Source organism: Herpailurus yagouaroundi, unplaced genomic scaffold (assembly GCF_014898765.1).
Source record: "Herpailurus yagouaroundi ecotype Mexico unplaced genomic scaffold, PumYag 221, whole genome shotgun sequence".
NCBI lineage: Eukaryota > Metazoa > Chordata > Mammalia > Carnivora > Felidae > Herpailurus > Herpailurus yagouaroundi.
The window spans coordinates 16,704,527-16,776,615 of NW_024412452.1; positions in this window are offsets into that span (position 1 = coordinate 16,704,527).

Genomic DNA, 72,089 nt, shown 5'->3' on the forward strand with positions numbered 1-72,089 from the left:
AAAAGAGAGAAATAAAGAGAGAGAGAAGGAAAAAAGAAGACGGAGAAAGATACACCATGGATAACACACACGTGCGTGCACACACACACACCCTACCTGTCAAGCTAGCGATCTATCAATCTAGCTGTAAATAGGTCAACTTATAAGATATCAGAAAGCTTATTGTATATAAGTTTGGCTTAAACTCACCTTTCATGAATAATTGAGATAAAAGCTTATGTAGTTCCCTATTAGGGTTATTAGAAATTACTAACCGCCCTATCTCGCTTCTGTAACCTCACCTGCTTGCTAAATAGATAACTTAGGTTGCAAAAAGCTCCCCCACCCCTTCTACCAAGATCTAGCCTAGGCAAGACCAACATGTAAAAAGTCACGGACTCACTGCCCCACGGTATCTTAGCTGTCTAACTATGGTCATTTTAAACTCTCTTAGGACAAAGAACTTTAAATTGATAGGTTCCCGCCAAAACTAACATCTGTGTGTCACAATATAATTGGCTGCCATGAAATGCTATAGATTGTAATTGGTTAACTAAATAATGACGTACTCTGACTTGCTAAAACCCATATAAGCTCACTGCTACCTTTGTTCGGGGCCATTCTCTGCACTTTTCTCCTTAAGATCAGGAGATCAGGTTTGGCCCAGCCGTGAACAAAATCTTGCCTTGCTTCTATTCGGCGTCTGGTGGTTTTTTTCGAAAGCACCCTGTTTCACTAGCGATCTATCAATCTCCATCTAATAGATACTGTCTTTTTCTCTGCTTTAATCGGGGAGAACCGTTCACAAATGGAAAGACACAAGTTGGCCCTCTCTTACTTGCTAGAAGCATCCCTCCCAAAGCGCTGATGCTGGTCTATTGTCAGACTACACGGCACTCTCTCATTAATATTAACCATTTCCTCTACAGTGTCTTACTCTTTGACTCACTCTGTTTTAAGGAGCCATTATTCTTATAGTGGTTGCTAAGTCACCATCAAAGAATTCTCAGATCTTTGAAGCAGGAACATACAGGAAATCGACATTATCAGTTCCTTGGTTTTTGCAGGTAGTGTGAAGTAATTTTTGAAAGACATGGAGAAACTGTGGTTGCGTCCAACTAAGTCGAAATACATTCTACTCTAGGAACGCATGTTGCTGAAGAATTAACCACAGTGTTGCCAGTGTTGCTCTGCTACAGGTCATTACTACTGAAGCCTACCTAAACAACTGTGTGTTTGTGCGTGTGTGTGGAGTGTGTGTGTTTTGCCAAAGGTAACATCTGTTCTATTTATAGCTAGGATATTTTTGTAGAAGAAAACTGAGACTATACTTGGCCATTTCAATCTAATCAAGTTGAGAATTTAAGTCCCTTAATCTATTTACCGGTTGATAGGCTAGTTGGCTGCTAAGTAGGCATGGAGAAGTTTCTGTTTAGCTCTACTTTCATTTTTTTGGGAAGTGAAAAAGGTGACTCTGTGGCTGAGTAATCAGAGATGAACTATTCATAAAAGTGTCTGGTCGAATGCTTTCTTTGATTGCTGCTGCTGAATCAAATGTTGTTAGTCAAACCTTGGCCTCCAAACACAAACTCACTCCAAACTTGCTTCTCCAATACCACGTGTGGCAAATCTGTGATCCTGCCAAACCACCTGAAAAGAATTATTTTCCTTGCACACAAAAAATAATTGTCAGTTCTTTAAAATTCAGACTGTCGAGGTTTTAATCAATTAAAACCTTTTCCACACCTCGGTAGCATTCCCAAAGGTTAAATATGTTTCTGTTCTTGCATCTACAGGATAATTATGGGAAAGTGAGTGAGTTTCTTTCCTGAAAAGATATGGAAACCAAGTAGTTATTTGTGCCCTGCAAATCCTTTTGGGTCTAAAGAACCAGCAAGATAATAAATTGTTTTGCTAAAAACAGGAAGTTTGGCAAAGACGCAAAAGTACAGCTAAACTTTGGCCAGGAAACCCAAAACACTGTGTTCTTCTTTGAAAGTATTTCCAGCAAGAAAAAAGTGGAGTGCCTTGAATACATAGTTTAAGAAACAGTGAAGGCATCTGGCAACATGAACCGCTTGCCAAGCTTGTGGTTGTGCTGTGCTTGCTGATGGAAAGATGTGCCAGTTTTCAATGACTTATGTCATGCACAGCTGGAAACTCACGCATAAATAAGATCTCGAATGTTGTGAAGTCCAAAAAGATTCGAGAAAATACCCACCCCCCCCTTTTCTCTCCCTTCATCCAAACTGTAAAATATATTAAATAAAAGGCATTACTTGGAATTTAGATGGGGAAAAGCCAACTTCAGATTTCTCAGGGAAACCTGTTTCAAGGCAGGAGCGTTCAATCAGTTGAGACATTCTGGAAGTTGTTAGGTTTTTTTCTCCCTCCCCCCTCCGTCAAATTCTTCATACTCACTCTTGCCAGCTTTATTAATATGATTGTGATTATGTGGCATCTGTTTTGGACAGAGCTGATAGGACTGTAATTTCCACTTTAGTCCATCAGTCTGGAAAGACTTCAAAATGTGGGCCAGAAAAAATAAAGAAATTAACCCAAGACGTCTGGAAAGGAGGGTATTGTGCTTCTGTCTGTTCAAGCTGCAGGGAACCCTGGGACATCTTGATTGGAGGAGGATGTGTTAGAGAAATGGTGCTCTTTGGGCATGCAGGGCCTCTTCCAGCTGGCAATGGTGATGGGACTCCTTTTATTCTCCCTCTACACTGAGTGATTTGGCTTTCAGTTTTGAACTTAGGATTCAAGGAAAGGAACTTCCAATTTTAGTGCTTACCACTTATGTGGGGCTGGAAGCAATTGTCCAACTCCCTTAGTTTCTTATTTGAGGAGTGGGAGAAGCAAAGCAACCCATAAGTATCAGCAAATGGAGTCAGCACCTCCACCCAGGGACTTTAGGAACACCTGTACTGGGGATCCAGGAGCCAAGCAGAGAGATGGGCATTCTCTAGTCACTATTTTCTGTCTACTCTTTGTTGTTTGGTTTTACCTTTGATGTACCTCTTGATCTTAATTGCCAACTCTTTTCTCTTGGGGGGAATATTTAGCAGCTTGGTGTAGCCATGGAATTGGGATATGGACCTCTGGCCCTGGCCCTGTACCTGGTGACCAAGACAATTCTGTCTCTCTAAACCATGAGCTCTTCATCTGGTGATGACTCATTGTAATGGTACTTCAAAGACATGTGGTGAATATAAGCAAGGCACAAACTACAACTCTGGGTTGCAAGGCACTGATTCATATGTGATCAACAAATGTTGGCTGCTATTGGGATGGAGAGAGCCCACAAAGCAACTTCCTCTACCCAGGAGCCAGCCAGAAAAGCTTTTGGTTTTCTCAGCATGAATTTGTTCTTTTTAGGGACAAATGCTACCGGCTTTGCGACTGTCATATTAAAAAAAAATTAAAATATATGACCTTTATTTGCCAATTAGAAAATGACTGGCTCTTTTAGAGATTTTCAAGGGAGAGTAGAAACAGATAGGAATACCCTTTAATTTACAACCCAGAAATAATGGTTCTTCACATGTTGACACAGTTCTTTTCAGTCTTTTTTCTATGATTTTGTTTTGAAATATTAAAGTGGCACATTATTATATACCCTAAGCATTTTATAATACATCTTGTAAACATTTTCCCATGTCATTAAATATTATTTTTGCAATGCCTAAAAATGTTATTTTAACATTTTATCCCATTGTATGGATATACTTATTGGAATTAAGGATTAAGGTTCCTCTCTTTTTTAAAACATCATGATGAATATCTTTGCATTTGTATTTCATTAGGATAGAATTATTGGAATAGGGGCACCTGGGTGGCTCAATTGGTTAAGCATCCGACTTCAGCTCAGGTCATTACCTCATAGTTCATGAGTTCAAGCCCCGCATCTGGTGAGCTGGAGCCCTGCTTTGGGCTCCACACTGAGAGTGCAGAGTCTGCATGGGATCCTCTCTCTCTCTCTCTCTCTCTCTCTCCCTCCCTCTCCCTCTTCGCCTCTCCCTGTCCCTCACTCACTTGCACTCTCTCTCTCTCTAAAAAAAACAACAATTATTGGATAAAAAAAGTGTTTTTAAGAACTCTTGAGAAGTGATGGTTATGCTTTGAAATTATGAGGGATTTATTTTCTTTAAAAAGGATGGAGCGAGAGAGCTCTTACCACAACATGAAGAATGCTGGCTGAAGCCAACTGGGGTTGAAATGGCTTCTTGCACAACTGGTGGGCCAAAGCCTCCTGCCTCTTATGTGTATGTGTGCACATGTGCACACAAGTGTGGATGTATACATATGTACATACACTACATATACACACATGTCTCTCTACATGATTTATCTATAAACATGTGTATGTGTATGTATATCCTAATGCATATATAGATCTATGTAGTGTATATGTAGTGTATATATATGTGTGCGTGTGTGTACTGAAAAGGAGAGAGGGGAGGAAAACTCCGCTCTCTTCTACTCCCACCCCACTTACCCTGGATTGGTTTTGAGCTCCAGCAGGGAGCGAGTGAGGCTAGAAGATGGAGGAGTTGCCCTTAGGGCAGACTTAGCAATTCTATGGGCACAAGAAACACTGCCTGGAGGCCGAGGCAACAGAGCGGAGGAGAGCATCATTTTCTCCACTCCGCACGGAACCTCCTACAGAACCACTTGCCCCTTAAGGACAGACAGCTTAGGCTGCCTTGGCAGGCAGCATCCCTGCCTAGACAGCTGCCTAGACACGACTATTTTCACAGTTAGTACTGGCAGTAGTGAAAACTGCAAAGCTTCCTCAGGTGGCTTCCTGAGTCCCTGAAAAGAAGGGAGCCTTCACAGGAGAAAGTGCACAGAACAGATGCCCGCTGTGATGCTCCCAGCAGCGGGGTCTCTGAGTTTGTAAGATGCTTCTGGGGGAGTGGGGGTCCCAGAAACAAAATCTGTTAGGGCATCTGCAGGGGCTGGACTTCCTGTTTGAGCATACAGGGGCTTCTGCCACTGAGCAGTAGGTTTAACTGCTCCTACGACCTTATTTGTGCCTACAGCATGGCCAAGCTGTGCGGTACTGGCTTTCATATAGGCAGTGCCTTAGTCAATGAGGTGAAGAAAATGGAGCAGGAGCTGAGAAAAGAGGTGAAATTGTGATTAAAGGGGAAAAAATGAAGCCATGCAAATCTAAAGTTTTAAGAAACTGGAACCTGGAGCCGGGAAGGGTTACTTGGAGTTACAGAATGTGCAGGCTGGAAACAACAGTAGAGGTCTTCTGTTTCCACCCCCTCATTTTACAGAGGAGGCATTTGTGAGTCCCAGGGAGTTGTCACCTTCTCCAGGTCACACAGGGAGTCCGTCTGAGCCACAGCGGAGGTCTGGCCCCCTGGCGCTTCACTCAGCCTCCTTCCACCACCCCTGCTGCCTCCCTTGTCAGTGCCTTAATGCATATGGGCCTGAGGGTGTGATTCCTGAGGGGGACAGTGCATACCAGTTGTTCCCCACCTTGGTCCGTTTGTGCTGCTATAGCAGGATGCCCACAGACAGCAGGGCTAAAATGACAGTTTACTGCTCACAGTGCCAGAGGCTGACAATCCGAGGTCAGAGTGTGTGTGGCTGAGTTCTGGTGAGAGCCCACTTTCAGGCTGCAGATGGCGGGCTCTTCTCTGTGTATCCTCACATGGCTGAGTGACACAGAGAAGAAACAAGCTCTATGGACTCTTCTTACAGGGTCACTAATCCCATTCGCGAGGGCTCCTTCCTTATGACTTCATTTAGCCCTGATCACTTCCCAAAACCACACCTCCAAATACTATCACCTTAGGGGACAGGGTTTTAACCTATGGAATTGGCAGGGAGGACACAAACATCCAGGTGACCACGTCTCTCACAGAAAGTACACAGGAATGGGCGTCACAGTCGGGTCAGTGTTCTCCTGTCTGACTTTATCACCCTCCAGAGCTTTCTCTCTGATGCCAAGGCTGCATGCCAGACCAGTTAGATCAGGATGTGTGAGGGTGAGACCCCAGCAGGGCACGGCGGGCAGAATTGAGGCCCCCTGTCGACAAGAGGGGCACGTCGCTGTGTCAGCAGCAGGTCCTGTGTCCCAGTTCGCACACAGCATCAGCAGCTGTGCAGTCTGCCACCGGTCTGTTTGCTGCACGGTGATTACCGTACCTGAAGTCACAGGGCTGGACGGCTGATTTCTCAAGTCCTTCTCAGTTCTAGAACCTGAGAGTCTGCACAAAAAGGAATACACACAGTGCCTGCATAACTTCAACTACGCACACTTTTTCTTTATCTTCTAATTCTCTTCTCTTCACTCCCTACCACCGAGATTCCCATGACCTCTTTCCCATTTCTCAAACACAAAGAAAATGTGAACGTGTTGGGTTGCCCTGAAATCACTGAAAAACCACACAGCTATTTGGTGTTTTGGTGATAAGGGAGGCATGGGCCTTCCTCGTGCTGTGCTGTGTGCTCCTTGCTCTGCTCCCCCTCCCGGAGCCCCCTCACACTCCCCACAACCTCACAAGACCTGGTCTTGGAAACACCAGCGTAATGCTTATGAAGTCACGCCCCATGAGGTTTCGTCTTGGAGAAGTGTTACGGCTGAAAGAACACAGTCCATGCAATCAGAAGTAATTTCAAAATAAATCAAGTCCTCTACTTGCACTTCTCAAATGCCCTGTGTGAACGGAAAACGGGCCCCAACACTTCTCACATTCTCCCTTCTTCTTCCCCCCCATCTATTGCTCCCACAAGCTACAACTGCTTTATGAAGCACTCAGGCCCTTCCCTGACACCTCCCTTAAATTTCTGCGGTCCTTTTCTCCTGCTCAGTTTTACCCAAATCTCTACTTGGAAGCCCAAGTGTCCCCCACCTCAGAGGGCAGGGCTGACTTCAGAGGGCTGAAGGAGGGAAACACTGTAAAGCCAGGGTGCTCAGAACCAATTTGAGGAAGCAAAGGGAAGAAAAAGGCAAGGAACACTGAGGGTCTAACTATTGTGATCCCTTTACACAGAAGCTGCTGGTGCTGCTCCTGGAGCTCTGAGCAGGTCACTGCGAGGGGTCATGGGTACCCTGGTGCTGAAGGGTACAAGGGGGGAGAGAAGTCACATGGGCCTTGGCTGCTTGGAAGCAGAGAGCTGGCCTGGGTGACCTCTTGCAGCTCTTCTTTACTGAGGACGACTCATCCTCTCGCTTGTCACATACGGAAAGTCTATTTGGCAGTGTCTCACCTTGGGTTCTCTGAGTATCACTGTCTGCAACACAGCTGGCTGTAAAACCTGAGTTCCATTAGGCACACTGACTACAGTTTTTTGGTGAAGATGTTAGAAACAGAGGCTGAGCGAACTCAGTTTAATGTCTCCTCAGAGTTTTCCTGAATGAGAGGAAGAGAGCTCTCTTTTTCTCTTGGTTTATTTATTGCCCAAATTTTCCTTTTTTCTTACTATAGCACTTGGGGTCAAGGCTGAGGGGCTCCAGAGAAAGCTCTATTTCCATGATTTAATTTTATGGACAGAAAGTTCCACTCCCCTCCTCTGTGAATGTTGAGGATATCCTGTAGCATGACATGGGGCTGGGCTCCGAAGATGGCTTGGAGCCCTCTTTGGAGTAACACAGGATGGAAGGAGTTGTGTGGTGAGTCATCAAATACATTTTATGTAAAGGGGAGCAAGCTGTTAAAAGGGTCTTGGAAATCTACTGAATTGAGAGGAGAGTTAATGTTAAAACATATTCTAAGAGTGTTAATTATTCTGATGCGGAAAAGGAGGAACTGAACCATTGGTCCTATTTCATCCACAGTATGTATGTCTGGACCAGTTTCATGTTGCCCAAGATTTATTTTCTCCCTGTCCCAATGACAGCAGCCTTGGCATCAGGGTAGGAATGCCCGAGCTTGGAAAGCCACTCAAGGAAGCCCAAAGCCAGTGGCCACAGGGACTTAGAGGAGCAGGGAAATTTTATCCTACAAAGACCTGCTCTCTATTAGGCAAATTTCTCAGTGAAATGGGGCTGGGGTGGGGGAGATGGGTTTTGGAGCCAGAATGACTTGGGCTCACATGATGCATTAACTTGTGACTCACATGAGTTTGGGTCTCTAAGTTTTTGCATCTGTACAAATGCATATTAATAATTTCCACTACTTTATCCAGCCACTTAAGGATTAAATGAAAGAACATTTGTAATGTGTCTGGCATGGTGCCTGGCTCATAGTAGATGCACAATAAACACCATGTTTCTCTCCTTAGATACACATATATACACACCTGGAATAATACTTCAAGGGGGGTTTCTCAAACAGTTGCTTACTTTTGTTCTGAAGCACCAGTTCCTGGCAGGCAGAAATAATGAGCGTACAGAGCTGCATTCTTTCCAAAATGTGGGTGAATGCATAATTTCTAAGTAAATAAATTGATGTTGGGTGTCTTCATTGTAGAGAGCTAAAGAAGTAGAAAGCTCATGCCCTCACTGAGTATACAATAAAGCTGGGGAGACAAGATACCTATACTGTCAACATTCAGAGATGAGGAATAAAGACATCTGAGTCCTATCCCTGTCTAGTTTAGTTATTAAAGTCCCAAATATGCCATCAGCCACCCTAAGGCAGCTAGTTCCCACTCCCCTCTTGTGTGGGGACACGTGTAGCCTCTTTTTCCCCAGGTGACTCAGCTGCTGCTGGGAACACCACCGGTATACCTCTTCCCCCAGACACTCCACCCCACTGCTGCCTCAGGCCCTGCTCTGGCTCCCCATCTGCTCTCTGTTTTGCCACAGCCAACCCCTGTGGAGGCCGTGGATTCCTCCCTGCCTAGGCTCCAGCTGCTCCACTAAGAGCTGTCATTTCTCCCTTGTACTACATGTAGAAGATTCTACATGTAGTACCTGTTTCAACCATCTTAAGAAAGTAATGTTAGTGATTACCAGCTTAGACTTTGGAGTCAGAGCGAATGGGTTCAAATCCTACTTCCACCAACTCCCAACTATCACGTTGTGCAAATTAATAATTAAGCCTCGATTCCCATGCCTGGAAACTTGGGGCTAATAAATGTGAGGACTAAATGAGATAACATGCACCTAGCACAGCATATAGTAGGCTACCAGGAAATGTTTGCTCTTATCAGCTAACGGTTGCAGTTTTGGAGTGTTAGGTATGCGCCTGATTTACATTTTCTTTGTTGCATGCCCCTAGAGGCTCAGTGGCCAGTAGTCTTCTCTCACCTGGTCTTCCTTCCCAACTCTGTATTGCAGAATGGGGCATAAAATCTTCAGTTCAGCTCAGCACTGGGAAAACTGCTTTCTTTCCAGGATCACTTCCTTTCTTCCCAGGCTTCCCACAGTTTCTAAATCCCTGAGCTACTTTGAGGTTCGTAATCCTGACATCTAGGAAAGTACTCAAAGTACTCAGCATAATTTCTTCCAAACACAACCCCAGGTTTCTGATATAAAGGCCTATTTACTTAGGCTGAAGCTTCAGCCTGAGAGAGAGGGTGCAGGCTTCCCATATAACTAGAGGTTAAGGAGGTGCTCCCAAGGTAAGCAAGGTAAGCAAGGTAAGGAAGAAAACACCATCCTTGCACACCCCCTTGGCCTTGGCACAGCTCAGTGAGACTTCCCAGGAAGAAATTTATGCACTCATCTGGAGCCCTCATTTTTGCAACAGTTGCCTGTGGGTTACCTCCAGATCTCCTGGTCTGGAGGCCAGCAGGGATTGCAACTGCAGCCCCAATGAACTGTAAACATTTGCATAATTCTAAAAGCTGCTGAGGGTTTGGCTTCCAATCACCTTGAAAGTAGGTGCTAATGAGATTTTCCCTTTGTATCACTGACAGATCTTGGCACACTCTCAACAACAGGGGCATATCAATAATAAATCAGACAGTCTAGACAATCGCAAAGGTTTGAGAAATAATCAAGAGCTAGAATCATCATCTACACAAGGCCATTCTTCCAAGACAGAGAGAAGTATAGCTGGTTCATCTACTACATAGAAACAAACACAGAGAGTCAAGCAAAATGAAGAAACAGAGAAATATGTTCCAAACAAAAGAACAAGACAAACCTCAGTAAAAAGACCTTAATGATATGGAAATAAGTTATCTATCTGATTAAGAATTCAAAGTAATGGTGGGGCGCCTGGGTGGCGCAGTCGGTTGAGCGTCCGACTTCAGCCAGGTCACGATCTCGCGGTCCGCGAGTTCGAGCCCCGCGTCGGGCTCTGGGCTGATGGCTCAGAGCCTGGAGCCTGTTTCCGATTCTGTGTCTCCCTCTCTCTCTGCCCCTCCCCCGTTCATGCTCTGTCTCTCTCTGTCCCCAAAATAAATAAACGTTGAAAAAAAAAATTAAAAAAAAGAATTCAAAGTAATGGTAACAAAGATGCTCACTGAACTTGGGAGAATAGATGAGAACTTCAACAAACAGACAGAAAACATAAATACCAAACAGAAGTCACAGAGCTGAAGAATACAATAACTAAACTGAAAAATACACTAGAGGAGTTCAACAGCAGGCCAGATAAAGCAGAATAGATGAGAAAGCTGGAAAATAAAGCAATGCCATTCCCCCAGAGCAGAAAAAAAAAAAAAAAATGAGAATAACTTAAGCGACCTCTGGGGCAATATCAAGTAGAATAACATTCACATTATAGGGGTGTCAGAAGGAAAAGAGAGAGAAAAAGCAGAAATTTAAAAGAAATAATGGATGAAAATTTCCCTAACCTTGGGAAGGAAACAGACATCCAGATCTGAAAAAGGCCCAAATAAGATGAATCCAAAGGGAATCTCACCAAGAAACATAGTCATTACAATGTCAAAATTAAAGATAAAGAAACAATCTGAAAAGCAGTAGGAGAAAAACAAATTGTTACATATAAGGGAAACCCCATAAGGCTATGAGCAGATTTCTCATTAGAAAATTTGCAAGCCAGAAGGGAGTGAACATTATATATGCAAAGCACTGAAAAGAAAAAAAAAAAAAAAACCAAAAAACCTCTAAAAAGGATACTTCACCTAGCAAGATCATCATTCAGATTTTAAGAAAAAATAGTTTTTCAGACAAGCAAAAGCTGAAAAAGTTCAGTATTAAAGAAGCCTTACAATAAATATTAAAGGATCTTCTTTAATCTGAAAAGAAATGGTACTAATAAGAAAAAATATGAAAGTAAAAATGTCACTGGAAAAAGTAAACACATGGTAAAAGTAGTGGTTTAGTCACTTAAGAGAAAGTTACAAGACAAAAGTAACAAAATTATCTAAAACAATAATAATTAGTTAAGGGATACATAAAATAAAAAGCTGTAAAAAGTAACATCAAAAACATAAAATGTATGCCGGGGTTGGGGTGGGGGAGTAAAAATGTAGAGTTGGGAATGCATTAGGTTAATTATCAACTTAAAATAGACTGTTATATACATAGGATGAAATATGTGAACCTCATAGTAACCACAAAGTAAAAACTTACTGAAATACACAAAAGAAAATGAGAAAGGAATCTAAACATAACACTAAATGACTAGAGAAAGTCATGAAATCACAATTAACGACTTAAAAAATGGCAATAAGTATATATCTATTGATAATTACTTTAAATGTAAATGGACTAAATTCTCCAATCAAAAGACACAGAGTGGCTGAATGGATAAAAAAACAAGACACATCTATATGCTGCCAATAAGACACTTATTTTAGAAGTACAGACTTGCACAGAATGTAAGTGAAGTAATGAAAAAAAGACTTCATGCAAGTGGAAATGAAAAGAAAGCTGGTGTAGCTATACTTATACATGATGAAATAGACTTTAAAACAAAGACTATTAAGAGACAAAGAGGGTACTACATAATGATAAAGGGGTTAATCCAGCAAGTGGATAATATTTCTAAATATATATGCATGCAATATAGGGGCATCAAAGTACATAAATATTAACAGACCTAAAGAGAGAAATTGACAGCAATACAATAAGAGTAAGGGATTTTTAACACTCTACTTACATTCAATGAATAGATCATCTAGACAGAAAATCAATGAGGAAACATTGGTCTTAAATGACACATTAATAGATATATATATATATATATATATATATATATATAGAACATTCTATCCAAAAGCAAAATACACATCCTTCCCAAGTGTGCATGGAACATTCTGCAAGATAGATCACATATTGGCCACAGAACAAGTCTCAATAAATTTAAAAACATGAAATCATTTAAAGCATCTTTTCTGACCACAATGATATAAAACTAGAAATCAAATGTAGGAAGAAGAAAACTGGAAAAACTACAAATATATGCAGATTAAACAACTTGTTACTGAATAATTTCTGGGTCATAGAAAAAATCTTAGAAGAAATAAATAATACTTAGAGACAAATGAAAACAGAAATAATACATACCAAAATCTATAGTATGCAACAAAAGTAGTTCTAAAAGAGAACTTCATGAAATGCAAGTGTAGCTCAAGAAACAAGAGAAATCTCAAATAAGCACTTTACATCTAAAGGACCTAGAAAAAAAAGAGCAAGCAAAGCCTAAAGTTAGTAGAAGGAAGGAAATAATAAAGGTCAGAGCAGAAATCAGTGAAATAGAGACTAAAAAGACAATAGAAAAGGTCAATGAAACTAAGATCTGTTCTTTGAAAAGATAAGCAAAACTGACAAACCTTAAGCGAGATTCACCAAGAAAAAAAGAGAGAGGGCTCAAATAACTAAAATCAGAAATGAAAGAAGTTACAACTGATACCACAGAAATACAAAGAATCATAAAAGACTACTATGAACAATTAATTATATACCAACAAATTGAACAACCTAGAAAAAATGGATAAATTCCTAGAAATTCACAATCTTCTAATACTTAATATGAAGAAACAGAAAATCTAAATAGACTGATTACTAATAAGGGGATTGAATCAGTAACCCAAAACTTTCCAACAAAGAAAAGCCCAGGACCAGATGGCTTCACTGGTGAATTCTATCAAACATTCAAAGATTTAAAACCTATCCTTTCCAAACTTTTTCAAAAAACTGAAGAGTAGGAAAAGCTTCCAAACTCATTTTATGAAGCCAGCATTACTCTGATATCAAAAACCAGTCAAGGACACCAAAAGTTACAGGCCAATATCCCCAATGAATATAAATGCAAAAATCCTCAATAAAATATTAGCAAACTGAACTTAACAATACAATAAAAGGATCATACACCATGATCAAGTGAGATTTATTCCAGGGATGCAAGAATGGTTCAACATTTGCAAATCAATCAATGAGATACACTACATTAACAAAATGAAAGGCAAAAAATCATATATTCATCTCAATAGGAGCAGAAAAAGCATTTGACAAAATTCAAAATCCATTTATGATAAAAACTGTCAACATAGTGGTTATAGAAGAATGCACCTCAACATAATAAAGACCGTAAATGACAAACCCCCAGCTGATTCATATACAACAGTGAAAAGCTGAAAGCTTTTGCTCAAGATCAGGAATGAGACAAGAATGACCACTTTCACCACTTTTAAAAAATATAGTACTGAAATCCTAGCCACAGCAATTAGACAGGAAAAGAAATAGAAAGCATCAAATTGGAAAGAAAAAATTAAAACTGTCACTCTTTGTAAAAGACATGTTACTAGATATAGAAAATCCTGAAGACTCCACAAAAAAACTGTTAGAACTAATAAACAGATTCAGTAAGTTGCAGGATACAAAACTAATATGCAAAAATCTGATGCATTTCTATGTACTAATAACGAACTATCAGGAAGAGAAATCAAGAAAATAAAATCCCATTTACAATTGCATGAAAAAGAACAAAATACCTAGAAACAATTTTATTCAAGGAGGTAAAAAACCAGTACACTGAAAACTGTAAGACACTGATGAAAGAAGCTATAAAATAGAAAGATATTTCATGCTCATAGCATGAATGGAAAGATATCTCATGTTCATAAATGGAAAGATATTTCATGCTCATAGCTTGGAAAAATTAATATTTAAAATGCCCATACTACCCATATCTACAGATTTGATGCAATCCCTATTAAAATTCCAATGGCATTTTACATAGAACTAGAACAAATAATTTTAACTTCATATAAAACCACAAAAGACTGTGAATGGCCAGAACAATCTTGAAGAAGAACAAAGCTGGAAGCATACGTCCTGATTTCAAACAGTATCATAAAGCTATAGTAATCAAAACAGAATGATATAGGCATAAAAACAGATACACAGATCAATGGAAAAGATTGGAGAGTCCATAAATAAACCCACACAAATATAGTCAACTAATTTATACCAAAGGAGGCAAGAATATACAATGGGGAAAGGACAGTCTCACGAACAGACGGTGTTGGGAGAACTGGATAGCTACATGCAAAAGAATGAAACTGGACACTATCTCACACCATATACAATAATTAACTCAAAATGGATTAAAGAGTTGAACATAAGACCTGAAACCATAAAACTCCTAGAAGAAAACATAGGCAAAAAAAGCTCCTTGACGTGAGTCTTAGCAATCTTTTCTTGAATATGACTCCAAAATAGGGAAACAAAGCAAAAATAAACAAGTGGGACTACATCAAACTAAAAAGCTTCTGTACAGTGAAGGAAACTGTCAACAAAATGAAAAGGCAACCTATGAAATGGAAGATATTTGCAAGATATTTGCAAATCCTATATCTGATAAGGGACTAATCTCCAAAATATATGAAGAGACAGAATAATAAAACAAACAATCTAATTAAAAAATGGGCGGAGTATCTTAATAGACATTTTTCCAAAGAAGACCTACAGATAGGCAACAGGCACATGAAAAGATGTTCAACATCACTAATCATCAGGGAAATGCAAATCAAAATCACAATGAAGCACCACCTTATATCTGTCAGAATAGCTATTATCAAAAAGACAAGAAATATTAAGTGTTGGCAAGGATGTGGAGAAAAGGGAACTCTTGGACACTGTTGGTGGGAACATAAACTGGTAAGGTCACTATGAAAAACAGTATAAAGGTTCCCCCCAAAATTAAAAATAAAGCTACTATATGATCCAGCAACTCCACTGCTCGGTATCCACCTGAAGAAAACAAAAATACTAATTTGAAAAGATATATGCACCCTTATGTTTACTGTGGCATTATTTACAAAATCCAAGATATGGAAACAACCTAACTGTCCATCAATGGATGAATGGATAAAGATGTGGTATATATACACAATGGGATATCATTCAGCCATAAAAAAAGAATGAAATCTTGCCATTTGCAACACCATGGATGGGCCTTGAGGGTATCATGGTGAATGAAATAAGTTAGAGAGACAAATACCACATGATTTCACTTATCTGTAGAGTCTAAAAACCAAAACAAACAGAACAAGAGAAAACCTAGACTTATAGATACAGGGAAAAGATTGGTCATTACCAGAGGGGAGGGGAGTAAGGGGAGGGTGAAAAGGGTGAAGGGGCTTTAGAAGTACAAACTTCCAGTAAAGTAGGTCATAGGGATGTAATGCACAGCATGGAGAATATAGTCAATAATATTGTATTAACTTTGCACAGTGACAGATGGTAACTAGACTTATTGTGGTGACTGTTTTGCAATGCATGCAAATAGTGAATCATGCTGCACACCTGAAATTAATACATGATATGTCAATTACACCTCAATAATAAAAAAAGAATAATGCAAATGATAAATGCTCTTAGAGTTCAGAAAAAGAGCTTTGACTCTATGTAAAGTAGATGCCAATTTATAACAATTTAGGGTTTGAGCTTCATCAGCCATGGCCTGAGAGGACTGTAAGTTAGGGTTGAGATTTTCCAAACACAAAACGGAGGTACCTGGGAAGGGTCATTCTGACTAGAGAAATCTTCAAACACTGGCTGTAAGGCAGCTTTTGACACTGAACTCCAGATGGGGAGGAATAAGGGACAGGGGTAAGAAGAGTTTGGTAATTCCATGGCGAGCTAGAAATGTCAAAGAAAAGGCAAGAGTGCCCTGGGCAAAGTGAACAAAAGTAGAGTAGATGAAATGGAAAGCAGAGGGGTGAGAGGACAGAAGGAAAGAGGAAAGAAACCTAAAAGACCAAAGCAGCTGTTTAATACAAGGAAGAAAGTTGAATATAAGACTGAAAAAGAAAACTTGCTCAAGTCTCTTAGATTAAGCAACTTCAATCAGTTGCAAAGCACAATGAGCATCTTGAAATCATCTTGTTTCAAGTGTGTGATGCTTAGAAGTAGATTTTAACATTAAACAAGAGCACATAGGTGAGACATTGTGGGACCTGGAAATGAGGTCACAGGCGCCCAACCTAGATCCTTGCTCTGGATACTCAGACTTTAATTTGATCAAAATGAAAGTTTGCTTGATTCTCCACGATGATCTCATTCTTGACTCACAATGGTGCTTTTTGGAATGACTTCTATAGCTTTCCTTGTGCCATGTTATAAGATAGGACTTATTTGCTTAAGGAAAGTGATTTAAAAATATATCATTGATCTTGAGAAATCTTTTAAAGTCTATGACATTTCTTGGCTCAGCAAGGTCAACTTTTGTTCCAAAGTTTCTAAAGAAAAACTCTTATCTCTAAAGGGCTGATTGATTTATTTTTAAATAGTAACATTATTCTTTCTTGAACCCTGTAAGCCATCTTTGTTTTAAATTTAGTTCTCTAAGGTCGCCAAACTCACTGGACCCATATGAAAAAGCATCCATCTCTCTTCTATAACTCCTTTTGATGACCTTAAACCACCAGGTGCTCCAGTGGTTCTGATACTGAGGAATGTAGAACTGCCCCAGGTGTAATCAGGAACTTGCTTGGGGCCCAGTATAGTAAACTGTACCTTTTGTATTTTTCCAGGCAAGAAGAAGTTAAGTGACTACCTTAAGACTCAGCCTAGTATCTGGCCTGTGGTATAATTTTAAACCTAATGTATAAATATTGAACATAATCAACTAAGAAATCATTAAACTACTTGCTAAAGTGACAGAAGATTAGGAATCCAAGGACAATGATGTTAAGAAATGAATTTAATATTCAGAGTCTGATTTCCTTCAGTGTTCCTGCGCCTTCGCCTGTACAGGCCTTCCATGGCTCTTCTGCATGCCCCCCTCGTTCTTCCCTATCCACTGGCAGGCTATCTCAAAAGGAGGGGACTCTTCCCAGAGTCTTGTACTACACTGGTTGAATGAGAGACCAAAGTTCATGATTTTGATTTACTGAGTTCACATCCATAGTTCTCCCTGCCTAGAAGAGATAAACTAGCAGTACTTACTGTTCATAAGATTTTGGATGTGTCATTGAACCCCTCTGGGGACTACGTTGTTTTTTTCTGTGAAATGGGTGGCTGGGAGAATTTGATGGCATCACGTATGAAAGTCTTTAAATGTTATATATCAAGGGGTCAGTGTCAGGCCTGCCCCTAAATTGTGTGCAGTCTGAGGCAAGAGTATGACTAGAGACTCACATACCACATGTCTACATCTTTAAAAGTTATGAAAACTGTTAAGTAAAAAGTTCAATCTTGCTGCCTTCATAAAGCCCCAAAAAGCCTGGTTTAAATTTAGATTCTGGACTCCTTGGAGCTTTATGCTGGAGGGTGATCCCATCTCACACCTCTCCCCTTTTCTTTCCATCCTACCTCTGTCCTACCATAAACAACCTTATGTGGACATCTTACTTCACTGGTTCCAGTTCTCTCAACACCCTCTCCAAACAGGTGCTTCTTGGCTAACCTCATGGCCCAGAAGCGTGCCGGGAAGCAGAAGTGGGAACTGAGTCCTTCTGTTTATGATGCTCATGGGAAACCACGGGGCCTTTTCTCTTTTCATCTCATCTCTTCTCTACTCTACTCTTCTTTGACAGTGAGCTCAATTTTTAATGGCCAAAGTACAAGAACCATTGGTCTGAGTTCTAAGAAGTCAACTTGCTGAGACCATTACACTTATAGCATTTTTTCTACCAGAGAATATACCAAAAATGTTTAATGGTTGAAGAATGAATTTTGTATTTGTGATTTTGTCTTTTTATACTTGTGGAATTCCAAAACCAAGTTCACAGTCTCTGGCCTTTCCTTCTTTTTCAAGTTTTTGTTTCTCTTTTAAACAAGCTGCCGTTGAGTAATACAATTGAGACCTGTTATAGTCTCAATGCAAAATACTATCCACTGATGTGTGCATAATAGTACTATTGTTATCAGTTATTACATTTAGTTAATAAAGTGCCCTGAGAATACATACAAAGTTTTTGGGATGCAATTTTAAATTTATCTGGAGACTTTTTTCTTTATTAAATATGTAATTGGCTTCTTCTCCTTAATGTGATGGTTTAAGATCCAAAAGATACAAGAAGACATTAATGTAGGAAAGTAATGATCTGACTCAATTGAACCTTTGACTATTACACAGAGAAATATCACCACATTTAGCAAGAGTTGGAAGACTGGTTTTAACTGCAGGTCACAACTTAAAAAATAAAAGATTATTTGGAATTGCTGCTTTCAGATAGTTTCCCTTAGTAATATCAGTCCCTTGCCTGCTTATGTGGTATTTGGATGCTTACTACAAAAATAAGACATAACTTGAAACAGCACAAGCCATAATTTGAGCTGATCTCCTTTAGACCCTATGGGATCAGAGACCCAGCTAACATCTGTTTTACACTTGTTAATAACGAAAAGGGTGAAAATTTAATAGATTTCTAGGATGCAAGAAAACAGAGTTCAGGGGGCTCTGAGTTTGAGGACCAAGGGAACAAAAGGATACCCCAAATCATCTGCACTCCAAAGGCTGCAAGAAAAGGAAATGATTGTCCCATCTGTGCGAGAATTCTGGTCCAGGTCTGGTGAAATTCAGTGATTCATGTACACCGAGAGCAGAGATATTTGTCCTTTACCAAAGTCCATGGCTGTTGGTTGCATCAGGGCCTGGAAAAGCTCCAGAGGCAGGATGGTCTCTGGCACCGATCCACCACCTCACTCCCTCCTCCCCCACAACCTAGGGTTTTTGGATTGAATGTCCAAAGAACCGTTGTCGTATTGGCCTGAAGTTTCCAGTTCCACAAATCTGATCTCTCCCCAAGGCTTACCTTGATGCTGATTCCAAGTCTAACGTACAGGGCTGACGATGATGTAAGAGACAAACGCATGAAAAGTGAACTTGGATCCTTTTGGGGCTGTGGCAGAGCTGAGGGCAAGGCTTTGCTTTAGAGGTCTGAGGGGCTGAGTGGATGGTGAGGGGAGAAGTCAAACTAAGTATATGCCAGATTCTCTAAGGTGTGTTCCTGCAAACTTGAATGCACGTGCTGCTGCAAGGAGCAGTATAGGTATCTTGTTCAAATCAGTGTCTAATGCAAAACGTGGTTTCCCCAAATGCAAACTATGGGATAATATCCTTAGGTACTCTTGTGAACCTTTGAGGGACAGTGGTAAAAAAGAAACCAGCTTGCAAACTCTTACTATACATGAAATATTGCAATACTGAATTTCAAAGAATTATAACTTAACTCGTGTAAATGAGGGGAATAAAAGTCATGGTATTGCACTTAAAATACAACTAGTTTTTACACTACCCTTTTAAAATGCATGATTATTATGGAAATAATTAATAAAGAAGACTTTTTTATGCACTTTATCATGCTCATTGAATCTTTGCCTTGATGCTACTCTAGCCCAGTGATGCCCAGACTTTGACTTTCACAGACTGGTAGTATTAAATATGAGTAACAACAACAACAACAATAAGTATGACAGGTATAATAGTAAAAGGGGACTGACATAAAATATGGAACTTTAAAACTCTTCATTTGTTTTTTTAATTGCATGAGCCATAGCTGAACATGTTCTCCTAATTACAAAATGTCAAACAATATTGATAAAGCAAAAGTCTCTGGTGACTTCCAAAGAGGAAACCACTGTTGTCAGTTTGCTATACCTCCTTCCAGAATTTTCTCTCCACATTCACATACATACGTAAGTCCATATAGAAGAATATACTTTGCATGGTTTATTTATATAGATGGCATCAAACAGTACCTTTATTCTACATTTATTCAGGTTCTTTCTTTTCTTAACCTTGGGTGATTTTTCCCTATCACTACAGCTCTATTCACTCTTTTTAAACTGGTGTACCTAATTTCATAATGTGACTCTACTCCATTTGATTATCTGTGCTTTTTTTACCCATGTATGTGCAGGGTAAGAAGTACCTCCACATATGTACAGAGATAGGTATACAGTTGCCCTTTTTTCCAAGTAAGGGTTTTAATAAAAGGCAAATTTCCATTTGCGCTCCCTATTATTTCCTAAAATATAAAAGGGCAATCACATACTTTATGAGACAAAATTACAGGAAGAATAAAGAGGATCTTCTCTAAGAAAGAATAAATGGAAACTTCACCATGTTTTTTCACTGCAGGTCACTGAAAGTGTCATCAGAGATGAGCCTTGTGCCAAAATCTTATTTGGAGGACCACTGCTCAAGTCTCAACTCAAAAACAAATGGGCTCTTCTCCCACCAAGTAACTCTTCCAAAGAAAACAACAAAGATGATAGCTGTGAAGGCCAGGTCATGATGGCTGATGTCTCTTGTCCACTGAGCTTCTCACTGCCCTCACCCCCTAGCTCCCTTAGTAGGCACCAAAGGGGACTGAAGTAGCCATGGGCCAATCGTTCCTATGCCCAGGAGCACTGGCTCACACCAATGAGCTTTTGGCCCTTTCTTACTCTCAACAACTGCTGTTCTCTCGTGTGGTGCTACTTCCTAAATTATGGTTGGTGTCCCCAGGAATATGGCAGATGAACTGATGAGGTGACAAACAGATAAACCTTCTTCATTGTATATGATACATATTCAACATAATATGTAACATACAATATTCAATATATAAGAATGTCTTTAATACACAGTAACTAAACATTAGTTTAATGTTCATTACCAGGAGCGTCTGGGTGGCTCAGTCGGTTAAGCGTCCGACTTCGGCTCAGGTCATGATCTTGTGGTTCATGGGTTTGAGCCCCGCATCGGTCTCTGTGCTGACAGCTCAGAGCCTGGAACCTGCTTTGGCTTCTGTGTCTCCCTCTCTCTCTGCCCTTTTCCTGCTCATACTCTGTCTCTCTCTCTCTCTCAAAAATAAACAAACATTAAAAAAAATATTCATTACCAAAAAACCCCGAAGATACTTAATAGCTAATGCAAGAGACGTGAGTTGATTGAAAGAAAAATATTTGAAAGTAATCTGCATGTACTCACAGAAAAATCACCAGGGTTAAAGTAAAGCAAGTACTCTCTATTTTACTCTAATTTACTCAGCTTTTTGGATTCCCAGTCTTCTCATCTTTCAAATGGGCTCAGTAATACCTCCTCACTACACTGTAACAAAGGTTATATAACACAAACCTGAGAAAGTGCCTGGCACACACAGGGTGTGAGTACAGTGTAGGTTTGTCTCCCGCTTTTCCAATTTCTTCTCTTCATCCCCCAGGATTCCCTTTTCCAGATCCTAATCCAGAGTCCCATTCTGACAAAGTTTGGAAATTTTGTTAATCAGAGTCAAACTAAAGGTGTTACTGTCAATAACTGTGTCTGTACTCAAATGTGCAAGTTCTGAAAACTAACAAATCCTCCACACACAAATAAATGAATCTCTCAGTGATGCAATTTCGGGCCCAGACATGAAATTCTTAAGGAAGGAGTGATTCCTAGAGATAGAAAAAGAACACCGTGCAGATTGTTTGTTAGGCCTGAATGCAGTGCAGAATTCCTGTCTGCCATACTCCAATGTAGAGCTGTCACTTCCTCTGGGCCAAGGCATTTACTTTCTGGTATACAAGGCCAAGATAAAAATCTAGTAATATCTGAAAAGAAATGCTGTTTGTTGGGGAAAAAATAAAACTGGCTATAGCTACTCATCTAGGAATAATCTAGGGGAACTGAAAATTCCTGGTTCAGTTTTGAGACTGGGTTTTATTTTCCAGTGGACTAGAATGTAAAAAAAGCCCAGTTTGCAGGAATCTCCCATAGGCCTCCCCGAGATCCTTTGTGAAAATGTAAGTTATACTTATTTTCACCCAGAGTGAGAGTGTCGTGTATTGTCTGGAAACAATTAGAGGTATTTTTCCATCTTGATCTGACAACCTCAGACATACAGGCAATTGTGGGGCGGGGGGCGTTCGAAGTCTAAGTTCTACTGTTAACTATTTAAACAGTTAATGTATGAAAAAGAATTAAATCGAATAAGCTTGGAGCTCCAAAGGGTGGATACTGATGGAACAGGGAGACTCAGGGAAGTTTAAAAGTCACCGAGGAGAAATATCTTAGAGCTTGGAAAATATTTGGTGCCTGCTAATGACTTTCCAAGACCCTTCAGGAAAAGAGTGTGACAATGAAAGACCCTTCAGGGGAATGCCAAACTGCCATTGGAGGTGGCCTGGAGACCTGGGTGACTGCCATGAGCCCAGCATCACCCTGGTTTAAGGTATGGCACTAGCACTGTGGCCCCTGACGGGCTGGACATGGGGATTCCAGGGAGATGGGCTGCAGAATGAAAGGTCCTTTTATCAAGATGTACCAGTCTCCTGGATATTGTTTTGGATTATTAAAAAGAGAAATTCTGCTGGCTTATCTATTAGTTTGTTTTGAAAGAAGGCTGGCATGGAAAGAGAGGTCAGAGAAGGGTCAGGGCAGCCTGAGAAGGCACTTGGGGTAAGTGAGCCAGTGAGAACCAGAGATATGCAAAACCTGAGACAAATTCATGTGGCAAGTTTCGTGAAAAACCTTTTAAACTTTGTTTTAAAACTGAAGTTAGAGGCAAATGTAACACCTCTCTCCTGTTTGTCAGCGAAGTCCAAATTGCCAAGTGCCATAAAGGACAATTGTGTCAACAGCACCAGCCTTTGCATTTGCCAAATGGTGGTCTGCAAAAAGGCCTCACATTTGTGCGGGGACCTAACACTTGGCAGTGTGTTTTCACAGCTATGGTTTAGTGGATCCTTATGGTAAACTTGCAGGGAAAGCAGGAAGGCAATGCCATTTCGAAGATGGGAAAACAGGGCCTTGGAGAAGAGGAAGATCTCATACAGTATCACAGAGCTGGTACGTGGTGGGGTGAGGATTCACACCTGGTCCACCCACCACACTCAGTCCCTGTCGGCACGCCATGTGTGGCTGCTGGGCTGCCCTCCAAAAAAGAGTGTGGGCTACTCAGTGAGCTAATGGGGTGGGAAGGTGACACTGTGACTAACATCCTGCCATCAGGACACAGCTGTCCATTTCTTTTCCTGCCTTCCTTCCCCTGCAGCCTCCAAATGGAAATGAGCAAGAGGGACATGCCTTCAGCCCAGAAGCAGAGGCAGAATCAAAAAGCTATGGTGTGAGATACTTGGGGTCCTCAGGCTCACACTGGGTGAGGCAGTTTCAATAGAGCTTCGGAATAAACTTTCTAAAATATAAAATTAAACAGAAAATCTCTGCCTGAAGATCCATGAGTAGATTGGGTCAAGAGTGAGAAGGCATCCCACTTTTCTCCACAGAGCGTCACTTCGAACTATAAGAGTTCTTAAGCATATAGCCTCTTCTTTAAAAAATACCATTTCCCCCCCAAGGATAGAATGCTTTTCCTTTCTCAATAAGAAGCAAAGTAGCATTAAAGACTAGAAATATTAGTACCATTGATTCTGTGCTGAAGAAAGCTGGTCAGTCTTTTCTGAGAAGTTGAACTTATGTTTAGTCACAGAGTCTCAATTTTGATCAGAGATGAAGCCTAGATTCAACAATATTTGTGCACAGGATTCTTGGGTCAGGTTGACAATACCAACAGTGCCTGTGCAGAACCCCATGGACAGGCAGGCAATCGGAAGCACAGAAGGCTTCCGGCAAGAGAAAAGCAGGATGCCCAAGACCAGGTACCAAAGCTCATGTGACTAGCCGGAACTTCAGGTCCCTGATCCTGCATTTCTTTATCCTCATTTTCCATAAAACTTAAATTAATGTCCAAGTTGAATTAATGTCTAAGACATTTCCTCATTTCGACACATTTGGAGGAGATAAGAAACTGGCCCACAGGGAAAAAAGTAAGAGCTGAAAGTCTGACAACAGAAGTGGCATAGAACTCACAAGACACAGATGGAAGAACCACAGATATTCATCATTTCTGGGGCCATCTGTCTAGGGGCAAAGAATACCTCGAAAGGCTTTAAAGTCAACACTATCCGACTGCCTGTACAATATTAGAATTTTCAAAGCTGGAGTCAAATTAGATTCGGTGCACACCACTTGAGAAAACAGGAAATGTATTGTGTTATTAAAAACTTATTTTTATACAAATGATAATAAGTCTGTCAGGCTCTATTGTTTTTTTTAAATTGAGGTGAAAAACACATAACATAAAATTTACCAGCTTAACCATTTCTAAGTGTAAAGTTTAGTAGTGTTCAATATATTCACATTGGCTGAAACAGATCTCCAGAACTTTTTCATCTTGCAAAACTGAAACTCTATATCCATTAAACCACTCCCCTTCCTTGCTCTCCCCAACCCCTGGCAGCCCCCATTCTACTTTCTGCCTCTATGAATTTGAGTACTCTAGATACTTCATAGAATGGAATCCTACAGTATCTTTTTATGACTAGCAATTGCACTTAGCAGAATGTCCTCAAAATTCATCCATGTTGTAGTACATGACAGTATTTCCTTCCTTTCTAAGGTTGAATAATATTCTGTGGTACCTATAGACCACATTGGGTTTATTCATTCATCTGTTGAAGGACACTTGGCTTGCTTCCACCTCTTGGCTATTGGGAACAGAGCTGCTATGAACTTGGGTATGCAAATATGTCTTTGAGACCCTGCCTTTGAGACTCTACTTTTAATTGTTTTTTTAAAGAGGTAATTCCTCTGCTATTCAGAAAACAAGTCCTCAAAAGTAACTTGAAAATGAGTCCTTTTAAAACTATTTACAGAGAGCTGAGGTTTCTTCACAATAAAAACTTTTGCGCAATACGCCAATAGTTGAGTTAGTGATATAACAGGACTGGCAAATATTCATCTCTGTCCCTGAACTACGATCTTATTCTCAGCCATGGCTGACCCATTTTCTCTCCATCCAAAAGCTTCCGGTGTGAGTGCTTCATTCTTTCCTTTCCATGTGCCTCTACTTCCACCCCATGACCTTTTTTTCCCTAAACAGATAAAAGTCTTGACCTATCCGGGGCCCACCTCCATCTTTACCTGGAGGGGACCACCACCTGCCTCACCTCATTGGTTATCATTATTATGTCATCCAGATCAATCACTGGGCACTCGCACTGTTGTAACTGTCGCTTTGATCATTCGTTACACTTTGTTAGTCCTCATCAGATCCAGGCCCCACTAATCGGAAACAGCGGCCTTCCAAAAGCAAGGCAACCTGGTGACCAGGGGCAATTACCACATTGTTTGGTTTTTAAATTAGTCCCTTCTTGGTGCTCTGATCACCATCAGGAGGCTGGTGATTCAGAAACCCAGGGGGTGCCTGCTGCTCATGCCTCCCGCAGCCAGCCTGGATTCACATACACCCTGACAGGAGTCCCAAGCTGAGGGTGACCCCCGTGAGCCTGAAAAACACAGTCTGTGATTTGAGGCTTAGCCTCCTCATAAAAGTCCTTGCTGGGAATTTCCATCCATGGGCATATACACATAAGACAATTCCCACTGTAGCATACTTTCTCTGTGAGAAACTTTGGGATCTTATCATGAGGACCGTGCCATACCACAGCAGAGTCCCATGGCTCAAGAGTCACCTGTTTTCTTCTGCCCTACACCTGGGAGGGTGCTGGGATTGGGAGTGAATGGAAGTGGACATCTCCCAGATTTCCACATGAGTAGGAGCTGCAGCTTCTCGCTCAAATGCCAGGAAGCCAGCCTTGGAGGAAGGTTTGAGGAGATCATTTGGCAAGAGAGTAAAGGTAAATTATGCCATCTTCCAGAACATCATTTTCCTCAGACTTCAGGAATTTATATAGTACTTCCATGATTTTTTCAAGATTGCCATGCACAACCTTATCTTTTATTTTAAAGGAATTATTTACAAGAAAACTATATCATACTTTGAGTGGAAAGCAAGTATTTCTTGTCTTTCTTTCAGCAATGTCTAAAAATGTCACTTATTCCCATCCCAACCAGCACCCTGCCCCTAGAGGCTAGCTTACAGGTGAATTCCCCTCATCCCATTGTAGTTTCTGTCATGACTTGGAATGGCACAGCTTGGTGGCCTCTGAACAGCATGAACTGGATTTAGCAGACTACTATTGCTAATGAGCCATGGTAGCTTATTCCTATTAAGGATTTTTATGACATAGGCATAGTAGGGCCTCGTCTTGGAGGAATGACTTTGATGGTTCAATGGCAGGCTGTGTAGAATAGGATGGAAGCTTTTTGAGCAGAGCACTTTCTTAGCTGCCTTTGGAGCTAAGATATCGGGTGGATTCTCATCTTCTTGTGTTTGATTGGGTGCCCACTAGAGAGATGTCCATTCTTTTCATCCACTCTCTATATACTCCACCTACTTTCTTCTGGGATATGCATCAACTCTAATGGGTTTTTTTTGGCCAGAAGAGTGGCATTCTTCTGAAACAAAGCTTTTTCTCCCAAAATGTCTACTTGGGGACCTTCAAACTCTGTCCAAGCACATCCCAAGTTTTTTGTCTTAGATTTCACATGGTGCAAATGTGGCCAGGATAAGAGAGTCTTAAGCTACTTTTGATGACCTCCTGGATGGAGGGATTTAAATTCCTAAGAGCAAATTTCATAGGAAGTACATAAGAATAAAGGCATATAGCTCCTGCTTTTCCTCTTCCATCTCAGAGGCTGCAGTTAGCAGGAGAGATATAGCTCAAGCATGCCTTTTGATTTAAGGTAAAAAGGAGATATTTTGTTTTTCAGTAAGGCAGAATATATCTTAATGTAGTAATTGAATTTAGTTCTATTTAGTCTAGTTTGATGGGGGTAGATCTAGAGTTGGGAGGGAAGAATTGACATTGTTTAATACTTAACAGATGGACAGAAAACAAAAAGTTTAGGAGATAAGAATGTCAGAAGGTTACCAGCTGCTGTGGGTATATGGTAAAATGAATTTATTTGAAAGGCTAGCTTATGTCTCTTAATACATGACTCTCTTTCCATTATATTTTAGATTTACATATTATTCAAAGTGAGAGCTTTCTTTTTGGGTAAATCTTGAATAGACTTCTGTGTTCCAAAAAGTTATCTCTGTGTTTCATGTGAACTGTACCTTATTCTGCAAGATGATGCTTCTGGTCTTGAGTGGTGGAGAATTTGGAGTAGTGATATGTTAGCATGTGAACTCTATGAAGCAACAATCATTGCTTTCTATTCTCAAATTTGTATGTCTGGAGATCACTAAACAATTACAGGAAGGTAAGTAAACTTCTGGACATGTGCCCTAATTTTCATGTCATGATACACGAAATTCTACTTCTAAGAGAGCTCAGTAGGAAAGGGCCACCTCTATACTCTGGTAAGGATAAATTTGCCATTGAAAATGGAGGGAATTATTCCACTGAAAGCTTGCTAATAGAAGCCTCTTGGCACCAACTCCTCCTGTACTGTGTCTTGTATCTAATATGGAATCAGTCAAAATGGCTGCAGGCATTGAGGGATGATGTGAGCCTGACAGGAGGAGCTTAGCATTTGGAACCTTCACAGAGTCTGAGGCAATGACTTCCTCAGGGATGTTGGTCAATGCTTAACCCATGGATTCAGTCTCCCCAGTTTCCTGGTGGAGATTCAGTTGCTTAACTATTTAGCAGGGGTTCTTTAAAAAGCAGTGAATTACTCATTGCCTGGAAAGTGGTTTGAAGACACACTAAGTACCACTGTGGTTAAATTGAGGAAGGCTACTTTTATGCACACTTTCTGTAAAAACCATTAGATAATTCTTTGGGTCAAAAGGACAATGCATTAGGATAAATAAGTATGAAATAAGAGAAGTCATCGAATAGAAAGTGGAACACTTGACAGGAACTCCACGTGTGGTAGGATGGATTGGTTCTAGGGTTACATGGGATTGCCAAAGGAAAATAGATTTGTGAGGCGGGCAGTAGGAGGGAGAAGAATGGGCAGGCTATTGATGAAAACCTGGCTAAACAATTGAAGCTCCAGGAACTTAAATATAAAACCAAACATGATATTTCCTTAAAGCATCAGCTTTTTATACCTTGGAAGCAAGTCATATCCAATCAACACTTATTTGTTGGGTGTCTGCTATGCATTTATTACTGTGTTAGGATTTGTGACAAAAACTAAAAGGTGAGAAATAAGGAGTCTCAGACTTCAAGGAATTTATAAACTCATCGAGGAGCCAAGGGTTACATATAGTAAGAAACTCTTAAGAGAGCATACAATCAAGCAGTGTAACCAAGGACAAATACTAAGTTTTATGGAGAAGGATGCATCAGTGAAGGCTACAGTTTTTATTAACAGAAACTGTCAGGTAATTGCCAAAGACTTTATAGAAAGGTGATATTTGACCTAGGTCTTGAGGGATTTTATTGCTCACCAATTTTAGATGGAAAATTCTTCCACTTTAAGCTATTTCTGATTCAGATGAGGCTTGTTATTTCTCACTCTTTGCAAATTCTTCTACTCCTTCCCTCTTAAATGTTGGTATTCTTCAAGTTTTGTACTTGACCATATTACTTTTCTACTCACAAAACCAAACACTATCAATATGATGGGTTGAAAACTCAAATGAGAACAGAAAATGGAAAGATAACAAAATAGGAGTTCCAGAGATGGGATATAATAAGAAGTTATGGGGCTTGTGGTAAATGAAGAGTTTTTGTCTGCCTAAAGGCATTCAAATTTAAGTTTAAGTTTATATATACACATGTATAAAGTTATGTTCAACAAATCACCTCTACCAGCTGGGATTTGGGGTGCCAGTGGGTGATTTATGATCTAGCTACTGACTTTTCCAAAACATTGTTTTCTAAATGTAAACTCTTCTCCTAAGTTTCAGATTTTTTTTTTTTTGAGTATCTAATAGCCATCTGTACAGAAGTCCCCCAGATATCTTAAACCAGGTGTTGGTAAACTATAGCCTGTGGGCCAAATCCAACCCACACTCCTACCCCATTCTACTGGAACACAGCCACATACCTTTGCATATTGTCTATGGCTGCCTTTACCCTTCAGAGGCAGAGTTGAGCAGTTGTGACAGAGACTACATGACCAACAAAGCCCAAAGTATTTACAATCTGGTAGTTTATATAAAATGTTTGCCAAACTCTGTCTTAAAACATGTTCCCAAATGAACTCATCCTCTTCTCCCCCAAACCAACCTTCCATTTACTTTGGAGACTTTCTGGTTCCTTTTTCTACCTCACTTCCCTCATCTTAAGATCTGTCCAGAGACCTGACATTGCTACTATCTCTCCCCATTTCTCACCCATCTTAGGATCTGGTATCCCTATGTGAACACCAGATTTACATTTTTATGAAAACAAATCTGATCATGTCACTTGCCTACCTAGAATCCTTCAGGGATGCCACTTCCTCCCAGATAAGCACTTCATTCCAATGATATAATCCCTTTTCTCCTTTATACCCCTCCCAATATGTCTAGCCTTATCTCCTTCTGTTCTCCCACTTGCTCTCTAAAGTCTATCTTACTAATGTAGTTATCATTGCCTTGAATGAATCATTCTTTCCTTCATGCCTCTGAGAAATGCACATACTGTTCTCTTATCTCTTGATTTTATATCTAAGGAACTTAAGTGTCAAAATTCAACTTCAGCATCATTTCCATTGTAACACTGTCCCACCCCTGATCTCTCTCCTCTCTCTGCCCTGTGCCCTGGACCCCAGAGTTAGGGCCCCCTTCTTCTGATTCTGTAGCATAAACTGTGTAACTCTGTTAGAGTGTGTATCAAAATACATTCACTTCTCTCTCTCTGCTTTAGGTGTGAACTCCCTGAGAGATCCTGTCTTTTATATATATATATATATTTATATATTTATATTTATATAAATTTTATATTTATGTTTACATTTATATAAAAATTTAAAAATTTATAAATTTAAATTTATAAATTTAAAAATTTATAAATATTTTTATATTTATATTTATATAAAAATTTTTATATTTATATTTATACTTTATATATATATATTTATATTTATATCCCTAGTAGCTATCATAATGTTTGCCAAAGATTAGGCTCAATAAATGCTCAGTGAAGTTTTGAAGCCGATCATAAGTCAATACATCTTTAACAAACAAGTATTAATCCCTAACTGATACATAGAACATTTGCTGAAGGACCACCAATCCTGGGCATAAGTTGTAAACACTAATCTATGACTGATTAAATGATACATTAATTCAGTAGCAGAGAGACCTTTTGGAAGTGCAAATTAGATCACATTAGTCCCACTCTTAAAACTTTCCATAGTTTCCTTTTCACTTAGAATTAAAACTTAAAAGCTTTGAGGTAACCAACATCAAGCTTGATTCATCAGTCTAGCCTCTTACCACCCCTCTCCTAACTCACCACGTTCTAGAACACTGCCTTTCTCCATTTCTCAAAAGCACCACTCTTTTCTGCCTTGGGGTCTTTGTACCTGCTTTCCACCTTCCAGGAAGACTCCTACTCTTCCTCTGGTCAAATCCTATTCATCCTGGCAGTCACAGTCCAAAGGTCATGTCCTCTGACAGGCTTCTCTGACCTAGAATTCTCTGCTCACAGTGCCTGGTCTTGTCCATTAAAGTGCTCACTACTGTTTACAATTAGTATGTTTGTTGGTTGGTTGGTGTGTTTAAAATCTGTCACTTTTCCATGTTATAGGAAGCTCAGAGGGCAGAAGTTTTGTTCACTACTGGCATTGCAGGGCACACACTAGGTGCTTCATAAGGATTTTCTCAATAGACAAATAAATGAAAAAGGGAACATTCTGGATATTTTGGAATAGAGAGAAAGGTGGTTGGATCTGTTTGCAATCTGCAGGACAGACCAGAGTCAGAGAGGAGTAGCAGAAGAAGGGAGAAGCATTAGGAAGCCCGTGCCTCTAGGTGAAGCAAAAGTATTTCAGAACAGCTGTGATGAAGTGGGGATGGGAAAAAAGAGGCAAAATTATCCCTCTTTTCAGATTCTTTTCTTTCTTACCAGGAAAACTCAAGAGAAAACCTCTACAGATGAATAAAAAAGTTAAACAAGTTGCTCATTTCTAAAAATCTGTGTACTAAAACCACAGCTTTCCTACATAATAACACCTAGTTTAAAAAAGATACCATGAAAAAGTATTCCATTTAAAATGGAAAACAACAAATTTAAAATTGTGAACAGACAATAAATATATGACAGGTCTTAAATCATAGCAACGCTATAAAGAAGACTTCAATCAATCTTCAAATTATCATACTATTTAATGAGAAGCCTCAATCTTACTAAAAGCAAATTATACCTATATTAATCTATAAATGTAAGATGATTTTTTTCAATGGATTTTCACAAAATTTGATAAAAATGATTTTGAGTTTCATTTGAGTAAATGAATGTTTAGGAATAACAAAAACTATTAAAAAAGGGAAGCAAAGAGGAGGACACTGTCTTTCTATATACTAATAATTGTAAGCGATAATCGTTAACATAATGTGACAATCAAAGCAAAAATAGCCAAAAGGAGCACTGAATCAAATGGGAAATCCAGGAATGAATCTAAGTATTTATAAAAGTTTTTAATATGATAAACAAGAAATTTTAAATTGCTGAGGCAGGATCAATTATTCAATAAGTAACTTCAATACACTGTAAAAATAGTGGGAAAGTTGAAATTATATCTCTACACTAAAAATCATTTTAAAAAAGTTTTTACATATATTAAAATATAGCACATATACTATATATTATGGTGTTACATAATATATTTAAATGAAACCAGTTAGATATTATGAAAAATATTCATATGGTGTTTGGATAGGAAAGTACTTTCCAAAACAGCATGAAAGACAAAATATTAAAGAAAAAGACTACTTTATACAACTACATAAATATTTAAAATTTCATTTTTAGAAAACAACAAGGTTAAAAGTAAAATGTTAATCTAGAAAAGTTATTTTCAACATTTATAATAAAGTTTAACATCCCTAAAAGACAAATAATTCCTAAAATTCACATTTTGAAGTGGCTAACTTTCTCAAAAATTGATAAGAATAAGCAATTAACATAAACACACATACATGAAAAGAAATCCAGATGTTTCACCGCATAAGTTTAATTTTACTAGTAATCAAAAAAATGCAAATGACACCAGTAGCAAGGTATAATTTTCACCCACCTACCTGACAAAACCAACATTTAGTGACAAATTAACATCCATTAATAACCATACTGCTGGGGATGATGTAAATTGCCAAAACTTCCCTAGAGGGTAGTACATGTCAAAAGCCTCAAAAAGATATAAAAAGTATAAGCCTTTTAAATCACAAATCCTCCTCCAGAAAACGTACCTCCCCAAAGTAAAACTATATAAATGAAATCATTTATAACCTTCACTTATGCATTAGACTGAACACCCACCAGGTTCTGAGTATTGTAAGTAAGGGTTGAGATACAGGAATAAACAGGAAAGGTGTTACAACCCCTGCCCTCAGAGAGCTTGTGTTCTCAAAGGAAACACAAGCAGTAAATAAGGACTCAAATAAATATATATAATAATTAGGGATTGTTATGCTATGAAGAAAATAAGCTTGGAAGCTGTGATAGTCAGAGAAGGCTTTTCATAAGAGATGTCACTCAAGCTAAGAGCTGAAGGCTACAAAGGAAATATTTACACAAAGAGTCAGGCAGAGAAAACAGCAATATAAAAGCTTCTAGCAGGGAAGAGCCTTGCATATTTAAGAACTGACAGAAGTCCACGAAGCTGGAGAAGAGTAACCCTAGGATGGGTGGGAGCAAAGCGGGGGTGGGAATAGGAGTGGTGTGACAAAGGCAGTGAGGGGCAAGGTGGGCACTGGCTGCTCAAACAGGACTCTGTGGGGCATGGTAAGCACTTTGGATTGTGTTCTATCTACAATGGGAAGGTTTTTATGGTTTTCATGGAGGGAAGGGATGGGGTCTAATCTGTGCTTTAAAAAATTTCCTTGGTTGCTATGTGGAGAATGGACGTAAGCGGAGCAAGTGAGAAAGCAGGAAGACCGTTTGGGAGGTGATGACAAAGAGACAGAGGTGATGTTGCAGACATGAGGATGTGACAGAGATGGTTTACAAAGCTACAACACTTGGAAAACACCACATTCTGTGAGAGAGGTGGTACTAAATAAAATTAAGAGCTCCTTATTAAAGCTGAGTCAGAAACATGAACATAGCAGGCACCTGTTGAATCTTAGGTGAATAAACTGATAAAAAAACAAACTGAAAATCAAGAGAAAATAATTGCGGGTACCAAGTCTTGGAGAAGATATAAGGGGTATAATCAAAAGCAGAGGTGGGACAGTACTCCTTGGCGAAGAAAGTTGCTTCTCCCCACAGGGTGATCCCAGGTTCCGTTTGCCCAGGACAGTTCTAGTGCATACACAGTTCTAGTGTATCATATCCTTGGGTAAGTGTCACTGTGTCCCTTTTCACTCTCAGAAGTGTTCTGGGTTTGAATGAGAAATTATATGGTCACTCCACAGTGTGTCACCAGTAACAGGAATAAAGGGAAAAGGGAAGTGCTATTAAACCGTAGAGAGATAGATGTTCAGTGAGGACAGTTAGAGAGCTCAGAGAAGTGACCTCAGCCACCACAATGAAGAAGGAGGTCAGGGCACCAGAACGTCTGAGGTAGGGTGGGCTGGGGTCTTGAGCAGAGTAGAAAAGACTGGTACCACCCATGAGGTGGAACTCATATGGAGCCTAGAGATGAGCACAAAGATGCACAGATGTTTCCAAGGCTGGACAGGTGTCATCTATGCCACCTACACCCCCGGTCCTGATCTCTGAGGATTAATGTTTGCAATTTAGACTCAACAAAGAAGGATTTTGTTATCTTGGTATGTATGTGGTAAACTTACTTTATTTTATTCTTTGAAAGTGAGAAAACCATGTATCTGAAATTCCTTTAGTCAGAATACTCAGAAAATCAGACAGAACCTATTAGTCCTTTTAAATAAAACCAATTCCTTGTATCAATGATCATGAATTTCACTTGTTATCTTTTTGTTTCTTCAACAAACACTTGTTATCAACTATGATATAATTAGGATAGTATCCCTGTGAGACAACATGAAATTTGTCCCACCAAGTACTATCAGTCTGTCTATATTCCTTCCCACCTTCCTCCTATGATATAGTAGGAATGATAAAGGCTATAAATATAGACACACTTTCCAAAAGCCATTTTCTTACACATGCTGATGTGCAAATTCTCTCTTCTCCCTCTCCCAGTCTCAGCCTCTCTCCAGCAAGTATACATTAGATTTTTCTTTCAATATTTCTGTGCTTTTCTACATCCCTATAGGCTAATGAATTAAATGTTTTTTTAAAAGCCATGCAAACCAAGATTTGAATACAAGTGTTTACAGAAGCTTTATTCATGATTTTCCCAAACTGAAGACAACCCAAATGTCCATCAATGAATCAATGAACGATGGCATGTCTATACAATGGAATCGTACCTGTCAGTATAAAGGAACTGATATGTGGAACAACAAAGATGAGTCTCAAAAGCATAATGCCGAGTGAAAGAAGTCAGATTCAAAGGGTTGTATACTTTATGATTCCATCTATATGTATTGTAGAAAAAGCAAAATTATGGAACTGCAAAATAGATTACTTGGGGCTGGGGTTGAAGAGAGGGCATTGACTACAAAGAGGCATGAGGAAATTCTGAGGGTGATTTAAATACTCTACATCTTGATTGTTACATGACTGTGTATGTTTTTCAAAATGTGATGAGGTGTATATGCAGAAAGGATAAATTTTATTGTATGTAAATCTTATGTCAATAAATCTGACAGCCGAAAACTTCTGGCAGATTAGTTTTGTTTTTTTTTTGGAGCGCACATACACACACAGAAAACAAGAGAAGAAAGAGACTGATATGATGGAAAAGGAAGTGAGATTTTTGTTAAGATTCTTTGTAAAGCAATGTAATTACTAGTTGACTATAACAGAAGTATGGTAATTAACTAAAATTGTCAGCTACATGTCAAGGACCTGTTAGAAGAATAGAAAGATCTACCATAAAATTTGGGAAGGTCCCCACAACAGGAATAAATAAAGTGCATGTAAAATAAAAGTTATGTCATTAAAGAATAAAACAAAAAAATCGATGCCTCTCTTCACTTATGACAGAGCTCTGTTACAAACTCCCTCCAGGCCAGAAGACTCATGCTCATCTGCACAGCTGTCTTAGAATTAAACAGGTATATTCAGGCCAACTGTGTCTACCACCACCACACATACCATAACCTAAAAGCCAAGGACATAGTGGTGGCTAACTCTGTTCCCAGCAGCATCGTCTTCAGAGACAGTCATACAAAGGCGTTATCCAGTTCAGGTGATGGTCAGCAAAAAACAGGGGTGACTTATGTTTTTGCCATTTTGAGGGTGTAAGTAAAATTAATACACAGGATTATATGTGAAATCCACATATGGCATTAGATTCATTCTTCAATCAGAAAGTGGGGCCACACTTGGAAACACCTGGGCCAGTCAGAATGCATGACTCCAAAGACAGCACAGAAAATATTAGCATTGAGGTAAATAATGGCAATTTAGCCCACAGGAGGAGGTTGTCTAACTTGTGAGATGATTTTGCTTCTGGAAGGCCAAGCCTTTACGATGTAAAATCCATCCTCACTCAGTCCCATTTTCCAACCCCACCCCCAACCTTTCTGTTGAACACTCACATTAGTGTTCTGGCTTCTTGCCTGAGAAGTTGAAAATGAAGGGATAAAAAGTGAGCTTAATGTTCTTTGCTAGGCATAAGTCCCCTTTCTTCTTCAACACGGGCCCAGAAGTTCCACTGGGGATTAAAGAGTAAGAATCCAGTATTTTTAATAGAATGATTTGAGCACAGCATCATAAGGATTTAGTGAGAGCCATAAGAATAGGGGCCCCTTTTGGTCTCCGGGGTCATTCCCCAGACTTTGGCCATGCTGTTTTCACATATGGGAAAATGCAGGTAGAATTTTCTTTCCAATCTTAACATCCTCTGGTTAAATCATATGCTTGCCTTTCTCAGCCACTTCTGTCCAAGTATGTTTTCCTAATGAGGCATTATATTCCTATGAAATCAAGCAGTTTTTCCTCAAAAAAGAGTATTTTGGTTTTTTTTAAACCCAAACTCTATTAGTTTGTGGATAATAAACTATGTTACTTTAAAAACAGTGTATGATGATACTCCCAAATGCTGGCAGTCACCAATTTTAATTTATTTGTGTTTCAAAAACACATTTTTAGAACACAGTTCCCCATTGAATTCACAAGATATGATAGGTTTCCAGTCTAGCCCATACAATTGTGTCTAATTAAGTGGGGGGAAAGTCTATAATAATACTATTGTGATGGTCAAAGAAAAACAAAACTGAAAGCTTTGAAATTATTGAGATATAAAATAATATGCAAGAGGAGAAACAAAGCCCAGAAAGATAAGAGGGAAAAAATCAGAAATTAAACACATCAAAACAAATAAAAATCCAAAGGATTTTTTTATCTTAAATATGGGTAGTTAAGAAAAAGTGAGTAAAGTAGAGGAAGAGGTTTTAGAGAGACTTATATGAAGATTGGGGGGTGGGTCCAAGTACTTTTAGGGGTTGAGAAATTAATGGCATTACCTTTATTACAAATCAAAACCACAATGAGCTACCACCTCACACCTGTCAGAATGGCTAAAATTAACAACTCAGGCAACAACAGATGTTGGCGAGGATGGGGAGAAAGGGGAACCCTCTTACATTGCTGGTGTAAGATGGTGCAGCCACTCTGGAAAACAGTATGGAGGTTCCTCAAAAAATTAAAAACAGAGCCATCCTATGACCCAGCAATTACACTACCAGGGACTTATCCAAAGGATACAAAAATGCTGACTCAAAGGGGCACATGTACCTGAATGTTTATAGCAGTGTTCTCAACAACAGCCAAATTATGGAAAGAGCCCAAATGTCTATTGACTGATGAATGGATAAAGAAGATGTGGTATATATCTATAATGGAATACTATTCAGCAATGAAAAAGAATAAAATCTTGCCATTTGCAACAATTTGGATGGAACTGGAGGGTATTATGCTAAGCAAGATAAGTCAGTTTAGAGAAAGACAGATATATGATTTCACTCATGTGGAATTTTAAGGAAAAATAAGGTAAAAACAGAGAGGAAGGCAAACCATAAGAGACTCTCAAATACAGAGAACAAACTGTGGGTTGCTGGAAGGGGAAGTGGGTGAGGGGGTGGGTTAAATGTGCGATGGGCACTTTTCGGGATGAGCACTGGGTGTCATATGTAAGAAATGGATCACTGGGTTATACTCCTGAAGCCAAGACTACACTGTATGTTAACTAATGAATATAATAAATAAATAAATAATCCTAACAAAATGAACAGACTTCCTTTTTGTTGGTGCTGCAGATAGCTAATATCAGACTTCATTCAGTGGCCCACCAATGGGGAAATGGATAGGAAGAGAAAAACTGAAGAGCAGTGGTTCTCCAGAGCAAGAGAAGGCAGCAGACTTCTTGCAATCTTTTCTCATTACATGAAAACAGTCTCTTCTCTTCTTGTCCTCTCTACAAATTTTCCCCAGGTGGCCTCTTTCTTGCCCATGGATTTACTTACTGATTCTAAACTGATGACTTGCAAGTTTGTTCCTCAAGCTCACACCATCTTTCTGAATTTCAGAACTACCTCATGCTTCCCATCAAGTTGTCCCACAGATGAATCAAGAGCCATTTGCCTAGCAAGTACATTCATTCCCCCAGGAGTTCCTTCCCAACCCCCCTACCCTCAGAAGACAAGAGGGGAAAAAGCCCTTCTCTTCTTCCTGTGTTAATTGGTAGCAACCCTCCCCACCCCCAGTCACCTGGGCCAAAGTACCAGGGTCACTAGGACTTTTCTCTCTGGCCCTCCTATCCTCTTAAATTACCCCATCTGGTATCTCCCAATTCCACTCCCTCAGTCCCACCCCAGCCCTACAACACTAATTCAGTTATTGAAATAACTGATCTCCCTGCCCACCATCTTGCCCCTGGCAGTCCATTCTCAAGACTGCCAACAAAGTGATCACTTCTCTGTTCAACATCCTTCAGGGGCTCCCCATCACTCACAAAAGAGCTGCACAAGGGGAGACTGTTTGCCTCAAGTCAGTTCAGGGGTGAGGGGAGGCGGTTGCAACAATATGCTGGTTAAAATGCAGATTCCTGGGCCTTGCCCTGGGATAATGGAATCTGAATCTTTAGGGAAAGGGGAGTTGGTAAGACCTAGGAATTTACATTTTTAAGCAAGTTGGGGTGATTTTTAAATGCACGTATATTTGAAAATACATATTTAAGAGATGACATCTTCTCCCTTGCACGTGACAGAAAGTCTTCCACACTCTTCAGCCTGTCAACTCTCAAGCCTCATCCCCCTCCATTCTGACACTTCTCTCCCTTCCTCCCACACAGTGCTGTCTACAAGATTCTTTTGCAGGCATGTCTGACCTGCCTGGAATGCCCTTCTGGCTCCCATTTCCCTGGTGAACATGATTCACCTTTTTTTTTTTTTTTTTTCAACGTTTATTTATTTTTGGGACAGAGAGAGACAGAGCATGAACGGGGGAGGGGCAGAGAGAGAGGGAGACACAGAGTCGGAAACAGGCTCCAGGCTCTGAGCCATCAGCCCAGAGCCCGACGCGGGGCTCGAACTCGCGGACCGCGAGATGGTGACCTGGCTGAAGTCGGACGCTCAACCGACTGCGCCACCCAGGCGCCCCCATGATTCACCTTTCAAATCCCAGCAGAACATGGCAAATTGAAGTAGAAGACAAGTAATTATTTGTCCCAAGGTTTATGAGGGTGTTTGTGGCAATTCTTTGGGTGCATTTTAATAACTATTTTCTACATCTTCTTTGGTTACCATTAAAGAAATCACCAGAAATCCTCTGTTCCCCAATCTTATTTAAGAATACACCTAGTTATCCCATTAAAAAATAGGACATAAAAATAAGTTCACACCTGCCTCCCTTGACATTTAAGCTAGGGCCACAACTGAGCCATGTGGAAACAGGCTTTTTTAAAAAATGGCTTTGTAAAAGGAAGACTTTCAAAAGCAAGAATAATCATCATTATTTGTTCTGAAATCCAAATGTATATTTTTCCATCCTTTTTATTTACAATATAAAGTGCTTTTCTCAGTAAATCAACAAATATGAGTATTCATGTCACCAAGCGCTGATGATTAAAAATAATTACTTTAATGGTAGCTGGCCTGATGCCAAACATGATCAGGTTTTGCATTTCAAGCATGATCGTGGATAATTTACATCTCCTTTCACACCAATACCCTACCACTCTTAATGGATTCTATTTTAGTTTTTATGAATTAATAGAAATTTAGTGCCTAATTCCCTATGTTATAGTCCACCATTTGCTTTTAGAATCCACACAATTATCTTTTTTTTTTTTTAAGTGGGATGGCTCGACATCACATAATTCACATTTCTTATTTAAAATGTTTAGCTATCGGGGCGCCTGGGTGGCACAGTCGGTTAAGCGTCCGACTTTAGCCAGGTCACGATCTCGTGGTCCGTGAGTTCGAGCCCCGCGTCGGGCTCTGGGCTGATGGCTCAGAGCCTGGAGCCTGTTTCCGACTCTGTGTCTCCCTCTCTCTCTGCCCCTCCCCCGTTCATGCTGTCTCTCTCTGTCCCAAAAATAAATAAACGTTGAAAAAAAAAATTTAAAAAATAAAAATAAAAAAATAAAATGTTTAGCCATCTGCTTTCCTCAAGTCCAGACAGGAGGCACAAGAATGGGACAAAATGGAAATGAAAATCAGGACCGTGTCTCAGGCCTCCCAGGGGACCTCTTATTTACCACAAGGGGACCATTGTAACCAAAGGGCATGCTGTCTCTTTCACAAATGAAGTACAGGTCCCCCAAAAAGTTCTCGCTACAGCCTTAACTACATTGGGGCCTCTCCGTGTGAGAGAAGATGGGGCCACCTCTTTTTCTGTTTCTCATTCCTTTGATGTCTCATATATAATGAAGATACCTCAAAACAGGGTTACGAAGAATTGTAGAGGGTTTTTAAATGTTTATATTTAACAAGTTAGCACTTTAAAGAAAAAATGCAGTATAATTGTGTTATTCAGAAGTTAATTACAGGTTTATTAACAAGATATGTATTAATACATGGTACCCTAACAGCAGTGTGGTCCAGTAATAAGAACATAGTTTCAATCTGTATAACTTTTTTCAATCCTATGTATTTCTGTGACACTAAATGGACAAATAACAGGATATAGCCATTTGAAGATAATACCAAAAGTAAAATTTTGTTGTCTCAAGTGAATGCAAGGACTGGACCCTTGGTGTCCCTACTAGACAGATTTGTAAATATACGTCAAGTACACGAACCTTATAATGTATTAACTGTTGAAAAGGTCAGGGGAGAAAGGGAGGAATTCCTAAGGATTTGGCTTAAAAGCTGTGGCTGTAGTGAGCAAAGAAGACCCAGAAGTGTCACCAGGTAAAGAGGAGGCCCTACTGGTGCTGGGGAGAGGGAGCAGGGTTAAATGAGCAAAGGTGCTCCAAGCATATACAAACCCGGGGTAACCTATTGTAAACATTCCTTGCATTGCTTGAATTCTCCTAGCTAATGATAGGAATGGAGAAGACATGGCTTTATTTGCTTATTCTGATTCATTTTTTACTTCCATTGATCCCTCTGACAGTGGGGAAATATAACTGTAACTTGTATAGTGCATTCATTTGTAATATCTTCTTTGACCAACCTTATGAAAGCTGAAGATAACTTTAGAGAAAATAAGAATGGCACCATTTTGCAGGAAGACCTGATGCATTCAAGATGTGGGGACTAGGCACACATTTTATAGTAGAAAAAAAAATAACAAGTTCCATTTGCTTTGGGAAGGAAACCAGTGTATGTCAGGTTATTAGCTTGGCCACCAAGGAATGAAGCCCTCTTATGTAATTACAAAAAGTTACTCTATCCCCAAGGATCAGTGGGCTCTTCCACTTTGCCTGGCTGAGAATATATCCTGTGGTTTGAAAATGGCCTTGGACAGTGACCTCCCTTATTATCCAGCCTAGCTAACTTGCAGAGTCTGGTGACCTCACTGCAGTTGGACAGTATGTTGGAAGGAGATCTTAGGCATTGGTAATAGTTAAGGTGAAATAAATGTGGAATGCCAAATCCAGCCACCTGTATCCTCTATCAAGTCACCTGTACCTTATACAGAAACCTTGCAATTTCTGGAAAAGTGACCACACACACACACATACCCACACACAAACATAAGAAAAAATATAGGAAGGAAGAGAAAGAATTTGGGGGGGGGGAGTGGAAAGAAAGATACACACACACACATACACACAGATGCACATAGGCTATAATTATAGTACTTTGTGGTTGACTTTCCTGGGGATTTTCAGACTACTCCTGACCAAGGTACCAGGATGCACACAAGCCAGCTGGAAAGTTATCCTAAAAAATGCATCTTATGTAATAAGAGCATTTGCTTTTCCTTTATTTACATTTTCACTCAACAAACATTTACTTATCATCTACAATGTTACGGGTGTCATGCTACGTCCACCATACAACTCATCCATAAGATGTAGTCATTAGCATTGAAGAGATAACAATTCAGTGGGAAAACAGACATGAGAACAGACCATTACAGTATGATGTGGAAAATGTTCTATGCTCAGTTATGTGTAGGGCAGGGAAGAAAGGGATGTGGGATTGGGGGCAGGGCTGTGCAGGGAGGGCATGGTCCAGTAGAGGCAAAACCTGTGAACTTTATCTAGAAAGACCTTGCAATCCTAGTGGGGAAAGGACCTAATGAATTGATGAGCAAAGGAGCATTAGATAAGTATGTCTGTGCTCATAAAGTGGAACTATAATTGTAACGGTTCAGGCAATCAGAAGAGTAGGCTTTGTGCAATCCAAGGGACACACTAGGGGATGTGCAGTGAGGGTTAACACAGTTAGGAACCACTGCTGCTCTCTCAGCAGAGAGCCCTGGACTTTTCCTTCATAATAATGACAATAGTTAAAATGAATGGAGTTGTTACTGGCCTAGCATTTAAAATTATCCCCTTTAACCCTTACAACAGTAGGCACAAAGATCATCCCCATTTTAGGAAAGGCCTAGGTAAAGTCTGATTTTTCTTAGAGCTGGAAGTGATGGAGCCCGGAAGTGAACACGGCAGTCCAGCACACACTAGAAACCATGGGCCCCATTCCTTGAAGCCATTCTGCTCCCTCTGATGACTTAGCCCACACTCCTGGTACCTTTCCTGCTGTTCCCTGAAGCTGTAAAATAGCATCAGACTCAATGGCGGGTGAAGACCTAGACAGTGACCACCCTTCCTGTGCTTTTCACAGGTGGATCAACTAAGGTTCCTGAGCTCATTAGTGCTGCAGGTCCGATGGAGGGGAAAAAGTGACTCTTGTTGACCCACTGGTATGAACATTAACTCTGTTCTCCAATTTCCTCTTCTATCATCATGAACAAAGGTGATTTGACAGCTTAAGCAGTGCATGCGTGCAGGTGTGCAGAGCCAAATCTACTGCTGGCTACCTTTCCCTCCCTATTCAGCCCACTGGGTTGGGAGAGCCAGACCTTATGTGGTCCTTCAGTTCTCCTGTGAAAGAGCACCTTTCCCTGACTTCTCATGATTCAAGTGTGAATTCCCCAGAGACTTGTTTCCTTCTCTCTGCTGCCATTATAACGGCCTGGTTGCTTCAAACTTGGTAGCCCACTGCTGATCCAAAAGGCAGCTTTCAGGCCACGTGGGTAATGAAAAGAAAAAGAGAAAGGAAACCACAAACTCACTTTGTAAGCAAGACCATTCTTAATATACAGTGGAAGATTAGAGCTGGGTTGAGAGAGCCCTGGAAATGATTATTCAGGTCCATGACTTATGTAGGTCAGTGTAAATAACCCCGGGCATAAAACAGTTAACTTTTATGATGGGCGAGGCATCTAATTTAAGTAGATGGTTCAACATGCTTTATTGTGGTTAAAGCCAATTTTTATTGAGAACAAGGCAAAAAGATTGGGGAAGCAACTGTACCTTATTCCTCCTTTGTGTAAAGAAAGTCAGTGGGATCACTCAGACTTCCTAGGAGTGTCAATTTTACCAACTTTGACAGAATTTCAACATCCATTTGCAACTTTAGCTGCTTTGGTGCTTTGCTTTTGGATGTGTGGTCTCAACAGTCAAGAATAGCAACTGTATGGTTAATTGGAAGAGAACTGATCATGTTTCATTTTTAATAGTTTAATAGTTAGTCTTACTAATCTATTAGTAACTGCTATTACTAATCTCTTTTCAAATGTATGCAATTAAAACACAATTCAAAGATACAGTAAGTGCTACTGATTAGTTAGCTCTTTCCTAATTGTTTACTCATTTACTCTTAACTGTTGCCCAATACAATTGTTTTTTAAAATTTTTTTTAAAGTTTATTTTTGACAGAGAGAGAGAGAGACAGACAGAGCATGAGTGGGGGAGGGGCAGAGAGAGGGAGACACAGAATCTGAAGCAGGCTCCATGCTCTGAGCTGTTAGCACAGAGCCCAATGCGGAGCTCGAACTCATGAACTGTGAGATCATGACCTGAGCCAAAGTCGGACGCTCAACGGACTGAGCCACCCAGGCACCCGCCAGTACAAATGGTTTTAACAAGTCTAGAAAACTTCTTTCAGCCCATCATTCATATCTAAACAGGATCAAAAGCTTTTCCAGAGGGATTTCTCTTAAATTCCAGTTGATAGCAATAACTTCTTATGGGTTCAGAGACTAGTTCCTGATCCTGGCAGTATAAAAGGAATCCAAAGTACCTATACTATCTTGCTTAAAATCATACTGCATCTAGTGTTGGCTGTTAGCTGGCTTCTGTGATTTTTCTTGGACTATACATATTGTCCACCCCTCACCCCAGACCCCAGGTATCTCTTGTTTCTCTGACAGTTCCTGACCAGGGTCGTCTGCTGACCTTTGGCTCTAGTTGTTGATCTGGTGCCTGCATTTCCAACCTATCCTGCTGAAAAGGTAGCTGATTATCTGAGGGCCATTTGCCATGATCATCTGGATGCCTACATCTGTGACTGATTGTACTTTTTTACAATTTCTGTATGGATTTCTAGGCATTCCAATTTTCCTGATATCCACACTTGGGTGTGACAGAGATGGAAAATGTATCAAGGATTGTGGTGTCACTGATCTGCTTGAACTTGTGACGTCTGTTTGTGGATGAGAATGGAGTAATTCTCAGGGCGCCTGGGTGGCTCAGTCGGTTAAGCAGCCGACTTCGGCTCAGGTCATGATCTCGCGGTCCGTGAGTTCGAGCCCCGCGTCGGGCTCTGTGCTGACAGCTCAGAGCCTGGAGCCTGTTTCAGATTCTGTGTTTCCCTCTCTCTGACCCTCCCCTGTTCATGCTCTGTCTCTCTCTGTCTCAAAAAAAAATAAACATTAAAAAAAATTAAAAAAAAAAAAAAAAAGAATGGAGTAATTCTCTACCTGCCCACCTCTCAACATTAGCTCTTTGCCCTTGGAAACGTTTAATATAATTATGTTGATGAGTTTACATTAAATGTTCCTGTAGTAATCAATATTTTTACAGCCTTCCTTGGAAAGCCCCTTTACCCTGCTTTAATTTTCTTGATAACATTTACAAATATTGTATACTAAATTTTTTATTTATTAATTGTCAGTTCCTACTACTAGATGTAAACTCCATGAGAGCAGGCATTGTATCTTTGGTACTTAGAACAGTGCCTGGCACATTGTTAGCAGTCAACACATATTTGTTGAATAAATGTTGAGTGGATGAATCGGCCATAGGCCAAAAAGGCTTTGCAATATCCAGGAGAGGATATTAACTGATTATCAGCATAATATGCCAATCTCTCCTCTACAGTAATCTTTAGGACTAAGATATCTAGGATTTTTGCTAGTGTCTTGCCTGACACTCAGAGGTAGATTATGTATGGTAGCATAGTGGTTAAGGACATGGGTAATGGATTCAGCCCACCTAGGTTTGAATCTGGTTTTAACTTTTACAATCTTTTAAAAATTTCTTGCAATTTGCTTAATTTATTTGTGACTCAATGTTGTCTCTTTAGAATGGGGATGATGGGGCGCCTGGGTGGCGCAGTCGGTTAAGCGTCCGACTTCAGCCAGGTCACGATCTCGCGGTCCGTGAGTTCGAGCCCCGCGTCGGCCTCTGGGCTGATGGCTCAGAGCCTGGAGCCTGTTTCCGATTCTGTGTCTCCCTCTCTCTCTGCCCCTCCCCCGTTCATGCTCTGTCTCTCTCTGTCCCAAAATAAATAAAAAATATTGAAAAAAAATTTTAGAATGGGATGATAACAGCCCATTAAGGGTACTCAAAGGGTTGTTGTGAAGATGAAATAAAGTAATATATCTAAAGCTTTGCAATAGTGATTTTTTTCATGGTGCATACAATAAGTGCTATATATCACTAGTTAGGATGTGTTTACAAATAACACAAAACTCAACTCAAGTTGACTTAGTTGACCTAAATGATAAAGGGAATTTATTTGTTCATGTAACTGAAAAGTTCAGAGGCAAGATGTGATTCCAACATGTATTGATAAGGATTCTGTTTTTCTATAATTCACTACATTCAATCCTCCTCCCAATGGAGATGTCACTGCTTACGGTAGTAAGGTGTTGCAATAATTTTTGACCTTACAGATACATTATACACTAGCAAAAGGAAGAGAGAGCCTCTAGACAGCTCCTATGGAAGGTTGGGCAAGTTCTTCCCTAGGAGCAATATCTCTGACAGTCTCCTGACAGCTTCCTGGAAAAAAGGTATCACCTGCCCATCTTGATCCAATCACTGTGGCCTCTGTGATTAGATATACTGATCACGTATAATTTCTTGGACTTCTGAAGATGGGGTCAGCTTGCACTGAAGCACTTGGACTTCACAGTGTAGGGGTAAAAATGCAGACCAAATTCAGGGCACTATTAACAAGAGGAAGGGAAATAGATGCATACTTTTGCTATTTTCAGGTAAACTATAGAGAACATCTTTAACCCCACCAATGCTGTAGAATGAGAAGCAGAGGAACTTTCATCAACATCACCATCACCTTCACAAAACATTTATTTTGGTGAAATCGTTTACCTGATGCGCTGCAATGGACAGAGTGTTCCTCCAAGCTCGTGGCTTGCTAAAAAGTTTTTTCCAGTCGCTCCTTCCTCAACAGTCCTTCCATCAACAAATACATTCTATTTTCTGAAATCTTCTGGATGTCCTGGTGTACAATACAAATTAGAAGCTTTAATCCCTTATAATCTTGGATTATATTCTTAATTTTATAAAATAAAACTGTCTTCTGTAGTCAATTCTCTCATATAAAACAAAAAACAGTAATAGTGAGTGAATTTAAAGCTCGAAGATAGTAAATTTTATGTGCTTTTTTTCCTTATAAATTTTATGTGACTCTGTCAATTTGCATAAGATACTGAAACATAACCATAATTTTATCACAGTGACTAAGGTTCATGAGACAGTGTCAAGTATCCAGTTTTGGAAAATGTTCAGGCCATTTCTTATTCTTGCTTTTTTTTTTTGTTTGTTTGTTTTAATGATATGCACAAAAGACACCGCTTTCATTGTAACCTTCTGTATAAAACACTATTATTGACATCTGAGGATTAAGTTTTAATTGAAGTAAGATTTCAAATGGTCTATTATCTCTGATCCCTATATAATGATCACAAAGACATCCTAGAGCAGGCAATGAAACAGATAAATATGTTGAAAAGACAGCTAACAGCTCCATTTAGCTCACCCACGCTTGCCAAACTTGACACACACAATTTATCCCAGACGATGGAAAGGGAGCATAAAATATAGCCAGATTGTGATAATGTATGTTTCTCACATGGTGTTTCCTTGGGCTGAAAATCAGGTATCTCATATACCCAGATAATCCATATGTAGTATTAGATAGCTGTGGATGGGCCTTTTTGCCCAAACTCATCATAATTTTTATGCTTTAGTTTGGAACTTCCTTGACAGCAAGTTTAATGGTGAGTTTCTTATCTATATAATATCTTGGATGAAATGAATGCTCACTTCTCTCTATCATAAAGACAGAGGGGAGAGATTCATGACTAAACCCAAACTAACTCCCAGGGGAGAATTAAGAAATGAATCCAACAAATATTTTTAACAAACAATAATAATTTGTGACAGTGGCTGTAAATAATAGGAAGTAAAAGGTTTGTTGTAAAGGTGGTTCTAATGATGTTTCTAGTTTCTAGATTTTTTTAAAGGTTTATTTGAGAGAGACAGAGACAGTACAAGTAGGGGAGGGGCATAGAGAGAGGGAGAAAGAAACCCAAGCAGGCTCCACGCTGTCAGCTTAGATCCTGATGCAAGGCTTGAACCCATGAAACCAGAAGACCATGACCTCAGCTGAGACCAAGAGTCAGATGCTCAACCGACTAAGCCATCCAGGCACCTCAAGTCTCTAGATTTTTTAGATCCTTCCTCAACAGTTATGCCAGGGAAACACACCAAAGGGCATTCTGCTCTGGACTGATCTGAATTTGAGTCTATTTTCAAAAGTGATTCAATATCCTGGATTCAAACAGCTTATACATGCAATCTGGACAAGCCTCAGGCTGCAGTTTCATGTAGGATGAGGGACTAGACCGCATCTGCAGTGTTGTCCGTTTCCATTAGAGACAACACCCCTCTTCTACATGTGTTCCCCTTCCTGACCCCCATTTAGTCTGCCACTTCCCACCTCCCAGCTCAGAACTTGCTTAGTCTGTGCTAAAATGAATCCAAAATATACAGACAGGCCCTGTCAGCAAGAAGTCAGTGAAGAAAATCTCCTGTGGACATGGATTAAAATGGAAATACCCTGTCACTTCCCAACACCCCTGTCCTTTTTTATTTAGGACACTGAAGACACACAGAAGTTGGGAGAGTATAGGTAAGGATGTCAGGGGAATGTGGTGCCTCATGGCTCTGGTGTGGGTTTTGGTGGTATCACTATGATAGCCAAGGATGTTCTTGCTGCCATTATTCATCCCCTTGTTTCTACAATTCCTCTGGTCCAAAGATCTCATTTTTGAGGCACCTGGGTGGCTCAGTTGGTTAAGTGTCCGACTTCAGCTCAGGTCATGATCTCACGGTTTCTGAGTTCAAGCCCTGCATCAGGCTCTGTGCTGACAGCTTGGAGCCTGAAGGCTGAGGGAGATCTGTGTCTCCCTCTCTCTCTGCCCCTCCCCCACTCACACTCTGTCTCTCTCTCAAAAATAAATAAATGTTTAAAAAAATTTTTTTTAAAGATCTCATTTTTCACCCTCACCTAGATGAGTCAGGCTGGAAACAAAATGTGGGATATAAAAAGCAGCATTTTCCTAAAAGAGCCTCCTCAGGTAAGTAAAACCAGTGAAAGGTCTTTGCTTTTGCTTTCCAAAGGAAGGTGTGATGAAATGAGTAGTAGAAATGGAGATGAATAGGCAATATACTGGAGTAAATAGTGTGAACTGTTTATTATTAATAGTATTATCATACTAAAATGGTATGAACCACAGGTGACAAGGAAAAGTTACCAAATGGCATCATTTTCAGAGAGATCTGAATATTTGGCAGGAAGACTGGCAGCAGGACCAGGATAAGCCACTTTGCTCATGAAGGTGGAGTTGGGCGTGCAGACATCAGAGAAAGAAAAATATTTTGTTTTCTTTTTTTTCCACCTGCTTTCTTGAAGGAAGCTTACCCACCTTCTAATGCAATCATCCTCACTACTTTCTTGGAAAAATACTGCTGCCTCTTCTCCTCCCTTGGCGACACCACCCTCCCTGTGAATGTGGTTCTGCTCTCTAAGCTCTGAAGTGCCCCACGATGCCCCCAGGAGAGCGACAGCCAAGAGCTAGGGCAGAGCAGAAAGAATAGGTTTCAACTAAAAGGAAGGGAGTAAGACCAATTTAAGGAAGACAACATCAGGACTGCTAACCAGAGAGGGCTCTTCCTTCAGTTTGAAACCGCTTTCTCCCTTCTCCACCTGGAAGATCCCCGTCAGTTGCCAAAACCCAGCTCAAAAATCTTCATCCTCCCTTGGGAGTCCTCTGCAGACATTCCCAGAGCCGGTGGCACCATCCCTCATCACAGCAATGGTCTCTTCTCCTCTTCTCTTTACCTACACACTTTCTCTAGCTACAGTGAAACTTTAGAGCAAAGCAGTCCTGTCCTATTTGTTTCTATGTTTTCTTGACCTGTAGTAAGAATAGTATTGATGATGATGATGGTGGTGGTGGTGGTGGTAGTGGTGGTGGTGGTGATGATGGAGAGAAAGAAGGAGAGGAAGGAGGAGAGGAAGGAAGAGAGGGAGAAGGAGGAGGGGTGGGGGGAGAAAGAAGAAGGAGGAAGAAGGAGGGGGAGAGGGGGAGGAAGGGGGAAGGGAGAAGGGAGAAGAAAGAGTAGGAGAAGGAGAAGCAGCAGCAGCAGCAGCAGCAGGAAGAGGAAGAAAACTAACACTTAAATAGTGTTTACTATTGGCATTTACTATGTGCCAGCCATCGTTCTGAGTGGTTCACATATTCTCACTCCTTAATCTTCCCAACGATCCTGTGAGGTAACTTCTACTATTCTACTCATTTTATAAATGACAAACCAAAGACCTAGAATGGCTAAGCAGCCCTTTAAAAATTAAGTACCATGGCCACACAACTTCTAGGTGTCAGGATTACTGGCAAATTCCACATTTTGGCTCTGTCCTCTCTACACCAGAGCACATTGCAGGAAGTCAACAAATAATTTTTTTGTGAATGAATAAATAGATGGGGGAAGGAGCCTGAAATAATGGCATCTAAGAATGAGTTTGATAATTTTTTTTGTCCATGAGATATATAAAGACTATATCTTGTTCTTAAACCTTGGTCTAGCAAAAGATTCATTTCTTGATTAATGAATTTCTTCATATTAACAATCTTAGAGAAATTTAAACATAGATACTCTTTAGTTACATACAACATATTGGCACATATATGTATGTGTGTATATATATGTACATATATTTAAAATTTAGAACATAAAGTTGCAATGAGTATTGAATCAAATAATCTCAAATGTAAAAGTCATTTATACTAACCACCAATCTTGTATTGATTTGTATCCCTTCCACAAAGTATTCATTTATAATGATTATCCAGCTTTGGATTGAACTCCTCCAGGGATGAGAAACTCACTACCTTTCAGAACGACTGATTCCCTCTTAAAAGGGTTCTACTGTTAGACCTTCTTCTTTAAACCAAGCTGCAGTGGAACTTTAACTTTAAAGTTACTCTGCTAACTTCCAGGAGCATCTGCCCACTGAGTCTAGCAGCAGGTGAAGTGCTAGGCCAAAAGCATCTTTGGCTCTCTTTTCTATATACATTGCCATAAAGGAGCCCTTTGTCATAAAGGAGCCAATTACTTAGATTTTAATCATTGTATTCATCTTACTGCTTGACACTCTTCCATTTTCTTGTGTTTTAGGGAACTAGGAAAGAGGGGGATGAGACTTCTAAATAAAAAACAAATATGACAATAAGATCTGTAAGTCACTTAAAATGATGCTTCTCAAAATCTAAATCTAAATGTGCACATGAATCTCCTGGGGACCTGGTTACACGTAGATTCTGAATCAGTAGTTGTGGTATAGGGCCCAAGACTCCACATTTCTAATAGGTCCCCAGTTGATGCTGATACAGCCAGTCCAAGGACCACACTTTGAGTAGCAAACTTATGACAGTGTGAGACTCCATATGCAATAATTCTCCTGTTCTTGTCATTTTTCTTTAAACTAGGACCACTGTTTCTTTAAGTTCTCAAATTTGTCCATTTATTTGACAAGAGATTTCTCAAACTTTAACAAATATAAAGAATCATGTGGCAGAATTCTTTAAAAATTCATATTCTTGGTCCTTTCCAGATATACTAATTTGGTAGATCTAGAATGGAGCCAAGGAATCTGAAGTTTTTAACAAGTGTGTCCCCCACATATGATTTTGATGCAGACGGCCTTTGGCTCAGGCTTCAGGAAACACTGCCTGGAATGAATAAGTTAAGTGGAAACACCAGTTTTCTACATAGCTCATCATTCTTAATCATCAGAGTGAAGGATGTCAACTAAATGGTGACCATATTTTGTAGGGGTTGGTAATGAAGGCCGAGAGTCACACTGGTCAAACTACTCTCTCATAGCCACAAGGACATGCCCCAAGAATGCTTCCCTGACTGGAGAATCCAGTCCATATGCTTTTGTTACAGGAAAACTTTAATAAATAATAACACTCAGAGAGCACACCATGTAGTGGACATATGGATACCATTTATTATTGAATTAGTTGGGCCAAGGTGCCATTTATCTGGGTTCTGCCTCTTAACAAATGGCATCTTCACAAAATGAAATGGTGCTACAAGGCCTCTGCTGAATTAGTAGCACTCTTGTTTTAATCTGGATGGTTAGAAAATCATCCAGCTCCCATAGGGCCTAGAAGAAAATTAGCTACATTCGAAACTACCCAAGACTATGAACTCACAGCTCTGTTTTTCTAATTTGTTTTCTTCCCAGGGGATGTCCCGGAAACAGGTAAGTAAGGTCAGCATTCTTCAGTAAGCTTTGGAAATAAACTGTTCAGGGGTTACCAGTGGAAGTGGGGAGCACTGGAAAGGAAGAACTGGTGAGTCACATGCTCTATGCATAGTGGAGCTGAGACCAAGGAAGCTCTCAGGTTGATTTCTTGAGATGCTGAGAGGTGGGTAGAATTTCTGCTGTAAATATTTCTTAGGAAACCAAGAATCCAATTTGCTTCCTGCTCAAATAGCAAAAATGTCACTGAACTCTAAGCATATATTAGGTAAAGGGAGTAGGTGGAATGTGAATTTTCTTATTCTTATACCATGTGTATATCACCAGAGCTCTTGGCTCATTCACACATGCTCATAATAATTATTCCTAAATGACCCTGTTGTGTTGAAAGCTTGCTAGGGTTGTGGTAAGATGATGAAATGAAATCTGTGCTGCCTAGGGGGAAAGCACTAAGAAAACACAAATTTTAAATGTGGACTGTGTGTGTGTGTGTGTGTGTGTGTGTGTGTGTGCGCGCACGCGCGCACTGTTGTGCTGACTATGTGTTAAAACAATGAGACTTTTGCTATCGGGATAACTGGCAATGCGCCAGTAATATTTGAAAATAAAATTGCCAGGAAAATTATTGTAAAACACAGACCTGGGTGTGGGAATCTTGGTTAAATAATAAGCACATCTACACATCAATAGAGTTTGTACTCTTTCCACTCCTAAGTTCTCCCCTACAAGGCAGGCCGATTGGATATGGTGATAGAGGATCAAAGAGGTTTTCGGGACGGCCATCCTGTGACCTCTCCAAAGCAGACAAACACTCAGGGTTGCACAGAGACATAACAACATACAGTGACGTGGAGACTTTTGTAACAAGGCACAGATGTAAACAACAAAAAACGTGCCCAACTCTGCCCCCTTAATTAGTGGTGGCTTCACCCTTTTCAAAAAAATTTTTAACCAGTATTCCTCGGTTTTATGAGAATCAGTAGGTTTCTTAAGAAAAGATTTCTAAATCACTGATAGCTTGGCACCATACAGTCCAACCCCTACAATTAAGATTGCTAAAAGCTGAGGTTAAGTGGCCTGTTCAACAATCACATACAGTTAGTTGATGGCAAAACCAGAAGGCTGAGAATAAGCCTCTAGACAGACACCTTCTACATTGGCTCTTGCCCTGCCCATCATCTAAGTACAGGAATATGCACGATTTGTGTCATCCTAGTTATTTGACCTTGATACACTTATTTGGATGATGGTATTTTTTTTTTTTTATTTTTTTTCAACGTTTATTTATTTTTGGGACAGAGAGAGACAGAGCATGAACAGGCGAGGGGCAGAGAGAGAGGGAGACACAGAATCGGAAACAGGCTCCAGGCTCTGAGCCATCAGCCCAGAGCCCGACGTGGGGCTCGAACTCACGGACCGCGAGATCGTGACCTGGCTGAAGTCGGACGCTCAACCGACTGCGCCACCCAGGCGCCCCTGGATGATGGTATTTCTAACTAGTACCTTCTACATCCTCAGGCCTCAGCCTGGGAGAAAGTAAACAGTCAGAAAATATTTCTTACAATATTTGCTGAGTGAAAGAATGAGTCTTCTATGTCAATTGTCTTTTCAGATTTGCAGTATATTTTTATATCAGTGTATCCTTTTGAATCTAAAGTGTAATTTAAAAAAAATATATGCTGTCATTTAAATTTCCATTTTTATGCACATTGCAATCATCATCAAAGGGCACCATCATGATGGCTCATCCTTAATGCCAACAGAGTCTATATTCCAAACCATTCACATTCAGTTCTATATTCCAAGGGTCAGTTTCTCAGGAGGGCCTATTATAAACGGCAAATGCCTCATGGTGCAATATTTATATAGAGACCTTAGAATCCACTTTCTCCAAAAGTAGTCTTTCTTTTCTTTTCTTTTCTTTTCTTTTCTTTTCTTTTCTTTTCTTTTTTCTTTTCTTTTCTTTATGTTTATTTTTGAGAGGGAGACAGAGCGTGAGCAGGGGAGGGACAGAGAGAGGGGGAGACACAGAATCTGAGGCAGTCTCCAGGCTTTGAGTTGTCCGCACAGAGCCCAACGTGGGGCTCAAGCCCACAAACCGGGAGATCATGACCTGAGCAGAAGTCAGACACTCAACCGAATGAGCCACCCGGCCACCCCTCCAAAGGTAGTCTTTCGATTAGATTATTGCTTGTGGCTGTGGCTAAAATCAACCACCACAGATTATGTAAAAATCTTTCTCACTCTGTACATGCACATGCACATACATGAACACACATGGCATAGAATATACCTGTGTGTTTTCTAATCCTTATACTGTTTTCATTTTCTTTTCTCCTTAAATTTGAGGCATTATTTTAACAGTACATGATAGTTTCCTGCTGCTTCCTCAATTGCCTTTCCAGCGCTCCTGATTGTTACCTGCCGGTGCTGGCAACCCCAGACTCCAGGGCCTGCCTTAATTTTCCTCAATAGTGAACAAGCAAAATCAGTTTTACGACAGAAAGCCAATGAATGCAGTTTTTCTTTTTTTAAGCTCAGAGACGCATGGTCAGGATTATGCAGCTAGTGCAAAAGATGTCTCCACTCTTCCACACTCTTTTCCAGGTTAATCTACCTTATTCCAAATTGGACCAGAAAGTTTTAGCTTCCCCAGTGAACTCTCTTTTGGCTTCCTATTGGCCCAGGTCATGGTGTTACCTCCAACTGAGCAAAATAAGCCTGCAGAGAGAAAACTACATGGAGAGTGGACTCCATAAAGAGGAAGGTTTCTGGTTTCCCACTCCTCCCATTAGCTCATGTGTTTCTATGTTTGTAGCATGTATGTGTGTTTGTCGGGGGGGGGGGCACTGAAGCAAAAGGAAGATAGACTTAAGCTTATTCTTTCACTGACATTTGATAGTACTGTTTGGGTCAGATTTGCATGACTGTTGGAAAACAATTTTGTAGCCTGAAAGCCTCCTTTACCAAAATGATGTCTTCTAAGCAATTAGAGGCAGATACACTATTGAAGACGCTCTTGTGATCCTCTAGGATTCTTATTAGAAAACCCAATGGAAAAACAAAACAAAACAAAACAAAACCAAACCAAACCCACAATCCCTAAGGAGACCAAGGAAAATAACCTAAGAGCTAGGCTTGAATGCTAAAAATACTTTAAATTAAATGACTCAGTATATGTAACTATACATAATACAGGTTTCTCCTGCTCTTTGAGAGTTCTCTTTTTGCCACTTCACTTTCATGAAGGACTTACCTTGGTACCTGTTTTCGCTAACCGAAAAAAATCTGAAGAGGATTTTCACTTTAAAGAAATGGTAACTGCTTCTTTGCTTTCCACCATTTCAGCTTAGGAAAGGTTTCATAGGGACACTCTACTTTAGGATAGTGGGAGAAACCTGTGTATTGCATGCATACAAGTGTGTCTGCAACTCTGAAAATATATGCTCATCTCTATGGTGACATCACATCAGTTTTTACTTATCTGTCGACAACCGACTGTTCTCAATATCCCAGTGCAGGTTCTGATATAGAAAGCAGAGTGCAGAAAGGGGGAAATATCTGGTGAGGGGCCCAGCAGGTCTGATGTGGTATAGCTCGGTATGCAGGGGAGCCGTGGCTTAATGAAATCTGAGAGCTGTTTCTGCTCAGCTTCCTTGAAGTGCCTCCACCAAATCATCTCATGGGATCCTCGGACCAAAAAGACATGGCCTGGACTCCCACCTACATCTGCTTTGAAAATGTAAACTTAAGGGGTCTCTGATAGCCCAGTTTGGGGAGCCTGCTTTTTGGTTTTCTTTCTTTTGATGCATGATCAAAGAAATAGTAAAAAACAAAATAAAACAAAACAATTTTGGGTTCTTTGTTAGGTGAGCATATTCAGGTTGAGACAAGCAGTGTGTGAAATGCTCCACCTGGCCCGCTGGAGCCCCATCTCCACCCTTAGCAGAGGCCTCGGGACTCTTTCAGGTGCACGACCTTATTGCATTTCTGGTTCTCGACTCCTTCTTTGCCTGGAGAGTATATATGAGGCAATCATTGCTACTTGTCATGATGAGCCAGTGCCCTAGAGAACATTTCCTAACTCAGCTCCACCCTCCCTGAGAATGAGTTTAACCCTAGAAATTTCACTGAGGAGGCCCCAAAGGAGCCATGAAAAACCACCAAGGAGACCAGAGGTTCTACATTGCTGATAGAAGGCCACATGGAAGGAATGTGATATGGTAGAGACACTCCCTCCTCTATGTTGATGGATGACTTAAATACATATAACACCCTTTTCCAATAAACACATTTTCAATGTTCCATTTTCTATCCCCTGTCCCATGTGCACATTTTTTCCTGTCTATACAAACACACACATCTGCCACTGTGACCACCACCACCAGTGCCATGCGGCATAATCAAATAGATCCAAACTTAAATCCTGTTGTGCCATTTGAGAGTTGCATGGCTTTGGCCATGTTATTTAACTTCACATCCATCAATTTCCTCAGGTGATAAGAAGAAATACTAACAGCTCCCCCAAATGGGAGGTTGTGGGAGTTAGGACAGGAGATGAAGCTAAGTTTCTCACCTAGAATCTTGCCCATGTCTGCTCCTACACCTTCCCCCCACCTCTCATCTTTGTTTCTCCCTAAGTGAATCCTACATGCTGTCCTCATAACCTCTCATTTTCAGGGGTCTTCATGTTCATGAACGCTCCTTCTTTCCTCACTTCTGGAGGGATTTTGCCAGCCTGTACTGTCATTGTCCTCCTTCATCCCCTCAACAGCCTGTTTTTATACCTGACAGCTAGACTCTTAGGCAGTTTCCTTCCTTTCTCCCCTCAATCTCTCCTGCCTCACTTAAAAAATACCTAGATGAAAATGGCACATAGCTGGAAGCGCTTTCCTCAGCACGACAGCTTTCCCTCTGGATCTCACAGTGTCATCTAAATGTAGTCTTCACAGATTAAAATTGAGTACCTCAGAGGGGCTCTCCCAGCAACCGCTCAGCTGCTTTCCTCTTTGGGGTTCAGGGTCTGCGCTCCCTGAACGAAGATCCCTTTGACTTCAACAAATTGGGATAACACCTATCTCAAATATATTATTTGATGAAAGCAGATGTCAGCAGATACTGCCTATGTAATTGATATTTGATTTATTCAAGATTTATGCATGCTGTGCCTTAGATTTATTAATGATAATCCCCGGCTCTTGTGTTTAATATAGTGGAACCAAAACATAATTTGCTGGGATCAGTCAGAAATGCATCAAAGTGATTAACTCTACATGCAAACCATTATCCAGTGACATCCCTACTGTGCACAGTGCAAAAGGAGGCAATAATACAGTAATTGGCTTCACTTATGCAAGTTAGATATTTGCCGTGATTGCTAGTAAAATTTTGTCCCTTTTATCTCTGATTCTGCATCTCCATATCCCTTGTCATGCTTTGATGCTCCTTCTTCAGGCAGGATTTTCCTGAAATGAGCAGGCACACACACATGCATACACATGATCCCACCCCAGTAATTATGTGTTAAGGAAGGTGCAGTGTCTTACTAAACAGACAGGAGGGCAACTGCCCTTCTCAGGAGAACCCCTGGTAAGGCACCACCTCTGGAGGGGCCACCTCTTTCTCTCAGGGCAATGCTAGCAGATAGAAATTATATCCCAGCACTGCTACCCACATCTATCACCAATGTCAACATCCAGACAGGCCGCAAACTCACTGCCACCTTAGAGCAGATATTTGGAGCTATGCAAACAATTATCAAGATAACTGTGTTAGGGAAAAGAGCTATTCATTTATGTTTGTTCATTTTCTATTTTGTTTCAGCTAATTAAAACCTAATTGGATGGGCAATCCTTTATTATAAGACTACAATCCCTTCCTGCTTTTTTGTTTGAAAATATCTTTCTATTATGAATTGCTGATAAGTAGATACAGCAGTTCTTATAAAAATTTTGACAGTTAAAAATAATATACACATGTGGCAAAATGTTGAAAATCTATGAAAATATGTGAAATGAAAAATAGAAGCCTCCCTTCTCTGTTCTGTCCTCTACCTCTAGTTCTTCTTCCCAAAGGTACTACTGGTGGGAATTTCGTGTGTAGCCTTCAAGAAAACGTAAACAGTATACCTACATACATTTACACCACGTGTTTTTCATTTAATACTGTATCTGAGAGATATTTCTCTATTTGCACTTGGGAGAGCTACCTGATATTTTTCCACTGCTATCTATGATCATTTTTTTAATGTTTATTTACGTTTGAGAGAAAGAGAGAGGCAGAGTATGAGCAGGGGAGGGGCAGAGAGAGAGGGAGACACAGAATCTGAAGCAGGCTCCAGGCTCTGAGATGTCAGCACAGAGCCTGATGCAGGGCTTGAACTCATGACCTGAGCCGAAGCCAGACGCTGAACCAACTGAGCCACCCAGGTGTCCGTATCTATGATCATTTTTAATTGTTTAAACTGCTGCCTGGCCTGGCAATGCTGTACAGGAAGCTCAATACTGGGAAATCATTTAAAATTTCCATCCTGGGAGTTGGGGCCACCATTTAGAATAAAGTAGCATCTTGTGAGAATTTACGGCAAGATGGAAACATGTACTGCATCCCACGTTTTACAGCAAAACTTGTAAGTGGTCCTTGATTTCCCTGTTACCTGGAATGTGACATCCATCTTCAGGATATATGGTGGAACATGTCAGCACAGCAGCATGGCATCTTGATGGGTGAGGGCACTTCTGACTACTGCGCCTAACGCCAGGTTTACATCGGGGTTTTAGCATATTCAGTAACACACTAGTGGACACTGCTCACACCATCTACTTTATAGATCGAACATGATTCACAACTAATTTAAAATGAAGTCACAGGGTGCTTTTTGGTTTTTTTCATGGAACAACACAAGTTTTTCTATATAGTTTTCTCTTTTGCTCCCCCAAGAGTATTAGAGGTATCTTAAGAATGTACAGGGCCAGCTCACAATGGGCATTCTTTTGTATTTTTAATATCATTAGGGAATTACCCCAAGAATCAAAGAGGTATCCTTGGATGTGTTCTAGCTCATCTTCTTCAATCATTATGAACAATGCCCCATGTTCTGGATGGCATTCTGCATGGGCCAGGTCTGTCGATAAACATCCCAGGCCTTGGTCACTAGAGCACTCTCTACTGCACAAACCCGCTGTGCTCCTGAACTGTGGACACAGCAGTTCACTTTCCAGACTCGTTTCTCTTAGCTGCTACAGAAGCTATCCGTGCTTCAGCAATCCAAGTGATCTATTTTTCCTGTCCTAAAAGTTAATTGATTCCTGCTTCTGAGGGCCGTGGACTATGAAGAGCTATGCCTTTGCTGGGCATCAGTCTAGCAGACGAGGTCCAGCTGGACTCACTTGGAAAGGCTGCCATAGCTCAGCACAGCTGGAGGACCCTGGGCCTGAAGTCTGAAAGAAATTAGGACAAGGCTAAGAGAAGCCTGGAGGAGTGATTTCAAAATGTGAACTATGGCGGCCAGTCTTCACAGTGTAAATCTTCAGACTCCCAGGAGATAAGGGACCATCACTGGTACAGAGGGGAGGGACCAGTGGGGCCATCTGCAAACTGATAACCATTATGGTGAGCTGATTCTTGAACAAATCCCAACTATACATGCTTCTTCTAGCTGAGAGGCCTCAGGAATTAGAGTTAACCATGCTGGCCTTCAGTTTCTTCTGGGGACCAGAGAGGAGGTTGGAAAGTTTACCTTGGGTGTTATGGAGAAAGCAGAAAAATGTGTATGAGAAAATGCCTCTTAGGAAAATGATACATAATACTGGCGGAATGCTTGGCACCAATACTTGATGGACAATGATATCAATAACATTTATTACTATTCAACAAGGTCCCAACGTTCAGTCCACTAAGGAATTTTCTCAGGGAAAGGCTATGAGGACTTAAGATACCTAAACAATGCTCTGGAGGACATCCGAAGTCTACCAGGCCACTGCCTGCTAACTATCAACCGCTGTGGTCTTTAGCCTCCCTGACCCCCAAAAGTTTCTTACGCCTCCTGTGAGCTGGTGATATTGACAATTCCAAAGGGATTGGTTTGGTGGTGTTTACTGAACGCAGATCCAGCACCTAAACCCAAGGAGTATAATAAGGAGGAAATGCATGAAAACCCTGAATCAGCAAATGCTTAATTAGCTTTTAAGTACCAGGGGAAAGGCCGGTGGAGGCTAAATTTTGAAAACCATCAGCTCCATTCCTGGAAGCGAGTCATTTCCTTCCAGAGAACATTGTTCACATTCAAGTTGTTGAAATGGTACACGATGTTGTGTTGGGTGCTTTAGGCTTATGAAGCCACTTTACTACTGAGCTACTCTTAAACCAGGGGCAAGTTGGTAATTTGGGGATTCATTTGGGGATTAAAATTAATTAAGTCTGCACAATATCAGGGTATCAGGATACAAAGATGTTTAAGGTTCTTCTGGGCCACCAAGTTACAGACGTTTGTAGAAGAACAGAGTCTGAAGGGCTCTTAGAAATCCTCTCACTTAGTGTCTTGGCTTTCAAACTCATTTGCAATGGGTACAGAACAGGCTTTATCAAATACATTCCTGTGCAGGTTATCATAAGCAATTGATAAAAGTGCAGTTACTCTCATTGAAGTGGGAGAAGAGAATTCCCCTTGGGCGACTCTGGAATCTGAAACACCTTTGAAAACCACATTTGTCTAATTTTCACAAAAAAGGAGAGGACTATAAGATAGTGCTATCTTGAAGCATGGTCTCCAGAGCATGATATCAGCCTCACCTGGGAACACAGTGCTTGGGAGGTGGAGTCCAGGAATTTGTGCTTTAACAACCCTTCTAGGTGATTCTGATGCACACCCGCTCAAGTTTTTTTTTTTTTTTTTTTTTTAAGCTTATTTATTTATTTTGAGAGAGTGAGAGAGCAAGAGCAGAGGAGAGTCAGAGAGAGAGAGAATGTTAAGCAGGCTCCGCACTATCAGTGCAGAGCCTGATATGGGTCTCAAATTCACGAACTGCAAGATCATGACCTGAGCCGAAATCAAGAGCTGGACGCTTAACTGACTAAGCTACCCAGGTGCCCCCACACCCACTCAACTTTAAAAACCAGTCCTCTAAGAGCCTTTCAGTGAGTACTGTAGGCTCATTTGATAAAGACTCATATTTGGTAGATCTCATTGAGACTCTAAGGTACTCACTCTGTTTGGGGTGTAGTTCTCTTCTATTCACTTTAGCATTGTAGAGAACTCTATCATTCTTTGGAAACAACTCAAACAGTGGTTATTTTAGACAAGTAGCTTATAATCAAGAGATCTTGATCCCAACAATAGATTTTTTTAAGTGGATTTGGCCAGTAGCCCAAACTATTGCAATGGGATCATACCCAAATATATGCTATTCCACAAAAATTCTAATTTGTCAGTTATAAAAACAGAGCACACCTTGAATTTAGAGAGTAATTTTTACTTTTCAAAACAGGTTTCCCATGCTCTATCTCATTTGATAAAGCCCTATTCTGGCACCCTACAACTCTCTCCTTCCCATTTGTTACAGGTGAAAAAAGGAAGAACAGAAAAGTTAGGTAGGCTTCTCTAGGTCTCACACCTAGATAGTGCTATTAGATAATTTCTTAAGATGTGAATTTATAAACAGATTAGTTTCCTCCATGAAGGTTCATTCTTTTCTCTCTCTTCTGTTGTTCATAATTGATAATAATAAAGTTCACATAGGGCCTAAAATTGTAGAATCTCCACTTCAGTGATTAGTTAGGGAACTCCCTGCCCCATCCTGCTGACAGATGAGATGTGAGCTGTCATAACTAAGGCAACTATTCCCTTCTGATCCTATTGGTGGGCATCTGTTTCCAGTTGTAACTGGCCAAACACTCCCTTTGCAGGAAAACTAATAACATCTTAACATATGGTCCTGAATCTGGGCCGCCTAATGACCTTGCATGGAGATTAATTGAAGGTGTTAATGGCATAGTTCCCAGCCAGGAATGTCAAAATACTGGCTTGGCTTCCTATGTACATGTTTTAAGAGGATTTGCTATTGATACTGAACTGGATTAACTTTAAATATAAAGAAAAATACTCTAACTTCAGCAACCACCTGTGAAGCAAGTTTCTGTAGCTAAGGAGTCTGGATTAGTGCTCCAAGCAGGGTGCAGGATAATGAATTTGACATCCCATTGGACTCCCTGGGAAAAATTCCCTGGATACAATCTTCTTAAGTGGCAGTATTATAGGGAGCAAAATTCTGTTGAGGGTGAAAAATTCATTCTATGACCTCTAAGTCTGCATGGAAAATGCCATTAGAGATTAGAGTTGATTTATGGGGGTTCTGTACTATTACCGCCCCCTCCCCCATCTCACCCAGGCAGGAAAATTGAGCAAAAGACCAGTGAAAAGAACTATACTTTGAACTACATTTCCTCAAGTATTTACACAGAAGTGTATTCAATTTACAGGAATCTTCAAGCTTAGTTATCATAATTACCTCATGCTTTGATCCTGGTATAGTCTCCCCTTTTCTCTATCAGTTATGTTTTCTCCTTTTATTTCTATTTTAACTACCTCAGTGCTTGTGTGCTTGTGTATGTGTATGTTTATTATAATTCACCTTAAAGGCTTCTTGTGGAATATAAATTATAAAGACATAAAAGTAAACATGGAATAATCTCCTTTCATGCATATATTTACAACCTATAAACTCTAAGGAAGAGTGAACTGGATTTTAAAAACACTGAGAGGGGCGCCTGGGTGGCTCAGTCGGTTAAGCGTCCGACTTCAGCTCAGGTCATGATCTCGCGGTCCGTGAGTTCAAGCCCCACATGGGCTCTGTGCTGACAGCTGAGAGCCTGGAGCCTGTTTCGGATTCTGTGTCTCCCTCTCTCTCTGACCCTCCCCTGTTCATGCTCTGTCTCTCTCTGTCTCAAAAATAAATAAATGTTAAAAAAAATAAAAAATAAAAAAAATAAAATAAAAACACTGAGAATTACTCTTACCGGGATTTTCTTCGCCCAGTTTATTCAGCTATTTTGGCCAAAGGAACAATATAAAATATGTCAAAACCATTTAACTGCTGGCTGCACAACTGACTAGAAAGTAAAAATTATTGACTCAGAGCACCACCAATCCAATCATGCCTTAGGGAATAGACCCTTGAAATTATAATTTCACAAACTCTTTTTTTGAGGAATTACTCAGTGCCTACTTCTTGGGACTATTCCTTCTCTGCGCTCTTTCAGTGCTCTGGATATACAAGTCTCTATACACCATTGTGTAGTATTTGTGTGTATTTTTTCTCTTCCCATTTGTCCTGACAAACTGTGACCTTCCTGAAGGTGGACCTGTGTTCTATTTATCTTTTTAATACCCAATGTTTCTAGCAATGACTGATATACAATAGGCCTCAGTATATATTTTTGTGGATGAGGTACACAAATAAGGTCTTAGATACCATCCTGCTTACAAGGAGGTTGTAGTATTTTTAGTGGTATTAGTACTTACTGAAACAGAGTGAATCCATAGTATGATTGACGATATTACACATCTGGTTACACAAACTCATGGCAACCAGCTAGGTAGTTTTACTTAGGCCACTCAATGACACAAATTTGTGCTTACTGAGAAACATTTTGTAGCATATGAGGGGGAAAGAGCACTCTCTCTAAATGCTTAATTAATCATTCTTACAAACTTAGCACATTTTGTGCCCATGTACTTGTGCCAACAAGATTCCTCCCATGCATTTTGATTTTCCCCTAAATAAAATTTTTCCTAATTCTTAAACAAACAACAAAAAGCTTACCCCTCTAAGGTCAGATAAAAGTAGAGAATGGAGTGAACCAGCTTTATCTAATTTTCCCAATTAAGTAAAATGAGAACTAAATAAATGGATGACGAAAAGCAAAGTATATCTGATTTCCCACTTGGCTTTCCTGTTGGTCAAGCCACTCAGGTAATTCAGTTGGGCAGGCTGAAATGCCTTACACATTTGCCTTTCAAGATCAGGAGGGTTGGCATGCCATCCACTGGGCAGCCTATGGCAAAGAGAGTCACACGAACAATAAAACGAAGGAACGCTGAGTTGAACTATCATCACCATGCCAGGCTTAGATATCTGTGGGCTGTGAAACACAAGCAGAGTAATAAAGAAATTATGTGGCCCTGGATATTGCAAATGCACTATAGACTGTTCCCCTCACTAAAATCAGGCAATGAAGAGACACCTCAGTGGAAAAAGCAATTAGTGTAGGGAATGAAGTTCTTTACTTTTCTTTCCCCATTCTCTCCCTCCCAATCCTTTCAAGTCTCCCTTGAGTCCAATTTGGGAATTCCTGCAAAGGCTAAAGTCCAGCAGTTTAACAGCTATTAAACACGGTCATAAAGTGAAGATGCAGCCTGCAAGTTGGGCTCTTGGCAGCATCAGAGGAACATGGCAAATGGCACAACTCTTTTGCTGAAAGGAAATCATGGAAGAGATAAAGGGAGGGGGTGTGGATAAACCAGATCGAGACTTGGAGATGAGGACCCATGGAGCATACTAACCCACTCTGGTATTGCTATTTAGTACCTGTGAAGTCTACCATTATGCATTATTAAATTCATGTATTATTGAATCATGAATACTTGTTCCTTGATAAGAAATGGAGATGATTTCTTAGTTTAAATTAAAGCCCTGCCTCCTTATTTAAATAAAACCGCATTACTGGCTGCCTAGCATGCTAATCACAAAACTGCATTAAGCAGGTAGGACTATATGAATTAAAAAATAATGAAACAAGACTTTTCAGCCAGACATTGTTCCCCTGCCTGCTTTTCATGACAGCGGATTTCCTACTTGGAGTTGATAAGACAACGGCAAATGAAGATAACAACATGAGAGGAAAATCATTCACTCTAATGGGCTCCACCTGTGCAGACTTCAGCTCATTTACATGGCTGCAGAAAAATTAGAAATCATGCGGCAATTAGTCTGTTCTAGATTATGCAGTGTGTCAACTGATACCACTCAGGAGAGCACTAGTGCTAAAATGGTTTCAGAAGATAAATCTACTCTCCTATACAAACAGTTTTAATTACCTGGAAAACGGCATTGCCTATTGAGCAATCTCCATTGTGAACCTGGGCTGCTCTCCTGCTATTGGAATCAGATGTCGGGAAATTCCAATGTTTATGTAATTGACTCATATAATATTTGATGACTTGTTGAAACTGAAATTGGGCCTTTTGGTTGGGTCCCCAATTGTTCATCAAAGGCCCGTTTAATGTCTCCTTCAGAGTTGGAGGGATATAAGGTTTTTTTTTAATGCTTCTGTTTACTTGTACCCTTTGCTTCTTGAACCTTAGCTCTAACAGCTCATAGTAAATCTGATAATTACAAAATCATTTCAAATATGAAGCTTGGGACAACAGATCAAGTAACTATGAACAACTCCTTATGAATAACAATTTTAAGGCCATTAAGGTTTTTGGATTCTTAAGATAGTGGGATAAAATTTTTCTATTCATTTTTGCCTTAAAGTATATTTGTAAGTTTCTTGAAACCTTGGAAGTATATGTAGAGAAATAATATTAATGAAAATCCAGCTTTTGCATTTATAAGGGATAATTTAAAGGTTTTGCTTTAATTTGCTTATAGAAATGTGTATTTACACCCACTTTATTTAGTCATTATTATTTTTGCTTTTGTAATAGCTTTATTGGACTTGGGGGTAATGCAAGAAAGTTGGGGTTAATGGAGGCATCCTTAAGAGAAAGTTTGGGACCCTGAGTAGGGGTAAGCTCTTGGGACAGTGGTAGAATGTTTGTCTTCTGCCTGTACTTTTAAAAAAGAGAGGGTCAAGACTCTTGGAATTTAACAGGCAAGCACTTAGCATTGTCCACTAGAGTTTGCTCCCAAAGCAAACATAAAGAACGGTTTCTGGTGGATGGGAGTAGGCGTGCAGCATGCCTTAAAAGGCAGACAATGTGCATCTTCAGTGACAAAAGCAGGGCCGATCTTACAGCTGGAAAAGGCAATCCCCTAATACAGCGAGATTTTAGCCAGGATAACCTCTACTGGCCAAGAGAATTTTCCAAACTTGCTCTCAAGTTTGAGTTCAAGATTCTAATCCTGACGAGAAATACAGAGCCTCCAGGGATACATCCCATGGAACTTTAGTGCACTGGTTTTCACTTTTTGTCCCCAAAACACCGAAGGTTCCCTCAACAAAAGACTTCCAAATATGTATAAATTTAGCAAATGTCGCTATAACCTCTTTCTGAATAACAAAATGAATATAGTTTGCTAGGGGCCCTCAGATATCCTGCAGTAAAGAAACTTACTGAACTCTACATTTTCCAGATTTATCTGAAATAAATGAAGCAAAATACTCCTCCCCAGCCTTTCTGTAATGGAGCATTCACATCCAGTGTCCAAGAAAATAACTTTGGGTCATCCTCCTGTGGTGGGAGAGTTAATTGCCAAAGCAGGCTTTGCCTATGGACAGGACACAAGGAAGTTAGGACCACAACTTATGGTGCTGAAGAGCACAGAGGCTGGCATCACTGTCTGGATGGATTTGATGAATTCTTTGGATTATTTTATTTTATTTATTTTATTTTTTTTAACATTTATTTATTTTTGGGACAGAGAGAGACAGAGCATGAATGGGGGAGGGGTAGAGAGAGAGGGAGACACAGAATCGGAAGCAGGCTCCAGGCTCTGAGCCATCAGCCCAGAGCCCGACGCGGGGCTCGAACTCACGGACTGCGAGATCGTGACCCGGGCTGAAGTCGGATGCTTAACCGACTGAGCCACCCAGGTGCCCCTCTTTGGATTATTTTAAAGGCAGTTTCCTCCCGTCTCAAGACCTACACACGCACACACATATCCACATGTGCACCCATACACAAAGATACACACAACTCCAGACACACCAAGTGCATCAAAGTCTAACACAATTTTGCAACTGAGGTTCCTTATGTGAGCCACTGAATGCAGAAAATGTTTTGAGTGACTATTTTCTCACTTTCTCAAGGCTTATACTTAATCAGTATCATTTTGGATGCCTAGGAGAGAAGTTAATTCATTACATATAATGAATACCTTAAGGCATTAAATAATTTCTCCTGGAACCAGAGCACAATGACACCCTAGCAGTATTTTTAGGATAATCCATTTTTTTTTCTGGCAACACCTTTTCTTGCTTTACCTGCCCTGAAAAATAACGTAAAGTGCCATATGATACTGAATCAAAGAATGATGGACCTTTTAATCTGGGAGGGCTTTCACAGTGCAGTCCCTGCTTTATAGTTTAGGACGGTAAGACCCAGATGTATGGCCCAGGTTGCTGATGACACGGTGAATCAGGGAAGAACAGGATTGTAGTTCAGGTCTTTGGATTTAAGACTGGAGTTTGTTCTGCTACTTCCCTGTGCTGTGGGGGACTACAACCATGACCCAGGGCTCTTCAGGGTCAGAGAGGGCGAGCCCCATTCAAGAGTCCTAGCCACAGACACGTGAGTTCATCACCTCAGAAAAGTAGGTCACTCAAGACCCTGAAACTCAGAGAGATGCTGACAGCACTGAGAATAACAAGTAGCCAGAAAGTCCTCAGGTGAATTTTGAGTGTCTTGGGAGAGAACAGGAAACTGGGTGAGAGGCGGCGAGTGAGTATGTTGAAACCACAGTCCCTTCAGAGCATGTGAATGTGCAATCTTGTCCCTGAGGTGAGAAGCTCCCTTCCAAAGGCTAACATGTCAGCAGTCATTCTAAAGGACATCAATAAAAAGAGGTCCAGCTGTAGAGTTGACACTACATGGCATAGGACAGTCTGAGTTCAGGATGTGGCCTCCATAGCAGCAGACCTTCACCTATACAAGAACTTCTTTCAACATTGACAAGCAACAACGAAACCGTAACTAAACTTTCTGCTTCCTGGTGTATCTATTTCATGGAATATGAAGTATTATGCAATCACTAAAAATAATAATGATTCTCTTTTTTAAATAAAAACAGGTTTTGTCTTATTTTATTCAATATATTCGAAATAAGCATTCACAAATTTAATCTATCCTTAAAAATGGGCACTACTTATTTTAGTATAATTACATTTATGTACAAAACAAACCCTTTACATATTCACACTTAGGTAAGTGCACAGAAAAGAAGCAAAAAAGGATATATATCATTAAATGCAAACACTGGTAACCTTTGGGAGAAAAATGTGAGGAGAAATCATAACATTATGTGTATTTCAGTAGGTCTGAATTTTTCATAATAAACATGTATTTATAGATTATTTTAAAAACTAGAAGTAAAGTGGACTTAGAAATATTTTAAAGCCTAAGAACAATGAAAAAAATTTTTTTAATCTATGGATTTGATTAATAAAATGTAAAATATTTGTATGTTAGAAAACATAACAAAATCAAAGGCAAACTGGTAACATAATTTGTCATCAATATAATAAGCACATGTTTTAACACCCTACTTGGTGTGGGAGAAGAGGTACTCTGTGATTTTAGAATAGGTAGCACAAGCTAAATCGGCTATACGTAATCCTTACGGTAACTCTTTCTTGGCCATCACTGCTCTTTGCTCTTTATGTGTCTGGAGGTCACAGATGTGTCCTCCCAGAGTTTCTTTGAGCCACTGTTGATTACAGTTATTGGACAATCCCCACAAGCTGCAATATTTATAGCACATTTCTAAATATCAAAGGGTTTTTACTTTTGCTTGCTAACTTTTATCTTCTTTCCTCAATCACTTCAATGGAGGCACCTGTAGTGACCACAAAATTTGCCTCTAACACCCAGAATGACACCCTTCCTTTGTTTCCTTGTTGCACGCCCCAGTGCCAATACTTGCATCCCTTTTTTTTCAGTTAATATAAATCAAAGGGTCTGCAAAATATGATAAGTAGCAAAGAAAATACAACAGATAAAGCCACACCTTTGCAAATACTCTTGATTTAGTGAAGACTCTAGAGCAGGAGTTGGCTTGAAGGGGTTCCTGATACGGTCCCCAGAGCATACTGTACAGTGCACTGTACCAGCTTCTGTGGACTAAAAGCATAGCATACCTCTCAGAATAGGGGGAAATTAACACATGAACTGTAAAGCCCAAGAGGCTCAGTCCTTTATCTTCTTCCCTATCTCTGCTTATTCCCTTGGTGATCTCATTCTGAATTATGGCTCCAAACACCAGAAAGTGCTGACTCCTTGGAAATGTACATCTCCAGCCTAGTTTTCTCCCCTGAACTCCAGACTCATATATCCAAATGCCTACCTGACATCTCCACTTGGAAATCTAATAAACATCACATACTTTCACGTCCCAAATGGAACTCCTGATCTTCTCATACATGCACACCTTCCCCATCTCAAAAAATGACAGTTCCATTCTTCCAGTTGCTCAGTCTTCTTTTTTTCTTATCCCTACCTCTGAGCAGGAAATCCTGCTGGCTCTTATCTTCAAAATACATCTACAATCTGACTGCTTCTCACCACTTACACTGCAATTCCCCTGGTCCCAATCCCCATCATTAATCACTTCCATGATTGCAGTGGTCTCTAACTGACCTCCCTGAATTCGCCTTTGACATCTACAGAACATGGTCATCACAGAAGCCACAGTCTGCCATGTCATACCTTTAACAAAGGGTTCCCTGGTCTCTCAGAGCAAACGCTCACATCCTCACAATGGCCAGAAGACCTTACTGGTCTGCCACTCACACCTTACTTTTTACCTATGATCTGTCTTATTCTGCTCAAGCTACACTGGGTTCCTTGAATGTGTTTTTGAACATGTCAGGCATGCTTCTACCTTGGGGCTTTTGTTTGTTTGTTTTTTTCTCTTGCTTGGATCATTCTCCTTCCAGACACCTGTATGGCTAACTCTCTCATCTCCTTTAAGTCTTTGCTTAAATGATAACTTCTCAGTGAGCTCTTCACAGGCAACACTATTTAAAATTATACCCTCATCCTGATATCCCTTATTTCACTACTTTATTTTTGTCCATAGCACTTACCATATGTGAGATTATAACTTTATTTAATTATTTTCTGTCAGCTTCTTTGCACTAAGATATAGGCACAATGAAAGTAGAGATTTTTGTCTCAATTTTTCACTGCTGTAACCTCAGTGCCTGGAACACAGAAAACACTAAAAAAAATGTGTTGAGTGAATGAATAAGGGAAGGAGAAAAACATTTACATATATTTTACTCATATAAGATTAAATATCAGGAATAGAAAGACACTTAGCCGTGCAAGGCAGTTTATAAGTAATGCTAACTTCTGTGACAAATATCTCCAAATCTCAATGCCTTCAGATAAAAGTTCATTTCTCATTTGTAAAAAGTCCATTGTGGATGTTCCTGGTTGGGCAGGTCTCCCGAATAGCTCTCCTATAAGTAGTAACTCAGAGGTCTAGGCTATTTCCATCTGCCATTATCTATCCTCAAAATCTTTGATTTATACCAATCAGAATGTAAAGACAGGCAGACAGCTATCACATCAAAGTTTGCATGGGATACTGCATGGGATAGGCCTGCAAGTGGCACACACATTTTTTTTGCTCACTTTCCTTTGACTCAGGCACATGGTCTTACCTAGATGCAAGGACGGTAGTGAGGAGACTGGAAAATGTAGCTTAGCTGTATGCCCACAAAAGACTAGAAGCAGATATATTGGTAAACATTAGCAGTCTTTACAACATATTATTAAATCATATAACTTGATAAGATAAATACTAAGTTCCTAATAGACACTGCATAGGTAACTTATAGAAAAGAAAATCTATAAAGCTGATGAACATATAAAAGAATGTATAAGCTCAGTTTTACATAGAAATGTGCAATAAATACTAATAATTTGAATGAAATGATATTTTAGAAAGTTCTTTTCTAATTTGCTGAGAGTTTTTATTATGAGTGGTTGCTACGTTCTGTCAAAAATTTTTCCTGCATTTATTATGTTATTTTCCTCTTTTAGTTTGTTACTAATTACATTGACATATATATATATGTCAATGTAATTATATATATATATATATATATATATATACACACACACACACACACACATACATTCACATACACTCAAGTTAGTTAACATACAGTGTAGTCTTGGCTTCAAGAATAGAACCCAATGATTTATCTCTTACATATGACACCCAGTGCTCATCCTGAAAAGTGCCCTCCTTAATGTCTGGCACCCATTTAACCCACCTCCCTCCCCTTCCAGCAACCCTCAATTTTTTCTCTGTATTTAAGAGTCTCTTATGGTTTGCCTCCCTCTCTGTTTTTATCTTACTTTTCCTTCCCTTCTCCTTTGCTCACATTGACTGACTTTTGAATGTTAAAATAACCTTGCATTCCTACAATAAAGTACACTTGATGTATTATCCTTTTTTCTTGTATGTATGTATGTATGTGTACGTATGTATGTGTGTGTGTGTGTGTGTGTATAAATCTTTTAAACTATGATTTTTTTTCAGTTATTTGACACACTATGTTCGTTTCAGGTGTACACCATAATGGTTTGACAAGTTTATACATTATGCTATGTTCACCACAAGTAAAGCTACCATCTGCCCTCATTATAGCATCATTGACTATATTCTTTATGCTGTGCCTTTTATTCCCATTTATTATTCATTCCATAATTGGAAACCTGTATCTCTTACTCTCCTTCACCCATTTTGTCCAATCCCCAACCCCTCCCCCTGGCAACCATCAGCTGTTCTCTGTATTTGTAGGTCTGATTCTACTTTTTTTTTTATTCATTTGTATTTTTCTCTTTTAGATTCCACATATGAGCGAAACCCTATGGTATTTGTCTTTGTCATTCTGACTTCACTTAGCATAATACTCTTTAGGTTCATCCATGTGGTCAGAAATAGCATGATCTTATCCTTTTTAGGGCTGCATAATATTCTATTGTGGGCATATGTACACACCCCCCACATCTTCCTTATCCATTCCTCTATCAGTGGACACAGGTTGCTTGTGTCTTGGCTATTGTAACTAATGACGCAATAAACATAGAGTGCATATCTTTTCAAATGAGTGTTTTCATTTTCTTTGGGTAAATACCCACCCAGTAGAATTACTGGATCATGTGGCATTTCTAATTTTTTGAGGAGCCTCCATACTACTTTCCATAGTGACTGTACCAATTTACATTCCCACCAACAGTGCACAACAGTTTCTTTTTCTCCATATCCTTGTCAACACTTGTTACTTCCTATCTTTTTTATTTTAGCCATTCTGCCAGTTGG